Here is a 72,089-nt window from a genome sequence, read left to right as displayed (position 1 = left end):
GCAGATGTGCATAGACTATTGGAAATTGAACAGTGCTACCAGAAAAAGCCATTTCCCTCTCCCCTTCATTGACCAAATGTTAGAAAGGTTAGCGAAACACTCTTATTTCTATTATCTAGATGGGTATTCGGGATTCTTTCAAATTCCTATTCACCCAGAAGACCAAGAAAAGACAACATTCACTTGTCCATATGGAACATTTGCATATAAGAGAATGCTTTTTGGTCTTTGTAATGCCCCTGCTACCTTTCAAAGATGCACGATGGCTATCTTTTCTGATTATATTGAAGATATCATGGAAGTTTTTATGGATGATTTTTCTGTCTATGGAACTACTTTTGATGATTGCCCAGCTAATTTATCTAAGGTATTGCAAAGATATGAAGAATCAAACCTGGTTCTAAATTGGGAAAAATGCCATTTCATGGTAAGGGAAGGCATAGTTCTGGGACATTTGATATCAGAAAGAGGAATTGAAGTTGATAAAGCGAAAATTGAGATCATTGAAAACATGCCACCCCTAACATCAGTCAAGGGAGTGTGAAGCTTTTTGGGACATGCAGGATTCTATAAAAGATTCATTAAGGACTTTTCCCAAATAGCTAAACCACTTGCTAACTTCCTAAGTCAAGATGTTCCCTTTGATTTTGATGAAAATTGCCTTGTCTCCTTTAACAGGATCAAAGAAGCCCTGATATTAGCACTAATAATGCAGCCACCAAATTGGGAGCTACCATTCTGTTAGTAGTATGCCCTAGAGCATATCATTTAGTATGTATCTTGTACATATTTTAATAATAAAAGGCATTTCCACTTTTCCGTTTACATAATATATTTATGTGTAATAGAAAAGGTCCATTGATATTTTGTTAGAAATATTATTCTTAAGTTGTTAAGAATATGAGTGACAATATTTCTAGCACAAAGTATCATAAATAGGTTCACAATCGAGGATACTTCATAATAAGGACATGACTTATCCAGAAAGATTGTATTCATGTTTGTTCCCAAGTTATTTATATGAGATATAAATAAGTTGGAATGGTGAGTCTCATGCCATATAACAAACATGATAGGCACTTATAAATGATAAGTAGGCCGAACCAGTGACACTTATGACAAGCACATGGAGTTTACTCTTGTCAATGTTTTGTCATAAATCATATCAGTGCATATAATCTTTAGACCTGAGATAGCACAGTTATCTTGTATATAGGTAGTTTGAGTTTGATCTGCTTTCATTCTTGTACTATGTATGTGTATATTGGAATGTGTTGGCTCATGCTATTTATATATTGAGGTAGGTGTTGATCAAGATGGAATCTTTTACTCTAATTAAATAGAGTTAAAATACTATTTTAATTTAATTGTTGTTTATGTTTGAAGTTCTGGCCAGACAGATAGATTTATTCGTAAAAGAGTTTCGATGAGAAAATCTTTTAATCAAGAATCGAATTAAAGAGAACATAATATTCATAGCAAATGGAGTTTGACATAAACCATGACTCAGCTTGAGTTGGGATTTTGTAATGAGAGATTCTAGTGCATGGTAACATATGATTATAGGTTCATTTAAGGTAAACCTTATTACTAATTGGGTGGCCATGGCATGCTATGCTAGGTGTTAACCATGGTCTATGAGGTTCATAAAATGATTTAGAGAAATCATTTATGGTAAGAAAGAGTTCTGATGATATTAAGAGTTGATATCATGTCTCATTGCCAATTAGTGATGAGCCTAGTAAGTCACACACATACACAAGTTATCACCTATTTAAATATGATTTAATTAATTAATTAAAGAGTTTAATTGATTAATTAAATAGATTTGGTTTGCAATTAAATTGCAAAGTCCCTAGCATGACTTGAAACCAAATTTAGATTATTGGATGTGTAGTATAAATTAAATTTATATTTAATGTGTTTAAATATGAATTTAATTGATGAGAAATTAATTAATAGAGATTAATTAATTAATTTATATTTGATATAAATTAATTAGAAGAAGAAAATAATTATTTTGGGTTAAGAACTCAAAATTAAGACACTGGCATTTTGGTCATTTCACAGTGTGACACGTGGCACCATGAGATGGTGACACATGGGATTACACATAAGCTTGCCAAATGTTTTTTAATCATGTAAGATGATTAAAATCAAGATTAAATATAGGTTTGACACTTGGCACAATTTGATTGGGTCACTTAAACCTAGAGCTAATCAAAAGGTGACATGTGGCTAGGGTTTAATGTGTTAACCTAGCTATTTAAGTGTGGTTATGAAAAGAAAACATAACCAGCAGCCTCTCCTCTCAATTGTCACGCCACTTTGAGCCTCTCCAGCTATTTCTCTTCATCTCTCATCAATTCAAAGAGATTAGCCATCAATCTCTTGAATTAAGAACACTAGAAATTGTTTCTAGTGTCCTGTTTACATCTCTAATCTCTTAAAAGGTAGAACTTGAATTTCTAATTAATAGAAAAGGCTTTAGAAGCTGTTCAAGGGCTGCCATAGGTGTTCTTGGTGTGGACAAGCTAGAGGGACAACATCTGGTGTCCTGAAGACGAATCTCAAAGGCGCAGACACGCTGCAGCACATCAAGAGGTTAGTGTAATCGTTCTTGATTTAATCTAGGGTTCTAAAATTAATCTGATTAATTTTAAAATCTTAAATGGCAAATACAGATCCAAAAAACATATTAAAAGAGTTTTAATATGTTGTTTATCATTGAAATCAAATAGATAAAAATAAATCTTGCATGGTGCATGTGACCCTAGGTGAAAATTTTTTGAATTCAATGGTATAATCTTGTGTTTTTCACGCTTCCGCTCCTTCACATTCGAGGTTATGTGCGACGCGAGTGACTATGCAGTTGGAGCAACGCTCGAGCAAAGAAAAGATAAGAAGCTCCATGCTATTTATTATGCTAGCAAGACACTCGACGATGCGAAAATCAATTATGCCACCACAGAGAAGGAATTCCTAGCAGTGATGTTTACAATGGACAAGTTCATATCTTACCTCATTGGGTCAAAAGTTATTGTATTCACAGATCTGAAGGAACGGAAGCGTGAAAAACACAAGTTTATACCATTGAATTCAAAAATTTTCACCTAGGGTCACATGCATCATGCAAGATTTATTTTTATCTATTTGATTTCAATGATAAACAACATATTAAAACTCTTTTAATATGTTTTTGGATCTGTATTTGCCATTTAAGATTTTAAAATTAATCAGATTAATTTTAGAACCCTAGATTAAATCAAGAACGATTACACTAACCTCTTGATGTACTGCAGCGTGTCTGCGCCTTTGAGATTCGTCTTCAGGACACCAGATGTTGTCCCTCTAGCTTGTCCACACCAAGAACACCTATGGCAGCCCTTGAACAACTTCTAAAGCCTTTTCTATTAATTAGAAATTCAAGTTCTGCCTTTTAAGAGATTAGACATATAAACAGGACACTAGAAACAATTTCTAGTGTTCTTAATTCAAGAGATTAATGGCTAATCTCTTTGAATTAATGAGAGATGAAGAAGAATAGAGGGAGGGCTGCAAAATGGCATGACAAAGGAGTGTGGCTGCTGGTTGTATTTTATTTTCTCATAACAACACTTAAATAGCTAGGTTAACACATTAAACCCTTGCCACATGTCACCCTTTGATTAGCTCTAGGTTTAAGTGACCCAATCACATTGTGCCAAGTGTCAGACCTATATTTAATCTTGATTTTAATCATCTTATATGATTAAAAAAAACATTTGGCAAGCTTATGTGTTATGCCATGTGTCACCATCTCATGGTGCCACGTGTCACACTGCAAAATGACCAAAATGCCCCTGTGTCTTAATTTTGAGTTCTCAACCCAAAATAATTATTTTTCTTCTTCTAATTAATTTATATCAAATATAAATAAATTAATTAATCTCTATTAATTAATTTCTCATTAATTAAATTCATATTTAAACACTTTAAATATAAATTTAACTTATATTATACATCCAATAATCTAGATTTGGTTCCAAGTCATGCTAGGGACTTTGCAATCTAATTGCAAACCAAACCTATTTAATTAATCAATTAAACTCTTTAATTAATTAATTAAATCATATTTAATTAGGTGATAACTTGTGTATGTGTGTGACTTACTAGGCTCATCACTAATTGGCAATGAGACATGATATCAACTCTTAATATCATCAGAACTCTTTCTTACCATAAATGATTTCTCTAAATCATTTTATGAACCTCATAGACCATGGTTAACACCTAGCATAGCATGCCATGGCCACCCAATTAGTAATAAGGTTTACCTTAAATGAACCTATAATCATATGTTACCATGCACTAGAATCTCTTTGTTACAAAATCCCAACTCAAGCTAGAGTCATGGTTTATGTCAAACTCCATTTGCTATGAATATTATGCTCTCTTTTAATTCCAGTTCTTGATTAAAAAGATTTTCTCATCAGAAACTCTTTTCTGAATAAATCTATCTGTCCTGGTCAGGAACTTGAAACATCAAGAACAATTAAATGAACATAGGATTTTATCTCTATTTACTTAGAGGAATAGATTCCATCTTGATCAACACCTACCTCCATATATAACTAGTAGGAGCCAACACATGCCCATATACCCATACATAGTACAAGTATGAAAGCAGTATCAAACTCAAACTACCTATATACAAGATAACTGTGCTATCTCAGGTCTAAAGATTATATGCACTGATATGATTTATGACAAAACATTAACAAGAGTAAACTCCATGTGCTTGTCATAAGTGTCACTGGTTCGGCCTACTTATCATTTATAAGTGCCTATCATGTTTGTTATATGGCATGAGACTCACCATTCCATCTTATTTATATCTCATATAAATAACTTGGGAACAAACATGAATACAATCTTTCTGGATAAGTCATGTCCTTATTATGAAGTATCCTCGATTGTGAACCTATTTATGATACTTTGTGCTAGAAATATTGTCACTCATATTCTTAACAACTTAAGAATAATATTTCTAACAAAATATTAATGGACCTTTTCTATTACACATAAATATATTATGTAAACAGAAAAGTGGAAATGCCTTTTATTAATAAAAATATGTACAAGATACATACTAAATGATATGCTCTAGGGCATACTACTAACAAGATCATGCTGCAATCCGGTACCTTATGAATAAGAAGGAAGCAAAACCAAGGCTAATTCGATGGATTCTACTCCTGCAAGAATTCGACCTTGAAATCAAGGACAAAAAAGGATCTGAAAATGTAGTAGCTGGCTATCTTTCCAGACTAAAATTAGAGTACATAGAGGACTTTGAAGATTTGCCAATTGATGATTCATTTCCTGATGAGCAATTACTTGCATTCTCCAAGGCTCCATGGTACGCTGACTTTGTTAATTTTCTTATATGCAGGGTACTACCTCTAAACATGACTTATCAACAAAGGAAGAAATTCTTACATGATGTGAGATATTACTAGTGGGAAGAACCCCTACTGTACAAGAAATGTAATGATGGGCTGATAAAAAGATGCATACTAGAGGAAGATATGGAAAGTATTATTTATCACTACCATTCATCATTATATGGAGGACATTTCGGCACCTCAAAAACCATAGCCAAGATTTTACAAGCAGTGTTTTTTTGGCCACATTTATTTAAGGATGTAAGATTCTTTGTGCTAGCTTGTGATCAATGCCAAAGAACAGGTAACAGTTCAAGAAGAAATGAAATGCCACTGCGTGGTATACTTGAGATAGAATTGCTTGATGTATGGGGAATAGACTTCATGGGCCCATTTCCCTCTTTCCGTGGAAACAAGTATATTCTGGTTGGAGTTGATTATGTGTCAAAATGGGTACAAGCAATTGCAACACCAACCACCGATGCTAGAGTGGTCACAAAGTTCCTTAAGAAGAACATCTTCACAAGATTTGGCACACCATAAGCAATAATCAGTGATGGAGGAAGTCATTTCTGCAACCAACAATTCGAAACACTACTGACTCACAAGGTGGCCACACTTTATCATCCTCAAGCCAGCGGTTAAGTAGAAATCTTAAATAGGGAACTGAAGCAGATTCTGGAGAAAACCGTAAACAGATCCAGGAAGGATTGGTACATGAAGTTAGATGATGCACTATGGGCATACTGCACTGCATATAAAACCCCAATTGCCACAACACCCTTCCATCTAGTTTATGGAAAATCATGCCATCTCCCTGTTGAACTTGAGCATAAAGCTTATTGGGCAATTTAGATCCTAAATTTTGACCTCAAAGCTGCTGGTGAGAAAAGGCTCCTACAACTGAATGAATTGGAAGAAATCCGATAGGATGCATACAAAAATGCTAAAATTTTTAAGGATAAAACAAAAAGATGGCATGACAGGCCCATAGCAAGGAAAGAGATAAAAGAAAGAGATCTTGTCCTCTTATTCAACTCTAGATTGAAGCTCTTTTCATGGAAGCTTAAATCAAGATGGTCCGGACCTTTCAAGGTCATCCAAATTTTCCCACATGGAGTAGTAGAAGTGTAGAGCGAAACCTCAGGTGCTTTTAAGGTCAATGGGCAGAGGCTGAAGCCTTACTTTCAAGGAGAAGCCATAGAAATGGGAGTCAATTGTGCTCTCGACCATCCTACCGATAGACCATAAACAAACAAAGTCCAGCTAAAGACTATAAACAAGCGCTTTTTGGGAGGCAACCCAAAAGTTTTTATGAACTTTTTCTTTTTCTTTTTCATATTGATTTTTGTTCCGTACTCATTAGCATTTCATTTTGTAGTATTTTTGGAAAAGGGGAGTAGAAATCAGGAGAGGAAAGGAATCACCAAGTCAAAACCACAAAAGGGAAAATTGGAGAAAACCAGGGAAGTAGCTCTATTGCTAAACTTTACATCCATTTCATATGTTGTGATGACAAAATTTTTCATTTGCCAAAAATTTGAAAAATCAGAAAATTACACGAGTCATGTATTAGTTTTACATGCCCCGTGTAACTTCCTGGAAGTCCGTAAATTTCTTGCATTTTTAACGCTTTGGGAGACATAAAGTTACACAGGTCCATAGACCAATTTACACAGACCGTGTAATGTCTCTAGCAGAAAAACTAAAAACTAGAAAATTATACGGGCCTCTTTGTATTTGGCACGGGCCGTGTAACATATCCAGCAAAGAAATTCGAGAAGCAGAAAGTTAAATGGGTCCCAGAGCTCATTTACACGGGCCGTGTACTACGACAAATTTTGAAAATTTCGGGTAGAAATTTACACGGCCCTATATGTTGGGACCCGTGTAGTGATACACGACCCATGTATTTCGTCGTAGACCCGACTCTTGGGGCGGGAAACGCTTGAAACGAAGATTCCTAATGGCTCTTTAAATGCACCCTTAGCATTAAAACCCTTCACAAACACAAAACCCTTCATCTCCTCCCTTCCTAGCCTATAAAAACCTCTTAAATCTCATCTCCCTTCATCAAAATCCTATTCTTCTCCTTCCCCAAAAAAAAAAAAAAACCATCCATGGCTCCTGCGAAGAGATTTGCAAGAAGGATCGGCTCTTCTTCAAGGTAAAGAGGAGAATCCTCACCTTCTCCACCCTAGCCTCTAACCCAACACCCAAGAACGAGGGTAGCCACTCCCCAACCATCTCAACAAGCCCATCCTCCACCACAACCACAACCTACTCTACAACTCGAAATCTCCATTCCTTGGGGATTTTGTGATGATGCCCATAAGGCAATGTGCACCCGGCTCCACGCCCGAAAAATAAGCTCCATAAAATATATGGATTTTCCGCTTTTGGAGCAAATCGGGTTACAAGATGAAATCAATGGGCTACTTGACAGCATTAGGTGGACAAGGTTTCCCAACTCCAATTCCCAACCTACAAAGACACCACGTTGGAATTTTTGGGTAACTTCAAGGCCACCTTATGGCCTACCGACAAGGAGGACAGGGGCAGGAATGAGTTTCGCCTCCTTGATGTCGACCGGGTAATGAACATGGACGAGTTCAATGCATTATTTGGCTTTGACAGCGCCAGCCACCAAGAGATTCTAAGAAACTGCATGCTCTACAACAACATCAACTTCTGGTGTTCCATTGCCCCGAACTCAGAGCCGTATAACTCCAGCAAATCCAAATCCACGGGCATCACTAGTCCAGCATTGTGCTATATGCACCGATTCGCCACCCACACCATCATGGGCCGTGGTGATAGCCTTGGCGCTGTCAACGCCAGCGAGCTTTTCTTCTGTTAGTGCATGGTCACCGGACAGCGGTATAGCACCAGCTTCTTGTGCAACCATCTCCGCTGGCTCTGTCAATAGTCTACCGGGCACATCGTGTGACACCCCTTACCCGGCTACAGTATATCCGAGTAAGCTATGTCACACGGTGTACCGGAACACTCTATTTTATCTTAATTAATTTTCATCATAATTTTGAATATAACTTGTGAAATATAATTTGTTTAAGTCATTTATTGAAATTATAATTTATTTGAGGTTCCGAAAATTTTATAGAAAATCCGGCAGAGTACCGGCTAAAAATGGAGAAAACAGTTCTTCGGAACCTGTTAAAAACACTTCCAAATAATTTCCAAACAATCCCAACTTCAATTTATCAACAAAGTCTCAATATCAAAATCTCAACAACATTTCTCAATCATCCATCACATGTGATAATCAAGTATAAATCAAAAATAGATATTTACTTTTTCATTCACAAATACAATTTTCATAATTTACATGAACATCAATATACATTACACAAGTTTAATTATATATGAGAAAAATCAAAATTTATTACAGAATGCCAAAATGACACCTAGTGTCCTACCAATGCACTGCAGGTGGTGAGGTGACACGGACACTGTGCAGAACTGCAGGATGGACTCACCCAGTCTGCGGTCTACTGGGCTCACGATCTGTATCTCCAGAACCTACGCGTGGCAAAAGCAACGCGCTAAGCAATAATGCTTAGTGGTGCAATAATAAAATAAAAGAAATAGCAAGAAAATAAATATGTAGTGAATGTATATGTTTAATTTGTTTTGAATTTGTATATCATTAACTTTGTCCACTTTCATTCATTTGGTTGCCCAAGTAACCTACACTAGACGACTGGACTGGATAAACGGGTAAACTGGCACTGGGTATCAAGTACCTCGGGCCATCACACCATCGGTCACATAGGCATCTCCCGGTGTGCAACAGAACAGCTAATAAGCTGTAAATAATATCAGGCACAAGGCCAAATCTCAATACAATGTCAGAATGGCTAAAAGCCATAAAATCACATAATGGCATATTGCCATGTGCAGTACTGCTAACTGAACCCTATTGGCATGTGAAACTATCTAAACCAATCTTGTTAGGTATACTAGGGCATTTGATACTTTAAAATTCTTCAATCTTTGAATTTCAAGTTTTGGTGCCACTATTCACCTCTTTGGTCAACAAAAATGTTGACTTTTAGGTAGAAATTAGGTACATTGGTTTTGGCATTCCCAACATACCACATTTTGCATTTAAAACTTGTTGGAATTGGTCACCATTACCATTTCTAACTTAAAACCAAGAGAGCAGAAATTTCAGTTTTTGAAGCCTAAGTTTACTGTTCCATTAAGCACTGTTGCAGTGGGAATTTGAAGAAATGGCAAACATGAAAGTTGTTCCTTATTTTGTCTAGTTGAATTTCCTTTTTTGAATCACTCCATGTGGAGTTTTGTAGCTCCAGATATGGTCCAAAAACCACAGCTGGCCGGATTGCCAAAACTGCAGAGTTACTAAATCTACAGTACCATGAACAGTGACTGTGATTGCATTTTTGAATAGGTTCTGGCCATAATTTCGGGTAGGTTTCTTCATGAAAGTTGTTTGTCTATGTCTTAACTTATTGCTGTAAAAATTTAAGGTCAATTGACCATATCTACAGTGAGTTATGGCCAAATAAACAGTTACTGTTTATTTGGTCATTTCTGCAGGTGCTGTTTCAGGGTATCTGGATTGGGGCCAACTTTTGGTCCTCTTGCTTTGGGCATGGTTTCTTCAGCAAAAATGTGCCATTATAAGCCTAGTTTCATGTCCAATTGGCCAAACACCAATTGGACCTACACAGCCAAAGATATGGCTGTCCAAGTGGGCTGGAATCACAGCCTCATTGCTGCTGTCACTAGGCAGCCTACCAATTGGGTTTGTAACTCTTTAGTTCACTTCAAATTATGACTAACTTACCTTAAATGGTCACTAATTGACCATTAGAATGTTCACTAATCATTTCATAAGTAAACCCTAATTTTGGTCAAGTCTCCAAGTTCTCAAAGTTTAAGTTATGCAATAAACTTACAATTTCAACTTAAATCATGTCCTTAAACATGAATTGAGTGAGAGAGAATAAATTGGGCACTAACCTTAGGAGGGCAGAATTTTCCCTTCAATTTCCTTCACTTTCTTTAATTTTCTTGGCAGCCAAACACTTTCCCAAGAGGTAAAATCAAGTTTTTGTGAAGAAGACTAAAGGTTTTATGGTGATTTTTCAAGAGAATTTCTAGTGATGTTTATTCATATTTTATGTCATATTAATTAATTACTCAACTGGACAAGTCGGCCAAAAATCACCTCTGAAGGCGAAATGACCAAAATGCCCTCCGTTTGGCTTAACGGGTCAAAATTGTCTGTACCGATTGAAAAATTTTTCTAGGTATTTTCTTGGCATTCTAATGCCATGGGAACCTCAATGACCCTTCTCTGGAGTCCCAAAAATTATTTTATAAATTTTTACCCGGGTCTAGGGCTCCTAGTTGAGAGAATCGCAACTTCCCTCCGGTTACCCATCGCTTGGGCACCGGCTCATTTGACTTGGTTGTATTTTATTTCTAAAATTTTTACTAAATGTTTCTTATTAGTATTTGAGTTAATTTTGGTTCCTCACTTTAGTTTAAATATTTTTTTGGACGTTCTAGCTGTCCGGACCGACACCGGTCACCGGAACAGTAGAATGTACGGAATTGCTACCGGGAGGGTGTTACACATCGCGCTTTATGGCCTTGTTACAATTATTGCCCTCCACTTCGGCTTTGTTCCAGGACACTACAGGCTGCGCTTCATCACTGGAACGTCAAGAATCGACCAAACTATCTGCATATCCAGGAGGATATGTAAGAAGGTAGGCAACACATGCTACTTGGTGGATGCTGAAGGAAACACCATACCTAGGAGAGAAGAAGCGCGAGAGGGACTTGGCGAGACTTCGCAACCTCAAGAAGAAGGCCAAGATCGGATGTTCTAGGAGTCCCCCATTCGGGTGCCTCCATACACACCACCACCTACAGACCCGGTCCTTGCATACCTACGACGCATGGAGACCACAATATACGGCAGGATGCGAGCCATCAAGGACAGCCTCCAAGAAGCACACAACAAGCTAGACATGCTAATGGACAAGCTAGATGAGGAGGACAAGGAGGAAGAGGAGCCAGGATCACCAGCATCACCATCATCATCATCAGAGGCCTTTTAAAGCTAGGACTATAGGATAGAATCTTTATTGTAATATCTTACATGCCTTAGTCCTATACTGCAATCATAGGTCTCTTTCATTTGCTTTATGTTCAAAAATTTTACATGCTTAATAAATAATATGCTTCCTTTAAATTTTTACACGTCTTCTCTAATTTTGCATATTATTCTAACATTGAGGGCAATGTCTGGTTTGAGTTTGGGGGGGATACAATTGCATTTGCATATCATTATATGCACATCATTGTATTGTTTAAATTTAGCTACATTATTCTTGTGTATCAAAATTTTGAGAATTTTTGAAAAATTTTGAACTTTAAATTATGAAACTTAGCATCATAGCCAAATTCTAGTGAGCTAATAATTGGACTCCACGAGATAGAGGAATGAATGTATCTAGATAGGCAAAAACGGATTCTAATATGTTGCTTGTGAAGAAACTAATCTTTCTAATGGAACTAGACTAGTTATACCTCTTCATAACTATTAATTTATCACATTGAACTTGTAAAATTAGGAGAAAATTTTTGAAATACAAGCAAACCTAAAAATTGCCTCACTAGCTCTAGAACATATCTCTTGGACCTATCAAGGCGAAATCCTAGCATATGCTTGATAAAGAAATGATTAAGGCATTCTTTGATATAGCCTCACTAAGCCTTAGCCACCCCTAATTAAAATGTATATCCCTTGTAGCCAACTTAAAGCCTATGTTTATCCCTTAGAATTCATTGCTTACCCATGTTATTTACCTAGCCCCTAGCCTAAACACCTACCATACCCTTTTGAGGAAGCAAAATGTATAAAGAAAATGAAGAGAGGATGAGGAACTCAAGAAAGAATGCAAGCGTGCAATTGAAATTCAAAGAAAAAATTTCCCTTTTCAACCCAGCAAAAGCAATGAGTTTGGGGGAGAGGACAAAAAGGAAAAAGAGAAGAAGTCCTAAGATAAGTATCATGGAAGCATGCTTGACAATATAAAAAAAAAAATAAAACAAAAAACAAAAAAAACAAAAAGCCCTTCCTCTCCATGCAAAATATGTAGAAACGAACTCAGATTTTATGCACACATGCTATCCTCATATTTGCATTCTCTAAAAACCTTTCATTGGCAACCAAGTCATTATCCCTTTAGCCCTATTACTGAAGGAGCGGAAGCATGAAAAACATAGGTTTAGATCATTGAAATTCAAAATTTTTCATCTAGGGTCACATGAATCATGCAAGATTTATTTTTATCTATTTGATTTCAATGATAACCAGCATATTAAAACTCTTTTAATATATTTTTAGATCTACATTTGGCATTTAAGATTTTAGAATTAATAGATTAATTCATTAGAACCCTATATTAGATCAAGAATAAGTGCACTAACCTTTTGATGCACTGCAGTGTGTTTAGCACCTTTGGGATGCGTCTTAGGACACCAGATGTTGTCCCTCTAGCTTGTCCACACTAAGATCACCTATGGCAACCCTTAAACAGCTTCTAAAACTTTTTCTATGAATTAAAAAATCAAGTTCTGCCTTTTGAGAGATTACAGATGTAAACAGAACACTAGAAATGATTTCTAGTATTTTTAATTCGAGAGATTATTGTCTAATCACTTTGAATTGATGAGAGATGAAGAAAAGAGAAGGAGAGAGCAGCCAAGGGTGGCAGCACCAAAGAGATGAATGGCAGCTTGTTATGTTTTCTTTTCATAACAACACATTATATAGCTGGGTCATCACTTAAAACCCTTGCCACATGTCACCTTTTGATTAGCTCTAGGTTTAATTGACCCAATCACATTGTGCCAAGTGTCAAACCTATATTTAATCTTGACTCTGATCATCTTACATGATTAAAAGACATGTGGCAAGCATATGTGTAGTGCCATGTGTCACCATCTCATGGTGCCACATGTCACCCTGTGAAATAACCAAAATACCCCTGTGTCTTAATTTTGAGTTCTCAATCCAAAATAATTATTTCTCTTCTTCTAATCAATTTATATCAAATATAAATTAATTAATTAATCTTTATTAATTAATTTCTCATTAATTAAATTCACATTTAAACATTTTAAATATAAATTTAACTTATACTATACATCTAATAGCCTAGATTTGGTTTCAAGCCATGCTAGGGACTTTGCAATCTAATTGCAAACCAAACCTATTTAATTAATCAATTAAACTCTTTAATTAATTAATTAAATCACATTTAATTTGCTGATTACTTGTGTATGTGTGTGACTTACTAGGCTCATCACTAATTGACAATGAGACATGATATCAACTCTTAATATCATCAGAACTCTTTCTTACCATAAATGATTTCTCTAAATCATTTTATGCACCTCATAGACCATGGTTAACACCTAGCATAGCATGCCATGGCCACCCAATTAGTAATAAGGTTTACCTTAAATGAACCTATAATCATATGTTACCATGCACTAGAATCTCTCTGTTACAAAATGCCAATTCGAGCTAGAGTCATGGTTTATGTCAAACCCTATTTGCTATGAATATTTTGTTCTTTTTTAATTCCAGTTCTTGATTAAAAAGATTTTCTCATCAGAAACTCTTTTCTGATTAAATCTATCTGTCCTGGCCAGGAACTTGAAACATCAAGAACAATTAAATGAACATAGGATTTTATCCCTATTTACTTAGAGGAACAGATTCCATCTTGATCAACACCTACCTCCATATATAACTAGTAGGAGCCAACACATGCCTATATATCCATACACAGTACAAGTATGAAAATAGTATCAAACTCAAACCACCTATATACAAGATAACTGTGTTATCTCAGGTCTAAAGATTATATGCACTGATATAATTTATGACAATACATTGACAAGAGTAAACTCCATGTGATTGTCATAAATGTCACTGGTTCGACCTACTTATCATGTATAAGTGCCTATCATGTTTGTTATATGGCATGAGACTCACCATTCCATCTTATTTATATCTCATATAAATAACTTGGGAACAAACATGAGTACAATTTTACTGGATAAGTCATGTCCTTATTATGAAGCATCCTCAATTGTGAACCTATTTATGATACTTTGTACTAGAAATACTGTCACTCATATTCTTAACAACTTAAGAATAGAATTTCTAACAAAATATCAATGGACCTTTTCTATTACACAAAAATATATTATGTAAACGGAAAAGTGAAAATGCCTTTTATTAATAAAAACATGTACAAGATACATACTAAATGATATGCTCTAGGGCATACTACTAACAATCTACCACTAGCACTAGAGCCATTCATTACAATATCTTAGATCTATCTTCTCAAGATATCAGTCTAGCTGAGTTTGTGACATAGGCTTAGTGAATGGATCAGCTGGATTTTCAGCTAATGTTATTTTCTCCATGGTTACATCGCCTCGTCCAACTATTTCTCTGATAATGTGGTAGTGCCTTTCTATGTGTTTGGACTTCTGGTGAGACCGGGGTTCCTTAGCTTGTATGACTACTCCATTAGTGTCACAGTGAAGTGGAACTGCTGACTCAATGGAAGGAACTACTGCAAGTTCTGTCACAAACTTCTTTATCCAAACAGCTTCCTTTGCAGCATCTGATGCAGCAATATACTCAACCTCGGTAGTGGAATTTATAGTCATACTCTGTTTGGAACTCTTCCAACTGACTGCACCTCCATTACAAATGAACACATACCCAGAGGTAAACTTTCTATCATTGATATCTGATTGGAAATCAGAATCAGTATAACCATCCAATTGCAAGTCTCCACCTCCATATATCAAGAATAAATCCTTTGTTCTTCTCAAGTACTTAAGGATATTCTTGACAGCTATTCAGTGTTCCAAACTTGGATTGGATTGATACCTGCTAGTCAAACGAACAGGATATGCAATATCTGGCCTAGTACACAACATTGCATACATCAAACTTCCAATAGCCGAAGCATATGGAATCTTTGCCATTTTACCTCTTTCTTCAGGTGTCTTTGGAGACATCTCTTTAGAAAGGTGGATACCATGTCTCACTGGTAACAATCCTCTCTTGGAATCAAGCATGTTAAACCTCTTTAACACCTTTTCCAAGTATAGACTTTGAGAAAAAACCAATTATTCTTTTCTCTCTATCTCTATAGATGCGATTCCCAAGAATATAGGTTGCCTCCCCTAAGTCTTTCATGAAGAATGTATTTGACAACCATACCTTTACAATTGTCAACATACCTGTGTCATTACCCATCAACAAAATGTCATCCACATATAAGACAAGGAAAGTGACAGCACTATCACTAACCTTCTTATATACATATGGCTCATCCTCATTTTTTATAAAACCAAATGACTTAATGGCTTCATCAAAATAAATGTTTCAACTCCTCGAAGCTAGTTTCAACCCATAAAAGGATCGCTTTAGCTTGCATACCTTGGAACGATCTTGGGGTTCAAAACCCCTAGGTTGTTCCATGAAAATGTTTTCTTCAATGTATCCATTGAGAAAAGCTGTTTTAACATCCTTCTACCAAATCTCATAATCATAGTATGTAGCTATTGCTAATAGAATCCTAATTGATTTAAGCATGACAACAGGCGAGAAAGGTGGATACCATGCCAAATCTCATAATCCATTTGTTCCCTATAGGTACAATAACTTCAGGTGGGTTAACAAGATCCTAAACTTGATTCTTATACATGGAATCAATTTCGAATTTCATAGCATCAATCCATTTTGAAGAGTCTATATCTGATATAGCTTGTTCATAGGTAAGTGGATCATCTCCATGATCTACTTCTTCATTAGTAGACAACTCTTGTTCTTCTTCATGAAGGAATCCATATCTCACTGGTGGGTGAGATACCCTGGTTGTTCTGTTGGTTGGTCAGAATTCTCCAATTTTAACTCTATTTGCCTTCCTTTGCCTCCTTCTTGAACAAACTGTTGTTCAAGAAATGTGGCATCTCGACTTATCACAACCTTTTGTGATGTAGGCAAATAAAAATAGTATCCAAAACTATCTTTTAGATATCCAACAAATCGACCCTTTTCTGATCTGGTTTCCAATTTATCAGTGTTCAGCTTTTTGATATAAGATGGACAACCCCAAATCTTAACATGCTTAAGACTTGGTTTTCTTCCATGCTATATCTCATAAGGTGTGGAAGAAACTGATTTTGATGGAATCCTATTCAGAATATTCAAAGTTGATTCTAATGCAAATCCCCAAAAGGAGATTGGCATATCAGTATAGTTCATCATACTACGTACCATATCCAATAGGGTATGATTTCTCCTTTCAGATACACCATTCAGCTGTGGTGTTCCTGGAGGAGTCAACTGGGAAACAATGCCGTGCTCTCTCAAGTATTCATCAAATTCAGTACTCAAATATTCACCTCCACAATCTGATTGAAGAGCTTTAATACTTGGTGTACGAAAATCCGCAAGTATACGGGTCGTCTCAAGTAATAAAGTGATGAATCAAGTATCGTTCCCACGAGGATTTGCTGTTTGATTACTAAACTATGAATGAAGCGATTATTTGGGCTAATGATTAATGAATAAATGGTAAATGTAAATGAGCAAGGTAAATTGATTAATCTAATTGAAATGGGTAAAGAGCAAACAAATAAATTCTAATTCTAGTTCGCAATTAAACTAAAATTAATAATGGGTAATTTAAACGAAAGTCTAATTATGGTAAAAGTGATTCCAGAGTTGGGGGTTTATGCATAAATTAATTGGGATTTGTCTTGAGCATTCCAATTTTTAGGGAAAAATAGAGTTTGAAGGAAATTGATTCTAAATCCCTTTGATATCTTTTTCAAGCAAATCAAAGTGTATTCTAAAATAACCAAACCTACTTTCGTATGTATTTGATTACTTTAAAACCCATTAAGTTTTGTAACCAATAATTAATTCCTCTTAAAGTCCTAGTTTATTTCTAAATCTAGGTGATTTTAAGTTCCAATCCATGATTACCCATCAATGACTTTCACCTTTCGGTCCTTCAATCAAAGATTAACACAATACCCAATGGGTACCAACATTAGGCAAGTAAATCAAGCACATAAGGAAGGAATCAAAACTCATATTCATATAAAATAAGGAAATACCCAGTCCAAATCCACAAATTAATCTAAGACATATTTCTCAACTCTGAAATCTAAAGAAATTACTCACTCATAATGGTATTTACAAGAAATATTGATGGAAAAGTGAAGGAAAACATGATAAGAGGACTGAAATAGAAAAACCCAGGTGGAAGAACCAAAGTCTCTGGTTTCTGGAGCTCCAAAACTGGTGCAGTAGCTCCTCCCCAAAAGAAAAATGGCGTCTCCTCCCTTTTCTCTATTCTATTTTTTTTTCCTTTTTGTCTTTCCTCCCCTTCCTCTTATGTCAAAAATAAGGAAATGATGAATTTATATGGTCCCTAAAAGTGGCCCTAAAAGTAAATAAAAGACAAGGAGTGGATAGGAAATGAGGTGTAAAATTATCCAAGTCAGCAGCACTATTCACGTTCTGGGCATTCTACTTAGGGTTCAGCTTAACCCTAAGCAGCTTCTTAGCAAATTTTAGCCTCTGGTCGCACTGTCTGCTTAAGGTTAAGCAGACCTTCAGCAAATCTCGGCAGACTTAGAGTAGAATGGACTCTTCTGCTTGTGCTTGACTTGTTCTGCTCCTTAAGTACTGCCGCTTTACCCTAAGCATGACCTTAAGCAAAGTCTCAAGCAAATTTCGGCTAGTTCGCTCTTTCAAGGCTTGATTTCTTCAACTTTCCTCCATGCTTAAAGAACTTCAAATCTCTTCAAATTATTTCCTAATGCACTCATTGATCTTCAATTTGCCACAAAATCCTATCAAAACAACAAAAATTACGAAAATCAAATATAAAGTATCTAAAATTAACAAATAAGATAAAATAAAGCTAAAAACATAAAATATACTAAAATATGAGGGCAAAATGGATGCAAAACTACCCTAAAATGCCTATATGAATTGAGTATAACAAATTCCCCCAAACTCAAACCTTTGCTTGTCCTCAAGCAATTTAAAAAAAACAATTAATGCAATTTGGGGTACCTTACCTTAAATTTATGAAAATTACTTATCCAAACTCTCAAACTTACCTTTAGCCACCAACACACCATATACCCACTTTCAAGATGCAAAGAATTCAATCCTTACCAAAGTTATCACCGCTTAGCCTTGGGTCAATTATCCATATCATTAAACCCAAACCAATCAATCACAAAGAATAATCATGCCTAAATAGACTATAGGGTAATCCATAAACTAAAGTATCCCAAATAATGATGGAAGTAAATGAATGTATTAGTGATATCACAATCCCATAGGCAATTCTCCTATTCCAATATCCACTAATGTAGCAAAACACTATCAAAAGATCAAAAGGACTTTCAAGGGTTGTAATGGGGCTAAGGGGGTGATAATGTAGCTAACAAGAAAAGGATAAAGGTAACAAAATATGGAAATAATCAAATTATTAAAAGATCAAGATACACAAAATATTATTTTATTATTATTATTATTTTTTTTTATATCAATTGGGAGAAGGAACTCTACAACTTTTCACCAATGCTAGCATATAATTTTGAAGCTTTTAGAGGGACTACATAAATAACATTGACTTGAATTATAATTGTCCCTTTCAATTCACCCCCAAACTCATTTCTTTGTGTACTTGGGTGGTGAATTACTTTACATACCATAATTGAATTTGCTAGCTTTTTTTTTTTTTTAAATCACTTCTCCCAACTAATTATTATTATTATTTTTTAAGTGTATCTATCATTCAAAGAATTATTCTCATGGAGGGTAGGTAAGTGTTTGGGTTTATGGCTAGGTATTAATGTGGGTTCCAAAGAAATAAGAGGGATAAATGTAGGCTCAAATTGGTTTCAAAGGAAATTTCGAAGTGAGGTTGGCTAAGGCTAAAATATGGGTTTAAAATTCAAAGAATGCCTAGATCATTTCTTTTTCAAGTGTATGCTATGATTTCGCCTTGAAAGGTTTAGAAAGATTGTTCTAGGATTGGTGAGACATCAATTAGCTATTTTTCACCCTAGAGTTTTCTCTAAGCACTCAAAGTCAATGCAATTGATTGGGTGGCCCTTGGCTAAGAAGATATAAACTAAAGCAAGAATCTAATAACTTTGCACCTATCTAGAACTTTCAATCCATCAAACCCTTCTAAAAGTAAGCTCAATTGCTCTTCAAAGCAATTCTCAATCCTCTAAGGACAAGGTAAAAAAAAAAAAAATTATTTTTTATGATATGCATGATCCTAAAATGAATGCATAAATCAAATTAAAACTAAGTGTAATCTATATGAAAACTATATGCAAATGTATGTGTATGAGTATAGACATGTGTGTGGTTTATGTATAAGTGTATGAATTATCTATATATGAATGAATGAAATGCAATAAATGAATGAAAGAATTTTTTTTTTTTTTAATTTTGCAAAAATTTTGCCCTCACCTCCAAACTCAAATGAAACATTATCCTCAATGTCTAAAATGAATGCAAAGATGGGCAAAATTGTGTAAACTAATCAATTAATGAAATTTATACAATTGGGAAGTAAATCAATATAAGGTCAAGAATTCCAAAATTAGCTCAAAGTGATATTAACAATGAAGCTTTAGAGAGAAAAATGTGAAAAAGAATCCCAAATGTATGAATTTACACTGCTTAAGATGTTGCTTAACCTGTTGCGTAGGGTAAAGCGAAAGCATAAGCATTGGCAACATACCATAAGCATAAATGGTAAAAGGGTAAGCTGTTACCTCTAAATGATGTGAAACAGATGCGGCTCAAAGAAAATTTGTGCAACTCATCAATGTCAGCAAAATTAGGATTGAAGAAAAAGATAGAGTGCAAAAATAATGTGCAAGAAAATGAAAAAGTGTAAAGAAATAAAATCTAACATTTAAAAAAAAAAATTAAACCAAAAAGCATTCACAGAGTAACTATGTCCTTAGCGGAAAATAAAATAAAATAAAATAAAGCAAAGTAAAAGAAAGAAGTGCAAGTATAATCATAAAAACTAATTACCAAAGTATTACAACTATTACCAAAGTTTGAAAATTAAAATAAACAGATTACAAAATAAACCTAAAACAGAAATTAGAACTATTGCTATTGATCAAGCTCTGCTTTCAAGGCTTTGGTGCTGCGTCAGGATCTGCTTCAGGTTCTACAGTAGGTTCATTGTGATCCGAAGCTTCAGAAGCAGTTTCCAAATTTTCTGTGAGGTCTTTCATTTCTTGAAACATGGCTTGGCCCCAATGATATAAATTGTTGTAGGATTGGGCCAGTTTGTTGTAAAGCTCCAACATTTGAAGTTGATGTTGCTTCTGTTTCTTTTTCAGAGATAAAAATCTCTTTTTAAGTTTCTTTTCTAGCTTCTTCTTTTGGTTGACCTGCTGCTGACCCATGGTTTCAATTTTGATTTCTAAACTCTTTAAGGTAGCAAGGATTTCTGTGGTGTCAGGTGAGGGAACAGATGGTTGGACAGTAGAACTTGCTATTTTGGATTCCAAGGATCTTAAGAGGGATAAAATGTCTGCTGAAAACTGTGGGGTAGTGGTTGGTTGTGGTTCTGCTGGTGCAAAGGTAGTGGGGTCCGTAGTACCAGTGGTATCGTGGATGTCAGAATGAGTATAGGTATGGCCTATTTTCTCACAAACATCCATATGCAGAACATTGTGTCTTTATATATGATTCCCGTAAACCGGCAAAGAATTTATATAGGCGAGCATCAAAGCTAAATTAGTTTGCTATAGCGGTTATATACCCCCCAAAAACTATACTACCTTTAGTATGCTTCGTGACAATTTGGTGCCAATGAGTAGCTATGAAATGGGCTGTGCTTACTTGTTTTCTCTCCTTCATGCACCACAAGAGAAACAAGTCACCAAAGACCCACACATCAAGTATCGTGTCCCCTTCCTAAAACAAAGGTAAGAAATGAACCTATGGAGGTATTTCAATACATGATCAACTATCCTAGAGGCTTTTGCAGTCCTCTGTCTATAATAACCCCCAAAAGGTGCAATATCCTTCCAGAATTGAACAGGGTCATAAACAGTTTGCTGCCACTCAATATTTTTATACCCCGAATCCTGAAAACCAAAAATTGCATTCATAGCATCCATGTCTAACTCCCTATCAATTCCAGCACATCGAAAATATATCACATCTTTATGTTCAGGCACTGTTGGTTTGAAATTCAGCCTTAAGGAACTCAAAAATTCCAGGGTCAAATCCTTGTACACTGGTTCCCTAATTTTAGCAAAATCAGTCCAGCTAACAGCATCCAAATAGGCAAATACAGAGTCATAAATGCCTAATTCTTTCAAAATCTGCTCATCCATATACTTGTTTGCCAAAATAGGTTTAGAAACTAATTTCTCATAGGCATTTTTCATACCCATATCCTTAAAAGCCCAAGGTAATGGAGAAATTACCTCCTCTATATTATCGGCAGATGACGCAGGTGCTGGAGAGTGTAAGGGAGACTGAGGTACTGGTGTTTGGACCACTGGTGCTGGAGTTTGCGAGGAAGACCTGGTCCTTTTGCTGACTGGTTCAGAGGACGGCTGAGGTGGAGAATTTAGGTCGAAAGGAACAGAGGGTACTCGTTTTCGTTTTCCGACAGGGGTTTCCTTGGGTCTACCTACAGCCCTGTTAGTTTTGCCTTTGGTTTTCGTTTGAGTAGGCGCAGGCTTAGGCACTGGTTCTGGGGAATGGGTGTCGAGAATTGGTGTTTCATTTTGCGGTTCAGTTTGCGGCGAGAGGGGAGTCGGCAGAATGAGAGGTGGTATTTGGCTTGGGGGTAGTGGTGGTGACTGAGGTGGTGGCGATTGAGGTAATGGCGGCGTTTGTGGTGGCGGTGACTGAGGGAGCGGCGGACTGGGGCTGAGGTTAGGGTTTGTGGGCAATGAGGATGGAATACCCATTTTTGATTTGACAGAATGTCGAAATCTACTGAGTTTGGGTTTGTGGGAAGACCACATTTTAGTTCTTACCATTTTAATGAAAAGAAAGAAACATTTCGGCTTCCCGTAAAGATTACCGGAAAAAATGGCGTGGGAAAGGAGTCGACGGAATGAGAGGTTTATCGGGAGTGTGGTGAGGCTTTTGGAAAATTGGCGGACATTTTGGGCTATTTTAAATTGTGGGGCAGACTTATGGTAATATGGGCCATGCTTGGGGTTAAGCATAAGGTTCAGCAGAATTTGCTTAAGACTCTGCTTGACAAGCAATGTCATCAGCAAGTTTCGGCAGGTTATGGGAAAAATTGTGATTTTGCTTACCAAAAACAGTCCAAAAGCTATGGAATTCTATTATGACCCTCAGCAATTACCAAATACACACAAACACCATAAAATTGAGGGATTTAAGTTCATCATCTCTTCGCACTCATCAAACACAATATATTTTCATTTAGCTCATGCAAGCATTTTTCAATTAAGGCACTAATTGTGATTACCTTTTTGCACACTTAATGAAATGGTCTTCTTTCTAAACTTATACCAAAAGCACATTTTCAGCAGCATTTGAGACAAGTTCCAATCAATCAAAAAATTGCAGAAAAGACATAGAAATTGACCTTTTAAGCAGCATGAACAGTAGCATAAACAGTAACCAAAATCTGCAGATTATAAAAACTAGCAGCAATTCAAACAAAAACATGCAAATTCCTATCAGACTACAAAATTATATATACACTAAAAGGTGAAACTCAACAAACACTATTTTTGCACTTCAATAAAGCTCACATCAGTCCTAAATATCAAAATTGATCCTCATCTAAGTTGCATTTCACAGAATTTACACAAAACACAAAATCAAACATGTGCTATCAAGTAGATTGCAATATCAGCAATTTAGCACAGGTTTAAAGGTGGTACTCTTCATAGGGACTGGATAAATTGCTGAATTTTGCTTATACTTGCCCCCTTTCAATTCTTTCTTTTTGCTACAAGTGTTAATTTGCCCCATCTTCATGAATGACCTACAAAAGATAAACAAATGTCACTTTTGAGTTTAATGAGGGTGAAAACTGAAAATGAAATGAAATGGAAAATTAATGAACTATAAAAGGATACGCTTGGGTTGCCTCCCAAGAAGCGCTTGTTTAAGGTCTTAAGCTTGACCTTCCACTCCAATTCACCTAAGTATCCCTGATTGGAGAACTAAGCCATGAAACCTCTACAACCTTTTGTGTGGGTTCTCCAACAATATAATGCTTTAATCTCTGCCCATTAACTTTGAAAGTCCCTGAGGTTTCATTGCCTATCTCAACAGCTCCATAGGGGTATACTTTTATAACAGTGTAAGGCCCTGACCATCTTGACTTTAATTTTCCTGGAAATAACCTTAACCTAGAGTTATATAGGAGAACAACATCACCTTCCTGAAATTCTTTCCTCCTAATATGCTTATCATGCCATCTCTTAGTTCTTTCCTTGTAAAGCTTGGCATTTTCATAAGCATCCAATCTAAGTTCCTCAAGTTCATTTAATTGCAGCATTCTTTTTTCTCCTGCAGTTTTTAAGTCAAAATTCAGTGTCCTTATGGCCCAATATGCTCTATGCTCCAACTCCAAAGGTAAATGACAAGCTTTCCCATAAACCAATCTAAATGGGGTAGTTCCAATAAGAGTTTTAAAAGCTGTTCTATAGGCCCAAAGAGCATCATCTAACTTTAGTGACCAATCTTTCCTTGAACTATTCACTGTTTTCTCAAGAATTCTTTTCAGCTCTCTATTTGAGATCTCCACTTGACCACTAGTTTTTGGATGGTAGGGTGTTGCAATCTTATGCTTCACTCCATATTTTTGTAATAATCTTTCAAATTGATGGTTGCAAAAATGAGAACCTCCATCACTTATAATGGCACGTGGAGTTCCAAATCTTGTAAAAATGAACTTTTTAAGAAATTTAATCACAACTCTAACATCATTAGTTGGAGATGGTATAGCTTCAACCCATTTGCTCACATAATCTACTCCAACTAAAATGTATTTGTGTCCCAAAGACGATGGAAAAGGTCCCATGAAATCAATGCCCCACACATCAAATAGTTCCACTTCCAATATATTTTGGAGGGCCATTTCATCTCTCTTTGAGATATTACCCATCCTTTGACACCTATCACATGCATTTACAAACTTCCTCACATCCTTAAACATGTGTGGCCAAAAGAACCCTGCTTGAAGAACTTTTTCTGCAGTCTTTGTCACACTCATATGACCCCCATAAAGTGAAGAATGGCAATCTTTAATAACATTCCCTATCTCCTCATCAGCTAAACATCTTCTAATCAGCCCATCTCTGCATCTCTTGAACAAAAATGGCTCCTCCCAATCATAATCCTTCACATCAAAAAGAAATTTCTTCTTTTGCTGCCATGTTAGATCAGGTGGAAGGATTCCACACACTAGATAGTTCACAAAATCTGCATACCAAGGGACTTGTGCATTCATGATTACTAACAGTTACTCATCAGGAAAATAATCATCTATTGGGAGCTCTTTTCCCAAATTATCTCCTTGTTCTTGCCTCAATCTAGATAGATGATCCGCTACCACATTTTCTACTCCTTTCTTATCTTTAATTTCCAAGTCAAACTCTTGAAGGAGTAGCACCCACCTTATCAATCTAGGTTTAGCCTCTTTTTTCTGAAGGAGATACTTGATAGCTGCATGATCCGTGTACACTATTACCTTTGACCCCACAAGATAGGACCTGAATTTGTCCACTGCAAATACTACTGCCAAAAACTCTTTCTCTGTAGTAGAGTAATTTATTTGAGCATCATCCAAGGTCCTACTTGCATAGTATATTGCATACACCTTCTTATCTCTCCTTTGTCCCAAAACAGCCCCAATGGCATAATCACTAGCATCGCACATTAACTCAAAAGGTAATGACCAATCGGGTGGCTGCATAATAGGAGCAGATATCAAAGCTTCCTTTATCCTGCAAAAAGCATTCATACAATTAGTATCAAAATTAAATTCCACATCTTTACTCAATAAATTGGTAAGAGGTTTAGAAATCTTAAAGAAATCCTTGATGAATCTCCTGTAAAATCCAGCATGCCACAAGAAACTCCTCACTCCCTTCACAGATGTTGGGGGTGGCATTTTCTCAATAATTTCTATCTTTGCTTTATCCACCTTAATACCCCTGTTTGACACAAGATGTCCCAAAACAATTCCTTCTTGTACCATAAAATGGCACTTTTCCTAATTCAAAACTAAATTGAACTCTTCACATCTTTGCAAAACCTTAGACAAGTTAGATAAGCATTCATCAAAAGATTTACCATACACAGAAAAATCATCCATGAACACTTCCATAATACCCTCAATCATGTCATAAAATATGGACATCATACATCTTTGAAATGTAGCAGGGGCATTACATAGTCCAAATGGCATCCTTCGATATGCAAAGGTACCATAAGGACATGTGAAGGTAGTTTTATTCTGATCATCTGGGTGAATAGGGATCTGAAAGAACCCTGAATAGCCATCCAAATAGCAAAAATAAGAATGATGAGCTAGTCTCTCAAGCATTTGATCTATAAATGGTAATGGAAAATGGTCCTTTCTGGTTGCATTATTCAATTTCCTATAGTCTATACACATTCTCCATCCAAGCTGATACCTTGTAGGTATTAGTTCATCATTTTCATTTTTCACTACTGTGATGCCCCCTTTCTTGGGTACAACATGAACTGGACTTACCCAATTGCTGTCAGAAACAGGGTAAATAATACCCGCATCAAGCAATTTCAAGATCTCCTTTTTCACAACCTCTTTCATATTTGGATTCAATCTCCTTTGTGATTCTCGAGAGGCTTTATGGTCATTTTCCAACAAAATTCTATGCATGCACACAGAAGGGTGTATTCCTTCAATATCATCAATGGTATAACCAATTATCCTTCTATGCTTTCTAAGAACTCTCAATAATTTTTCAACTTCACAATCAGTCAATTTAGCACTAACAATCACAGGATATGTAGAATTTTGAGCTAGAAAAGCATACCTGAGATTTGTTGGAAGAGGTTTTAACTCTACCTTAGGTGCTTCACTTTTTTCAAGCTTTGATGATGAAGTTGTTTCTTGCTTCAAATTCCCAATCTTTTTAATATCAGCCATAGGCAAAGGTGGATTTCCTTCCAAAATTGTAGCATATTCTGCAGCTTCTTCAATCTCATCCCCTTTTCTGATGTTATGAACCAAACAAGCTTCTAAGGGATCTTTAGGATGTTACTTTTTAAGCACTTCTCTAACCTCTTCATCTATCACATCAACTCTCAAGCACGAGTTTGAATCATCTTTCTTTTTCATTGCTTGAAACAAATTAAATTCAACTTTCTCTTCCCCAACTTCTAATGTAAGTCTCCCATTTTTTACATCAATCACAGCTCCAGCAGTAGCAAGGAAAGGTCTGCCAAGAATAATAGGTATGTGTACATCTTCCTCCATCTCCAATACCACAAAATCCACTGGTATGAAAAATTTCCCAACTTTCAGAGGAACATTCTCAATCACCCCAATTGGAAATTTAATAGACCTATCTGCTAACTGTAGTGAGATGGTAGTAGGCTTCATTTCTCCAATCTTCACTTTCTCATAGATAAACAATGGCATCAGACTAACACTGGCTCCAAGATCACATAAAGCCTTATCTATACTGATATCCCCAATGTGACATGGTATGGAGAAACTTCCAGGATCCTTCAGTTTGGGTGGAAGCTTATTTTGCAAAATAGCACTGCTTTCTTCCGTGAGAGCTACAGTCTTAAATTCCTCCAATTTCTTCTTGTTAGATAAAATCTCCTTCAAAAATTTAGCATATGAAGGCATTTGTGCTAAGGCATCAGTGAAAGGAATAGTCACATGCAAAGACTTCAATACCTCCAAGAACTTCCCAAATTGTTTATCCAATTTTGCTTTCTGAAATCTTTGTGGGAATGGTAAAGGTGGCATGTAGGCTTTAGGTGCAACATATTTAGGCTCTTCTTCTTTGCTCTCCCTCTCCTTACTTCCTTTTTCTTCCACTGAATTTTCTTTCTCAGCTTCAATTCTAACTTCAGCTTCAGTTTGTTCATCTCCTTCTCTGCTTTTCTTTTCTTCAATTTTCTCTTCAATCTTTTTATCTCCATTTTCCAATATTTTTCCACTTCTCAATGTAATAGCCTTGCAATGCTCCCTTGAATTTTCTGGCTGGCTAGGGAGCTTCCCAAATGCTTTGTTACTTGAAGAGCTAGCTTGTTGAGCTATTTGATTCTCTAACATCTTATTGTGTGTTGCCATTTGATCTACTTTAGATGCTAATTGAGAAATCATTTCTTGTTGACTTTGGTGGCTCACAAGTAGAGTTTCAATCATAGATTCCACTCTAGCTGTCTTGTCTAGTTGTGCTTGTTGTGGTAGAGGTAGAGTAGGTGCATTTTGAGGTTTAGAAATTCCAGGAGGGGGGCCTCTATTCTGCTGAAAATTCTGATTTTGTTGATATCCAGAAGGTTGCTGAAAATTCTGATTTTGCCCTTGTCTACCTCCCCAAGAGAAATTGGGGTGGTTTCTCCATGCTGGATCATAAGTTGCAGAAAATGAGTTACCACCTGGTCTTTGATTGTAGTTCCCCACATAATCCACTTGCTCACTTGAAAAATCTTGATTAAGTGTAGAAAAATCTGCTGCACAATTGACATTTGCAGCTCCAACTTCTACTGAATTACTAAAACCTCCAGCTGAAGAATCTACTTTCATGCTTAGCTTGTCCATTTTCCTTGTCAAAGCATCAAACTTAGCATTAATCATATTCATGGCATCAAGCTCAAACATACCAGCTGGTTTCTTGATCTCATTCCTCTCACAACTCCATTGGTAGTTGTTATAAGCAATTTTATCAAGAGCAGAAAAAGCTTCATCTTCAGATTTCTCCATAAGGTCACCTCTAGAAGATGCATCAATTGTACTTCTAATGGCTGGTGAAACTCCATTGTAAAAGTGTTGAACAAGCATCCACTTAGGAATCCCATGATGTGGACATCTCCTTTGCAAATCCTTGTACCTCTCCCATGCTTCATACAAGCTCTCATCATCTCTAGGTTTGAAAGAAATCAGCTCATTTCTCAGCTTAGCTGTCTTGCTTGGTGGAAAATATTGAGCTAAAAATGCTTGAGAAAGTTAATCCCATGTTGTGATAGAACCCGGTGGCAAAGAATGTAACCACTCTTTAGCTCGGTCCTTCATAGAAAAAGGAAATAATCTAAGTCGAATTGCATCATCAGAAACTCCGTTTATCTTCAACATATCACTGATCTCAAGAAAGTGTGCTAGATGCACATGTGGACTTTCACTTGATTTCCTCCAAATTGTGATTGTTGCACCATCTGACAGAGTGCAGGCTTCAGTTCAAAATTATTAACTTCTACCCTTGGTCTTGTGATACTTGGCAAGAAATCTCCAATGTTAGGATAGGCATGATCTTTCACAGAGCGGTTGTTATTGTTGTTGTTGTTGGCCATTTCTTCTTGTAATTCCTCTTGCTCTTGTGCTCTTTCTTGTTGTTGTTGAGCTTTAATTTCAGCTTTTCTCCTCTTAGATTCTGCTCTTAAAGCTTTTGCTGTCTTCTCTATTTATGGGTCAAAGAATAGATTGATTTCTTCACTTTTTGTCCTTCTCATAAAATAAAGCACCTGAAAAACAAAAATAAACAAATTCTCAAAGTAAAATGGTAAAAAGAAATAAAATAAAATGCCCAAATTAACCAAACAAACAATTGTTCAATATCAAACAAAAATCAAATCCCCGGCAACGGCGCCAAAAACTTGGTGTACAAAAATCCGCAAGTATACGGGTCGTCTCAAGTAATAAAGTGATGAATCAAGTATCGTTCCCACGAGGATTTGCTGTTTGATTACTAAACTATGAATGAAGCGATTATTTGGGCTAATGATTAATGAATAAATGGTAAATGTAAATGAGCAAGGTAAATTGATTAATCTAATTGAAATGGGTAAAGAGCAAACAAATAAATTCTAATTCTAGTTCGCAATTAAACTAAAATTAACAATGGGTAATTTAAACGAAAGTCTAATTATGGTAAAAGTGATTCCAGAGTTGGGGGTTTATGCATAAATTAATTGGGATTTGTCTTGGGCATTCCAATTTTTAGGGAAAAATAGAGTTTGAAGGAAATTGATTCTAAATCCCTTTGATATCTTTTTCAAGCAAATCAAAGTGTATTCTAAAATAACCAAACCTACTTTCGTATGTATTTGATTACTTTAAAACCCATTAAGTTTTGTAACCAATAATTAATTCCTCTTAAAGTCCTAGTTTATTTCTAAATCTAGGTGATTTTAAGTTCCAATCCATGATTACCCATCAATGACTTTCACCTTTCGGTCCTTCAATCAAAGATTAACACAATACCCAATGGGTACCAACATTAGGCAAGTAAATCAAGCACACAAGGAAGGAATCAAAACTCATATTCATATAAAATAAGGAAATACCCAGTCCAAATCCACAAATTAATCTAAGACATATTTCCCAACTCTGAAATCTAAAGAAATTACTCACTCATGATGGTATTTACAAGAAATATTGATGGAAAAGTGAAGGAAAACATAATAAGAGGACTGAAATAGAAAAACCCAGGTGGAAGAACCAAAGTCTCTGGTTTCTGGAGCTCCAAAACTGGTGCAGTAGCTCCTCCCCAAAAGAAAAATGGCGTCTCCTCCCTTTTCTCTATTCTATTTCTTTTTCCTTTTTGTCTTTCTTCCCCTTCCTCTTTTGTCAAAAATAAGGAAATGATGAATTTATATGGTCCCTAAAAGTTGCCCTAAAAGTAAATAAAAGACAATGAGTGGATAGAAAATGAGGTGTAAAATTATCCAAGTCAGCAGCACTATTCACGTTTTGGGCATTCTGCTTAGGGTTCAGCTTAACCCTAAGCAGCTTCTTAGCAAATTTTAGCCTCTGGTCGCACTGTCTGCTTAAGGTTAAGTAGACCTTCAGCAAATCTCGGCAGACTTAGAGTAGAATGGACTCTTCTGCTGGTGCTTGACTTGTGCTGCTCCTTAAGTACTGCCGCTTTACCCTAAGCATGACCTTAAGCAAAGTCTCAAGCAAATTTCGGCTAGTTTGCTCTTTCAAGGCTTGATTTCTTCAACTTTCCTCCATGCTTAAAGAACTTCAAATCTCTTCAAATTATTTCCTAATGCACTCATTGATCTTCGATTTGCCACAAAATCCTATCAAAATAACAAAAATTACGAAAATCAAATATAAGGTATCTAAAATTAACAAATAAGATAAAATAAAGCTAAAAACATAAAATATACTAAAATATGAGGGCAAAATGGATGCAAAACTACCCTAAAATGCCTATATGAATTGAGTATAACAATACTCTTTCCTGTTTGATTTTCTACTTCAGATTTAAATTCTTTGAACTTTTCAAAGGATTCATGTTTGTATTTCATTAAATACAAATGCCCAAACCTTGACTTATCATCAGTAAAGGTAATAAAGTAATGAAAACTGCCTCTAGCCATTTCCTTAAATGGACCACATACATCACTATGTATTAGCTCAAAAATATTTTCAGCTCTTAGCCCTTGTCCAACAAAGGGTGATCTAGTCATTTTGCCTTGAAGGCAAGATTCATAAGTTGTAGTAGGCTCAGAGCCCAATGAGGATAGAATACTCATTTTCTCCAGTTTTGCAATCCTATCTTCTACAATATGACCTAACCTTAAGTGTCAAATATATTTTGAACTTGAGTTGATTTTCACCATGGCATTGCATTCATTTAGATCACTTGCATTCATTTTGTGTGTGTCATTATTATCCAAATAATAAAGACCATCATTCATATAACCCGAACCAACATATTTATTTCTAAAATAAATATTGCAAACATCATCTGTGAACTGAAATTCATAGCCATTTCTAGTCAAAATAGATATAGAAATGATATTCTTAAAAGCATCAGGTACATATAAAATATTATCCAAACACAAAACATGTTCAAACATGTAAAAAGATTTAGATCCTATGGCTAAAGCTTCAACAGTTGAGCCATTGCCAATCCGGACTCTAACATCTCGAAAACGCAAGCTGCTACTATTTGCTAGTTCTTGCATATCATAAGAAATGTGAGAACTGGCACCAGTATCTAAAACCTAAGCTGTAGATGAACTATGAGTATCATCAGAATCTAAATAACAAGATATAGACATACCTTCCGAAGGTCTATCCTTCTTGTCCTTCAGAGAAGCAAGATACTCTGGGCAGTTCCTTTTCCAGTGCCTATCCTTCTGGTAGTGGAAACACTTTCCTTTGCCTCCATCAGCTTTAGTTTTCCCTTTCTGTTTAGCTATTTTCTTGGAAGGACCAACAATCTGAGGTTTTTTTTCTTATTGCCCTTATTCTTGTTAGACTTTCCAGCAGAAGAAGATGCAATCAAAGCTACCTGTTTTCCTTTATTGCCCAGCATATTCTTTTGGGCAATAACCAACATGTTAAGTAAACTAGCCAAGGTGCATTCCTATTTAGTCATATGGAAATTTGTCACAAATTTGACAAATTTCCCAAAAGACTCAGGAAGGGACTGAAGGATCAAATCCGTCTGTAGTTGGAAATCCATGGTGAAGTCAAGATGTTCCAACTGCTCAATCAGCTGAATCATCTTGTGGATATGATCCCCAACATTCTGTCCCTCAGACATCCTCATGCGGAATAGCTGTCTAGATATCTCATACCTAGCATTCCTGCTGTGCTCACCATACAACTCTTGTAGGTGAAGGAAGATCTCACTCGCACTCTACATGTTTTCAAGCTGCTTCTGTAACTCGTTACTCATAGAAGCAAGCATGTAACACTTAGCTCTCATATCATGCTCCTTCCACTTGTCCAAAGTTTCATGTTCCTCTGGAGTGGCCTTTGGAGGTAAGGGACCAGGAACATTTGAGTCTAGAACATATCCTATATGTTCAAAGTTCAGAATAAGTTTCAAATTTCTAAGCCAATCAAACAGATTAGGTCCTGTCAACCTATTGTGATCAAGTATGCTTGCAAGGATATTGGATGGTGGTGGTTGTTCTGTGCTCATTATTATTACAAAATTTATCACACCCTACCCCTCCATAAGGCATAACATAATCCCATAGTATACCTAATGAATTATCAAACTTCGGCTACTGATAACCCATTAAATACACTACAAGAGATTTTAAATATTTTCTTATTTCTTTTTACAGTGGTGAGCACTTTTGACAGGTGTTAAATTTTTTTTTTTAACTGAAGTGAAGCCAAATAACACATGAAGTATCAGTAATTTCTGTAAAAATTTTAGCAGAGCGCCATCTGTATTTTGAATAAAACAATTCTTAAAAAACCTGTAAAAAGCACTTCCAATACATTTGTTCAATCCCAAACTCTAGTATGGCTCAACTCAAATCAATTTTCTCAACATTTGTAAAACTCAATTCAACATCAATTTTCAATATTTCCAAAGAAAGACTACAAAATGACTGAATAGTTCAAAAGCTGAGATAAGAAATAAATATATTTCAACTTTAGTTTACAACTGCTCAAGACCAAGTACAATATATACATACAGTGCACATACATTACAACAAAAATTATAAAAAGGTGGTATATACAATATACCCGACAGAATCCCAAAAATGTAGCACAAGCAGCTTACTCTGCTGCTCTATCTGTCTGTCTACCTGCGACAGCAATGAAAAAGCTATCGCTGAGCCAATGTCTAAGTGGTGCACAACATTAAGAAAATGCAATTTAAGACCATAAACCATAAATCATATAAACTGTGGATACTTAAAATCATAGTTAAATTCAAAAGACAGAGAATGTCATAAAGAATTAAACTCCATTTCACAATGTCTCAATGAATATCAATAAATCACACACACAGCTTAATCAAGATTCTATAGTCCAATTCGTCCCAAAAGCCAATGGCTAATGAGGAATAACATAGCTAGCTAGCAATTATATGAGTACTCATTCTATTCGTCCTCAACTGGCACACACCTCAACACTTCAGCCAGAGAGGGAATTCAAAGCCAATTCGTCCCACTAAACAAGCTAGCGAAAATTCAATCAAATATACATGATAGCTGTGGTTTCAAACCATTTGCAATATTTTTCAAGCAATAAGTATCCATCAAATTCCATTCAAATAATTTTTCCACAATTTAAGCAATAACATACAAATTTTCATCATTTATTTTAATTGAAAATTCAAAAGAAATAATTGTTGTGCACAAATCTCTGATGAGTAGCCTTTTGGCCTTGACGCAGTGTTTCTTTCCCCTTCTCTAAGTCTTTGCTAACTGAAACACACAATTTAAAGTGTTTCAGTACTCAGTTAAATTGTTTCTAACAATAAGGTTCAATAATTAAATTTATTTAATACTATTGCTTTCATTAGTCAACCTATAATGTTGACCTTTAATGCACTCTAGGAGAATAAATTTTAATGTTACCAATATGTCACATTTTATAGTCCTTTAGTGTTGGTATATGTTACCAATTTCATTTTCAAGTGTATTGCATGTTATTGCAATTTATCGGATTTTGGTATGCTATTTTGACCTAGCAGGATGACCTAGTTCCCTCGGTTTCTGGGTTCTGGTCAGAATAACAAACTTGTAGGTCTATGTCTTAGTGAACTTTTGCCATAAATTTTAGGTCATTTGGAGTTTGCTAGACCAAGTTATGGTCATTTTACTATTGCTGGACAGATTGTACTAAAATGGCAAACTTAGGTTATTTTTAGGTCATTTCTGATTCTGGCAGTTTTTATGCCCGAACTTGTGCTAGCATTTTGACCTGCTTATGGTCATTTCTGGGCTTTGGTGTCTTCATAAGAGTTGTAGCTCTATGTCTAAGCTTTCTATGGTATAAATTTCAGGTTATTTGGACCTGTTTTGAGTGAGTTATGGCCAAAATACTGACTTCTGTTCAAATGGTCAGTTTTCAAGTTTGCAATGTCACTAATCCGGATTTGGTCCATTTTCATGTTACTTTCTGGACAGAATTTAGGTAGGCTTCCAACATGAAAGTTGGCACATTTTGTGCCTAGTTTCACCTCCAATTGGCCTCATACCAATTGGAGTCACACACTTAGGGTTATAGGCTCATTGGAAACCAGATCAAAAAAAGGTCGATTTGTTGGATATCCAAAAGATAGTTTTAGATATTATTTTTATTTGTCAACATCACAAAAGGTTGTGGTGAGTAGAGATGCCAAATTTCTTGAATAATAGTTTGTTCAAGAAGGAGGCAAAGGAAGGCAACTAGAGTTGGAATTAGAGAATTCTGACCAATCAACAGATCAGATGGATATAGATCCATCCAGTCAACCTATACCCATTGATGAAACATCTACAGCTACTCCTCGTAGAACAACCAGGGTATCTCACCCACCAGTGAGATATGGTTTCCTTCATGAAGAAGAACAAGAGTTGTCTACTCATGAAGAAGTAGATTATGGAGATGATCCCCTCACCTATGAAGAAGCTATATCAGATATAGACTCTTCAAAATGGATTGATGCTATGAAATCTGAGATTAATTCCATGTATAAGAATCAAGTTTGGGATCTTGTTGACCCACCTGAAGGTATTGTACCTATAGGGAACAAATGGGTTTTCAAGAAAAAAATTGGTTCTAATGGAAAGGTAGAGACCTATAAAGCAAGGCTAGTAGTGAAAGGGTTTCGCCAAAGCAAGGAATCGACTATGAGGAGACTTTCTCGCCTGTTGCCATGCTTAAATCAATTAGGATTCTATTAGCAGTAGCTGCATACTATGATTATGAGATTTGACAAATGGATGTCAAAACAGCTTTTCTCAATGGATACACTGAAGAAAACATTTTCATGGAATAACCTAGGGGTTTTGAATCCCAAGATCGTTCCAAGGTATGCAAGCTACAGCGATCCATTTATGGGTTAAAACAAGCTTCGAGGAGTTGGAACATCCGTTTTGATGAAGCCATTAAATCCTTTGGTTTTATCAAAAAAAAAAAAAAAAAAAAAAAAGAGGATGAGCCATGCGTATATAAGAACGTTAATGACAGTGCTATCACTTTCCTTATCTTATATGTGGATGACATACTGTTGATGGGTAATGACACAGGTATGTTGACAACTGTAAAGGTATGGTTGTCAAATACATTCTCCATGAAAGACTTAGGGGAGGCAACCTATATTCTTGGGGTTCGCATCTATAGAGATAGAGCGAAAAGAATAATTGGTTTATCCCAAAGTCTATACTTGGAAAAGGTGTTAAAGAGGTTTAACATGCTTGATTCCAAGAGAGGATTGTTACCAGTGAGACATGGTATCCATCTTTCTAAAGAGATGTCTCCAAAGACACCTGAAGAAAGAGATAAAATAGCCAGGATTCCATATGCTTCGGCTATTAGAATTTTAATGTATGCAATGTTGTGTACTAGCCCGGATATCGCATATGCTGTTAGTTTGACTAGCAGGTATCAATCCAATCCAGGTTTGGAACACCGGATAGCTGTAAAGAATATCCTTAAGTACTTGAGAAGAACTAAGGATTTATTCTTAATTTATGGAGATGGAGAATTGCAATTTGATGGTTATACTGATTCTGATTTCCAATCAGATATCGATGATAGAAAGTCTACCTCTGGGTATGTGCTCATTTGTAATAAGGTGCAGTCAGTTGGAAGAGTTCCAAACAGAGCACGACTGTCACACCCTACCCTTTCGTAAGGCATAACATGATTCCGTAGTATACCTAATGAATTACCAACTTCGTCTACTAATAACCCATTAAATACACTACAAGGGATTTTAAACCTTTTCTTACTTCTTTTTACAGTTGTGAGCACTATTTATAGGTGTTAAAAAAAATTTTTAACTGAAATGAAACCAGATAACACATTTGAAGTACTAATAATTCTGTAAAAATTTTGGCAGAGTGCTATCTATATTTTGAATAAAACAGTTCTTCAAAAACCTGTAAAAAAGCACTTTCTATATTTTGTTCAATCCCCAAACTCCAATATTCAATCAACACAATATGTTTCTCAATATTTGCCAACTCAAATCCATAATAATTTTTTTAGTGTTTTCAAAAGCTGAGATAAAAGAAATATATCACTAATTTTACAAGCCAAAATAATTTACAATTTATTTTACAACTTCAATGTACAATTTTAATTTACAACTGCTCAAAACTAAGAACAATATATATATACAGTGAACATACATTACAATACAAAATGCACAATATGGTATACTCAATATACCCGATGAACTCTCAATGTAGTACTAGCAGCCTAGTTTGCTGCCCTGTCAGTCTGTCTACCTACGACAACAATGAAAAGCTATCGCTGAGCCAATGTCTCAGTGGTGCACAACATTAACAAAATACAACTTTAAATTATAAATCATAAGTCATATAAATAATGGATACTTAAAACCATAGTTAAATTCAAAGATAGTGAATGTCATAAAGAATTTAAACTCCATTTCACAATATCACAATAAATATCAATAAATCACACACACAGCTTAATCATGTTCCAATGTTCAATTCATCTCAGAAGCCGATGGCTAGTGAGGAATAACATAGCTAGCTAGCAATAATATGAGTACTCATTCTTTTCGTCCTCAACAGGCACACACCTCAACACTTAAGTCAGAGAGGGAATTCAAAGTCAATTCGTCCCACTAGACAAGCTAGTGAGGAATTCAATCAATATACATGATAGCTGTGGTTTCAAACCAATTGCAATATTTTTAAATAATAAGTATCCATCAAATTTCCATTCAAACAATTTTTCACAATTCAAACAATAACAGACAACTTGTCATAATTCATTTCAATTGAAAATTCAAAAGAAATAACTGTTGTGCACAAACCTCTGATAAATGTCTCTTGGCCCTGACTCAGTGTTTCCTTCCCCTTCCCTGAGTCTTTGCTAACTGAAACACACAATTTGAAGTGTTTCAGTACTCATTTAAACTGTCTCTAACAATAAGGTTTAATAATTAATTTATTGAATTCTATTATTTTCCTTAGTCAACCTAAAATGTTGACCCTCGATGCACTCTAGGTGAATTAGGTTTAATGTTACCAATATGTCATATTTTATAGCCTTTTAGTGTTGATACATATTACCCAATTCATTTTCAAGTATATTGCATTTTATTGCAATTTGCCAGATTTCGGTATACTAATTTGACCTAATAGGATGACCTAGTTCCCTTGGTTTTCGAGTTTCAGTCCAAACTAAAAACTTGTAGGTCTATGTCTTATTGCACGCGGGGCAAAATTTCAGGTCATTCTGAGTTGTGTAGACCAAGTTATGGTCAATTTACCAATGCTGGACAAAATGAACAAAAATGGTAACTTTAGGTCATTTTTAGGTCACTTTTGGTTCGGCCAGTTTTTTGACCTGAATTTGTGCAAGCTATTTGGCTTGGTTCTGGCCATTTTTGGGCTTTGGTATCTTCATAAGAATTGTAGATATATGTCTCAACTATTCATGGTAAAAATTTCAGGTCAATTGGACCTGTTTTGAGTAAGTTATGATCAAAACACTAACTACTGCCCAAATAGTCAATTTTTAGGCTTTCAAGTCACTAATTCTGATTTGGTCATTTTTCAAGTCACCTTCTAGGCAGAATTTAGGCACATTTTGTGCCTAGTTTTACCTCCAATTGATCTCATACCAATTGGAGTCACACACTTAAGGTTCTAAGCCAAAACACACACTGCCCTACTACACACTTCTTCATCACATACCAATTACACATTTTATACTGGCCAAACTACTTCCTTCATGCCAATTATGGTTTGTACCTTAACATTAACACACTTTACTTCACATTTTTTGTCATTTTGGCAGCTTGTAACTACTCTTAATATGCACACTATAACACAGAATTTTCCAAAGTCTATTTACAATAATTTAACCACATGACATACCTCATTTACATGTCCAAATTCAAACAATTATTTATATACACATGTTGCCATCAATAACAACATAATTCAACAATATTTCATGAACTCAAACACTTCAATCTTCTTCATGAGGCTGCCACAAGTTTACACATACTCATCAATTTCCATTTTCACTTTTTAAGCTTCCAAATCAAACCTTACACATGGAATTTAACTACAATACAATCAAACATTTAAATCATCATTCAAACCACTATTTACATGCAAGAACAAGCTGTTCATAGTGAGGTTTCATGGCTGCCAAAATGGTGCACCACCATTAACTCATCAAACATCAAAACTTCTTCCACAAATCAACTCACCACAACATCCAATCAAAGTTTAATGAAACAAGAATCAAAAATACACACTTACCACTTTTGAAGCTTGACCAAAACCTCACTGAACCTCCTTAAAATTGCTATCAAAATCTTCCTTGCAAGGTGAGGATTAACTTTAAAGAAGAGACTTAGTGAAAATGGTGGCTCAAAGTGGATTGCATGGAGCTTGGAAAGGATTTGGCCATGGAGGTTTCTCTCACTTGTTTCAGCTAGTTTTTCCCAAGCTTGAAGATGACAGAATTTTTCTATCCAAAGGTTGATTAAAGGTCCACTTAAGTGGTGTTAGTGGAGCACTAATTGAATAAAAATGTATTTTAATGTTAAACTTTCCAATTTTCTACATTTTCCTCCTATCTTTTGCTATTAGATTATGTACCACTATTTTAATTTTTCATCACATTTTCCAAGTGTAATATCATTTATTTTTAAGAACATTTAGGTCAAAAGACAACTTGGGGTGTCAAATGACTACAATGCCCCTGTTCGGGTTGCATTCCCAATTTTTTGGTAACACCGAGTTTTATCGTTTTCTCGATTTCTCTTCTTTCTTTATACTAATTATTTAATTTTTCTTTGATATTTTTAATGATATTTATACTTCAATAGATGTTTATTTAAGTCTTAAAAATATTTTCCAGGGTTCCCCATGGTCCATGGCTAGTCAATGGTCCACGCCGCAACTTCTCGGGCGGTCACCCATCGCTATGGTTCTCGACTCGTTTAACTTGGTTACATTTCATTGCTATTATTTTTCTTGTATTTTCTTTTCTTGTATTTCATTATTTTATGTCTCCTCACCAATATTTAAGTGAAGTTCTAGGCATCCTAGCTGTTCGGACACCTTCAGTCACCAAACAAGAGAACGCACTACCAACATAGGGTGTTACAATTCTCCTCCTCCCTATTAAAATAAATTTCGTCTCTAAATTTTACCTGGTATCAGTCTCTGAACAGTTGTGGGTGCTGTCTCCTCATATCCTCTTCACGTTCCCAAGTAGCTTCCTGGCCTGAATGATGGTTCCATATCACTTTAACCAGGTGTATCTGTTTATTCCTCAGTTGCTTCACCTAATATGCCAGGATTTCTATGGGTTCTTCCTCATATGAGAGGTCTGGATTTACCTCAATCTCTTCAACTGATAGTACATGAGATGGGTTAGATCTGTACCTCCTTAACATGGACACATGGAAGACACTGTGTATCCTTTCTAGCTCTGGAGGTAATGCTAGCAGATATGCTAAAGGACCCACTCTTTCCAAAACCTCATATGGTCCGATGAAACGAGGACTCAGTTTCCCCTTTCTGCCAAATCTCATAATTCTCTTCCAAGGAGAAACTTTGAGGAATGCCTTATCACCCACTGCATATTCAATATCTCTTCTCTTTAAATCCACATAGGACTTCTGACGGTCTGATGCAACCTTAAGTCGATCTCTGATCAATCTGATCTTTTCCTCTGTCTGCTGAACAGTTTCTGGCCCAATCATCTTTCTTTCACCAACTTCATCCCAACATAGGGGAGTTCTGCACTTCCTGCCATACAAAGCTTCATATGGAGGCATCCCAATGCTTGATTGGTAGCTGTTGTTATAAGCAAACTCAATCAAAGGCAAGTGTGTATCCCAACTACCTTCAAACTCAATAAAACAAGCCCGTAGCATATCCTCCAATATCTGAATTACCCTCTCAGACTGGCCATCTGCCTGTGGGTGGAATGCGGTGCTGAAGTTCATTCTAGTTCCTAGGGCTCTCTGAAGACTACCCCAGAATCTAGAAGTGAACCTAGGATCTCTGTCAGATACAATCGATACCAGCACTCCATGCAGTTTTACAATCTCATTTATGTACAATCTGGCCAATCTCTCCAGGCTATAGTCCATCCGGACTGGCAAAAAGTGAGAAGACTAGGTTAGTCTGTCAACTATAACCAATACTGCATCATGACTATTCTGTGTCCTTGGAAGTCCCATAACAAAATCCATAGTTATCCGTTCCCACTTCCACTCTGGTATAGGCAATGGATGTAACAAATCAGCTAGAACTTGATATTCTGCCTTTACTTGCTAACAAGTTAGGCATTTGGAAACAAATTCAGCTATATCCTTCTTTATACCCATCCACCAGTAATGCTCTTTCAGCCCTCTGTACATTTTAGTTCCACCAAGATGCATAGCAAAAGGAGACTCATGTGCTTCCTTCATAATGATCTGTCTCAAGTCCGCATTATTAGGAACGCGCATTCTCCCCTGATGTAGTAGTAAGTCGTCGTCTCTCATAGAGAATTCAGGTTTCTTGCCCTGCTGGACTTCTTTCAGTAGCTTCTGATATTTATCATTCTCTGAGCAGCCATTCTGATCTGATCAATCAACACTGGCTGTACATGCCATGCAACTACTGTCTGTCCCTCATCATCAATCTCCAAACTGGCATGCTGTGCTTTCAACTCATGTACCATGGACAAAGGAGAAACTCTGAGACTTGCCATAGTCTTGCGACTTAAGGCGTCAGCCACCACATTTGCTTTCCCTGGCTGATAGTCTATTAAATAATCATAGTCTTTAATCAGTTCTAACTATCTCCTCTGCCTCAAGTTCAATTCCTTCTGGGTGCCTAAGTACTTCAAGCTCTTATGATCTGTGTAAATGTAGCATTTCTCTCCATACAAATAGTGTCTCCAGATCTTCAGAGGAAAAACAATAGCTACAAGCTCCAAATCATGTGTTGGGTAGCTCCTCTCATGCGGTTTCAGCTGGCGTAATGCATAAGCAATGACATTTTGGTCTTGCATCAATACACAGCCTAACCCATTGTGAGAAGCATCACTATAAACTGTATACTCTTTACCCGGTGTAGGTAAAGTAAGGACTGGAGCATCAGTTAAACACCTCTTCAACTCATTAAAACTCTGCTAACATTTATCTGTCCACTAAAATTTTACATCTTTACGAAGTAGCTTGGTCAGTGGAGAAGCTAACATAGAAAACCCTTTCACAAATCGACGGTAATATCCAGCTAAACCTAGAAAACTGTGAATTTCTGTGATATTCCTGGGTGGCTTCCAATTAAGGATAGCTTCTACCTTGCTGGAATCTACCTTGATCCCTTCAGCTGACACAACATGTCCCAAGAAGGAGATTTCTTTCAGCCAAAATTCACACTTCGACAATTTGGCGTATAGCTATTTCTCCCTTAAAGTCTGCAGCACAATCCGCAGATGTCTGTCATGCTCCTCTGCATTCCTCGAATATATCAAAATATCATCAATAAACACCACCACAAATTGGTCAAGATATGGTCTGAAGATAGTGTTCATCAGATCCATAAAAGCAGCTGGAGTATTAGTTAACCCAAATGGCATTACCAGAAACTCATAGTAGCCATACCGAGTTCTGAAAGCAGTTTTTGGAATACTCTGCTCTTGCACCTTCAATTGATAATAACTAGATCGCAAATCAATTTTGGAGAATATAGTTGCACCCTTCAACTGATCAAACAGATCATCAATACGAGGCAATGGATATCTGTTCTTTATTGTCACCTTATTCAACTGCCAGTAGTCAATACATAAGCGAATAGTGTCATCCTTATTCTTAACAAACAATACTGGTGCTCCCCAAGGTGACACACTAGGGCAGATGAAGCCCCTTTCAAGTAGTTCTTGCAACTGTACCTTCAACTCCTTCAACTCTGCTGGTGCCATTCTATATGGTGTTATGGAGATTGGATCCACACTAGGCATAACATTAATTTCAAACTGCACCTCTCTTTCTGGAGGTAATCCTGGTAATTCATCAGGAAACACATCTGGAAAGTCATATACTGTAGGGATGTCCCTCAATGTTGGACTCCCCACTTGGGTGTCTACCACATGTGCCAAGTATGCTTCACACCCCTTTCTGATCATTTTTCTAGCTAGTACAGCCGAAATGATGTTTGATGGCAATAGCTGCCTCTCCCCATGTATTACCACATCAGCATCGAGGAGACCAAAAGTGACTGTCTTCAGTCTACAGTCAATCATGGCGTGATGCCTGGCTAATCAATCCATGCCCAAGATGATATCATAATCTCTGAAGGGCATTTCAATGAGATCAAACAGAAAAGTTTGTCCTTGGATCACCAAAGGACAATCTCTATACATTCTATTAACCCTGACCTCTTGTCCTAGCGAACTTGTTACTAGCACCTCAAAGTCCATTTTTGTACATGGAACAGCAATGCAATCAATGATGCTAGTACTCACATAGGAATGGGTAAAACCTGGATCAAATAACACAAACACATCTTGATTAAAAGTTGAAAAGGTACCAGCCACAACATCAGATGTCTCTGCCTCTTCTCTCTGTCTCATTGCGTAGACTCTGACTGATGCACTTCCTTGCCCTGATTGATTCACTACTGCTAAAGGGTCAGTTCAGGAGGTGGTCCAACTCTGTGAGTACTGGTGCAGTCTTTGGCAAAGTGCCTTGTGCCTCCACAGTTATAACAGGCTCCTATTGCCTTGTAGCACACCCCACCATGGCTTCTACCATAAGTTTCACATTGGCGGGGAGGGTAGAAACTTCTGGTACTCTGCTGACCAGATAGAGGAGGTTTCTATCCCAAATATCTTCCCCTACCGGACTTTTTACCACCTCTGTTGTGTCCCCCAAAGTTCTTTCTTTTCCCAGTAGGACCACTGGAACTCTGATCTACTGACTTCCCCTCTTTCTCTTTTTCTATCTTCTCTGATTTCTTTTTCTCAGGGGCCGCTTCAGATTCAATTCTTTCTAATTCTAGTGCTTGAGAAATAAGCTCAGAGAAGTTGTTATATTTGAATCCGACAACTTGTAATCTGATACTGGGCTTCAAGCCGATTTCAAACCTCTTACATCTCTTCCTACTGGTTGAAAGTAGACTTACTGCATAATGGCTCAGGCGGGAAAATTCCCTTTCATATTTAGCCACCGATCTACTCTCCTGTTTCAGACTTAGGAACTCTTGTAGCTTCTAGTCCACATAAGCATCAGGGACATATTTTTGTCTGAACTCCCATAGAAAATCATTCCATGTTAGCACTGAAGGTTCTACCAGACTATGGGGAATGGTTTTCCACCATTCATATGCATCTCCCTGTAGCAAAGACACTGACTATTCAAATCTAAGCTCCTCTGTACAATGTAGCTTCTTGAACACCCTATCCATTCTCTCTAACCACTGTTCTGCCTCTAGAGGATCTACTGTCCCCTTGAACTCAGTAGCCCCATATTTCATCAATTTATCATACTGCCTAGATGAAGACTGTGGTTGTACCACTGATGTCTATAGTGGGACTTGAGTAGGCATGTTACCAGCCATTTATTAGAACATTGCAGCCATCTCACGAGCGAATCGAGCAGAAACTACAGATCGAGGGGGCTCACGATCCACTGACATTGTGTAAGGCTAGGGCTTCCCCTTGTACCTCAGCCTCTATAGATTGGTCTACTGAACGATCCCCTTCTTCGATAGTCAATTTGAGGATCTTAGACCTCCTGAACAAATAACACAAGGAGATTTCCTCATGTTATTGCGTATTGTAATGTAATGTACTATATGTATTAAACAATGACATTGAGCAGTTGTACTATGAAGAAAGAATATTCAAATTACAGGTGAAAACAGAATTTAAAAACTAGCTCTGATACCACTAAAACATGTCACACCCTACCCTTCCGTAAGGCATAACATGATCCCGTAGTATACCTAATGAATTACCAACTTCGTCTACTGATAACCCATTAAATACACTATAAGGGATTTTAAACCTTTTCTTATTTCTTTTTACAGTGGTGAGCACTATTTACAGGTGTTAAAAAAAAATTTTTCAACTGAAGTGAAACCGGATAACACATTTGAAGTATTAATAATTTCTGTAAAAATTTTGACAGAGTGCCATCTGTATTTTGAATAAAACAGTTCTTCAAAAACCTGTAAAAAAAGCACTTCCTATATTTTGTTCGATCCCCAAACTCCAATATTCAATCAACACAATATGTTTCTCAACATTTGCCAACTCAAATCCACAATAATATTTCCAGTGTTTTCAAAAGCTGAGATAAAAGAAATATATCACTAATTTTACAAGTCAAAATAATTTACAATTTATTTTACAACTTCAATGTATAATTTTAATTTACAACTGCTCAAAACCAAGAACAATATATACATACAGTGAACATACATTACAATACAAAATGCAAAATATGGTATACTCAATATATCCGATGAACTCTCAATGTAGTACTAGCAGCCTAGTCTACTGCCCTGTCAGTCTATCTACCTGTGACAGCTATGAAAAGCTATCACTGAGCCAATGTGTCAATGGTGCACAACATTAACAAAATACAACTTTAAATCATAAATCATAAGTCATATAAATAATGGATACTTAAAACCATAGTTAAATTCAAAGACAGTGAATGTCATAAAGAATTTAAACTCCATTTCACAATATCACAATAAATATCAATAAATTACATACACAGCTTAATCATGTTCCAAAGTTCAATTCATCCCAAAAGCCGATGGCTAGTGAGGAATAACATAGCTAGCTAGCAATAATATGAGTACTCATTCTATTCGTCCTCAACAGGCACACACCTCAACACTTCAGGCAGAGAGGGAATTCAAAGTCAATTCGTCTCACTAGACAAGCTAGCGAGGAATTCAATCAATATACATGATAGCTGTGGTTTCAAACCAATTGCAATATTTTCAAACAATAAGTATCCATCAAATTTCCATTCAAACAATTTTTCACAATTCAAACAATAACAGACAACTTGTCATAATTCATTTCAATTGAAAATTCAAAAGAAATAATTGTTCTGCACAAACCTCTGATAAATGTCTCTTGGCCCTGACTCAGTGTTTCCTTCCCCTTCCCTGAGTCTTTGCTAACTGAAACACACAATTTGAAGTGTTTCAGTACTCATTTAAACTGTCTCTAACAATAAAGTTTAATAATTAATTTATTGAATTCTATTATTTTCTTTAATCAACCTAAAATATTAACCCTCGATGCACTCTAGGTGAATTAGGTTTAATGTTACCAATATGTCACATTTTTATAGCCTTTTAGTGTTGATACATGTTACCCAATTCATTTTCAAGTATATTGCAATTTGCCGAATTTCGGTATACTAATTTGACCTAATCGGATGACCTAGTTCCCTCAGTTTTCGGGTTTCGGTCCAAACTACAAACTTGTAGGTCTATGTCTTATTGCACGCGGGGAAAAATTTCAAGTCATTCTGAGTTGTGTAGACCAAGTTATGGTCAATTTACCAATGCTGGACAAAATGTACCAAAATGGTAACTTTATGCCATTTTTAGGTCACTTTTGGTTCGGCTAGTTTTTGGCCCTGAACTTGTGCAAGCTATTTGGCTTGATTCTGTCCATTTTTGGGCTTTGGTGTCTTTATAACAATTTTAGATATATGTCTCAACTATTCATGGTAAAAATTTTAGGTCAATTGGACCTATTTTGAATAAGTTATGGTCAAAACACTAACTACTGCCCAAATGGTCAATTTTTAGGCTTTCAAGTCACTAATCCGGATTTGGTCATTTTTCAAGTCACCTTCTAGGCAGAATTTAGGTAAGCTTTCTGCATGAAAGTTGGCACATTTTGTGCTTGGTTTCACCTCCAATTGGTCTCATACCAATTGGAGTCATACACTTAAGGTTCTAAGCCAAAACACACACTGCCCTACTACACACTTCTTCATCACATACCAATTACACATTTTATACTTACCAAACTACTTCCTTCATGCCAATTCTGGTTTGTACCTTAACATTAACACACTTTACTTCACATTTTTGGTCATTTTGGCAGCTTGTAACCACTCTCAATATGCACACTATAACACAGAATTTTCCAAAGTCCATTTACAACAATTTAACCACATGACATACCTCATTTACATGTCCAAATTCAAACAATAATTTATATACACATGCTGCCATCAATGACAACATAATTCAATAATATTTCATGAACTCAAACACTTCAATCTTCTTCATGAGGCTACCACAAGTTTACACATACTCATCAATTTCCATTTTCACTTTTCAAGCTTCCAAATCAAACCTTACACATGGAATTCAACTACAATACAATCAAACATTTAAATCATCATTCAAACTACTATTTACATGCAAGAACAAGTTGTTCATAGTGAGGTTTCATGGCTGCCAAAATGGTACACCACCACTAACTCATCAAACATCAAAACTTCTTCCACAAATCAACTCACCACAACATCCACTCAAAGTTTAATGAAACAAGAATAAAAAAATACACACTTACCACTTTTGAAGCTTGACCAAAACCTCACTAAACCTCCTTGAAATTGCTATCAAAATCTTCCTTGCAAGGTGAGGATTAACTACAAAGAAGAGACTTAGTGAAAATGGTGGCTCAAAGCAGATTGCATTGAGCTTGGAAAGGATTCGGCCATAGAGGTTTCTCTCACTTGTTTCGGCTGGTTTTTCCCAAGGTTGAAGATGACAGAATTTTCCTGTCCAAAGGTTGATCAAAGGTCCACTTAAGTGGTGTTAGTGGAGCACTAATTGAATAAAAATATATTTTAATGTTAAACTTTCCAATTTTCCTCATTTTCCTCCTATCTTTTGCTATTTAGATTATGTACCACTATTTAGTTTTTTCATTACATTTTTCAAGTGTAATATCATTTATTTTTAATGAAAATTTAGGTCAAAAGACAACTCGGAGTGTCAAATGACCACAATGCCCCTGTTCGGGTTGCATTCCCGATTTTTCGGTAATACCGAGTTTTGTCGTTTTCTCGATTTCTCGTCTTTCTTTGTACTAATTATTTAATTTTTCTTTGATATTTCTAAAGACATTTATACTTCAATAGATATTTATTTAAGTCTTAAAAATATTTTTCAAGGTTCTCCGTGGTCCAAGGCTAGTCAACAGTCTACGCCACAACTTCCCAGTGCGGTCACCCATCGCTATGGTTCTCAGCTCATTTAACTTGGTTACATTTCATTGCTATTATTTTTCCTTTATTTTTCTTGTATTGTCTTTTTTTGTATTTCATTATTTTATGTCACCTCCCCAATATTTAAGTGTAGTTCTAGGCATCCTAGCTGTCCGGATAGACACTGATCACCGGAACAGTAGAACACACTACCGAACATAGGGGTGTTACAACGACTGCAGATTCCACTACCGAGGCTGAGTATATTGCTGCATCAGATGCTGCAAAGGAAGCTGTTTGGATAAAGAAGTTCATGACAGAACTTGCAGTAGTTCCTTCCATTGAGTCAGTAGTTCCACTTCACTGTGACAACAATGGAGCAATCATACAGGCTAAGGAACCCCGGTCTCACCAGAAATCCAAACACATAGAAAGGCGCTACCACAATATCAGAGAAATAGTTGGACGAGGCGATGTAGCCATGTAGAAAATAGCATCAGCTGAAAATCCAGTTGATCCATTCACTAAGCCTATGTCACAGACTCAGCTAGACCGACATCTTGAGAAGATGGGTCTAAGATATTGTAATGAATGGCTCTAGTGCTAGTGGGAGATTGTTAGTAGTATGCCCTAGAGTATATCATTTAGTATGTACCTTGTACATGTTTTTATTAATAAAAGGCATTTCCACTTGTCCGCTTACATAATATATTTATGTGTAATAAAAAAGGTCCATTGATATTTTGATAGAAATTCTATTCTTAAGTTGTTAAGAATATGAGTGACAGTATTTCTAGTACAAAGTATCATAAATAGGTTCACAATCAAGGATACTTCACAATAAGGACATGACTTATCCAGAAAGATTGTAATCGTGTTTGTTCCCTAGTTATTTATATGAGATGTAAATAAGATGGAATGGTGAGTCTCATGCCATATAACAAACATGATAGGCACTTATACATGATAAGTAGGCTGAACTAGTGACACTTATAACAAGCACATGGAGTTTACTCTTGTCAATGTATTGTCATAAATCATATCAGTCTATATAATCTTTAGACCTGAGATAGCACAGTTATCTTGTATATAGGTGGTTTGAGTTTGATACTACTTTCATACTTATATTATGTATGGGTATATGGGCATGTGTTGGCTCCTACTAGTTATGTATGGAGGTAGGTGTTGATCAAGATGGAATCTGTTCCTCTAAGTAAATAGGGATAAAACCCTATGTTCATTTAATTGTTCTTGATGTTTCAAGTTCCTGGCCAGGACAGATAGATTTAATCAAAAAAGAGTTTCTGATAAGAAAATCTTTTAATCAAGAACTGGAATTAAAAGAGAACATAATATTCATAGCAAATGGGGTTTGATGTAAACCATGACTCCAGCTTGAGTTGGGATTTTTTAACAGAGAGATTCTAGTGCATGGTAATATATGATTATAAGTTCATTTAAGGTAAACCTTATTACTGATTGGGTGGCCATGGCATGCTATACTAGGTGTTAACCATGGTTTATGAGGTGCATAAAATGATTTAGAGAAATCATTTATGGTAAGAAAGAGTTCTGATGATATTAAGAGTTGATATCATATCTCATTGCTAATTAGTGATGAGTCTAGTAAGTCACACACATACACAAGTAATCACCAAATTAAATATGATTTAATTAATTAATTAAAGAGTTTAATTGATTAATTAAATAGGTTTGGTTTGTAATTAGATTGTAAAGTCCCTAGGATGACTTGAAACCAAATCTAGATTATTGGATGTATAGTATAAGTTAAATTTATATTTAAAGTGTTTAAATATGAATTTAATTAATGAGAAATTAATTAATAAAGATTAATTAATTGATTTATATTTAATATAAATTGATTAGAAGAAGAGAAATAATTATTTTGGGTTGAGAACTCAAAATTAAGACACAGGGGCATTTTGGTCATTTCACAGGGTGACATGTGGCACCATGAGATGGTGACACATAGCATTACACGTAAGCTTGCCAAATGTCTTTTAATCATGTAAGATGATTAAAATTAAGATTAAATATAGGTTTGACACTTGGCACAATGTGATTGGGTCAATTAAACCTACAGCCAATCAGAAGGTGACATATGGTAAGGGTTTTAAGTGGTGACCTAGTTATATAATGTGTTGTTATGAAAGAGTAAAATAACAACCAGTTGCTACCTCCCTTTGTGCCACCACCCTTGAGGCTCCCATTCTCTCTTCTTCTTCATCTCTCATCAATTCCAAGAGATTAGCAAACAATCTCTTGAATTAAAAATACTAGAAATTGTTTCTAGTGTTCTGTTTACATCTCTAATCTCTCAAAAGGCAAAACTTGATTTTCTAATTCATAGAAAAAGCTTTAGAAGCTATTCAAGGGCTGCCATAGGTGATCTTTGTGTGGACAAGCTAGAGGGACAACATCTGGTATCCTAAAGACGCATCCCAAAGGTGCCAAATACATTGCAGTGCATCAAGAGGTTAGTGCACTTGTTCTTGATCTAACTAGGGTTCTAAAATTAATCTGATTAATTCTCAAATCTTAAATGCCAAATGCAGATCTAAAAATATATTAAAAGAGTTTTAATATGTTGTTTATCATTGAAATCAAATAGATAAAAATAAATCTTGCATGATGCATGTGACCCTAGGTGAAAATTTTTTAATTCAATGATATAAACTTGTGTTTTTCATACTTCCGCTCCTTCAGAAAAACAAAAGATTCAAACGTCAATCTATATTGAGCTTCTTTGGATGGCCTTAATAGAGCTTGTCTATGATCCACTATTTAGAGTGTGACTCTGACCTTATGGGCTTGTATGAACCTTAATTGATACGTTTTGAGGTTATATGTGAAAAATGAGAGCAACTGGGTCAGATTACATTGAGGGTCACATGTTGTGTTTGGGCTTTTTATGATCAATTATGTGGGACCAGGAGTTAAGGCCTTAATTGGTGGGTTTAATTATTTTATTTAAGGCCCAAAATAAATAAAATAGAGTTGTGTGGGTCTCCAAATTCGTGCAAGTGGTAGATCTATATAAGGAGAGTTGTTTTTAACTTGTTTTCCTACTTTAGCTATGATTCTTCAGAGAGTTTTAAGTCAGAATACAACTAGGACTTCCATATCAAATATAGAGTCTTAGTTAACCTATTTTTCTCTATAAAAATACAGATCTGGAGCAATTTAAATTTCTTCTACACATAATGGCTAAATTCTCTCTTTGTGCATTCAAATATATCAACTACTTGATCTAGTTGCTGGTGCAATTCCTTCTTATTCTTTTGGCTTGTGAAGTGCCTCTACATCTTTTGGAGTGTGTAGCATCATCATCAACATTAGATTCAAATTGTTTAGATTACTTTTAAAAGGGGCAGCATGCTTTTCTCTCTTCTTTTGTTAATTTGTTTATATTTAATGTTCTTAGTTATGTGTGAGTAGTTTTGTAATTCAGTAGAGAGATAGTTGAAGCCATGGAATATATTACCATGAGACTTTGATTTGAGTTTAACAAAATCCAAATTTGTTCTATATTGAGTATCACTTTTCTTTTGGTTTATGCTATGAATGTTGAATGTATGGTTAGTTAAGGTGGCCAACTAATTAATTGTGCATGAAAACATATTGCTAAGCTAAGATAATTTGAGTACGTAATAGCTTGAATAATCTGACTACAAGTAGCATATAATGATTTATTTCATTATAAAGATAAGTGTCTAGGTTGAATGAACTATGCTGAATGAGTTTGTTACCTTGAATTAGGATGTCTTTCTAATGATTAATGCTACTATTAAACTTACTTATAAGCTGCTCCTATCTTAGATTGAGTGTGATGATAAGAGATTAATTATAGAGCACTTCCTGATTAATCTAATATGTAAGGAAAGATAAGAAAGTAGTTAACTTTTATAACTAATTTACTCAATTGAATAAATTTGCATCTTTAGTCAATGATTAATATATGTTACATGGCGAATACACTCCCTCTACTGAATTTATTATAATATGATTGTGTTGAGTATTCATAAGTGTCATTAGCCTTAGTTTATATTCTAGCATTATTAGTTTAGCTTTAGTAATTTAGTAAATACAAATCAACCCCCCCCCCCCTCCCTTTTATCTTACTTTGCATATTCAGTTTGATAGATTAGGTATTTATTTTGTTTGTTTTAAGTTTCTTTTGTTTATTTGAGTCTTTAAGATCTATTTTCTTATTTTCATTTACTCATTCCTTGTGGGATCGACCTCTGCTTACCCTATATACAAGTAGTTTAGGTAGAGTATTTTAATTGGTGCATTCAGCACGCATCAGTATCACTTAGGATGGCCTCTTGCTTCTTTGCAATCCTCTTAGGAAATTTGCTTCACCTAAGTAACTCGGCGACACTTACTCTACTCATACCTAAAGTAAGAGTCAAAGCTAATATAATTCAATATTACGTCTTGATACTGTGATAGCTCAGGAACCAAGCACTCGTACATTTATCTATTTTAAAGGACATAACTTTAGTACCATCCATAACATTTCATATGTCTTATCACTAGTGCTTTACTTATTGATGCTAACTTTATATTTCAACTATATCGAAACCTCAAGTTTCATAATAACTCATGCCATAACCACCTAGTCCACACTAGGAATAGGGAACACACAGAACCTAAACCAAATCATGTACTTCTACAATTTAATTACTGCCCTTGCCAAAACTATATCCCATTTTAGGTCCTCTAGTCCTACATTAAAGTCCACCTTATCTACCTTGCCCAAAACAGAAACTCCATCTACTCTGACTCTCATCTATGTTCTTTCTTTGCCTACTAGTATCTTCAATTACCTTAATAGGAGACTCTATAAGAATTCCTTTCTTCTCTACATGGTCGAGACTAGAAACTCTATATAGGAAATTCTTTCTATCTTAACTTGGTTGAGATTAGAGGCTATATAAGAATTCCTTTCATCTCTACTCCCCTAGCTAACACCTTTGGCATCAACACCTTTCACTCGTACAACACTTCACCTAAATAGATGTTTATTCTCATTATGCTCCTACCATGGAACTTCTACCATTACTAGGGTAACTGAGGTATGTACCCTCGTAGAACTTGTACCATACTACTATCTCGCCTAGAATATTGCTTCGTAGGCTATGACACTATTCATAGCCTCTTGTCCCTTTTAAAAAGGCACAGTCCTATTATGCATAACAATGACACATAGGGAGACTCCAATCTTAACAAAACTCTAGGCAAAACATTCATTGCAATGCTAGATCTATCTATGGTCTCACACTAAAGGCTTGGTGTTCCCATTAGAGTGACTTAGTCACTCACTTCAATTTTTTCCTTATGTTGCCTCTGACATTCTATCTCGATGATGTTTCTAACTCCTTTGCTAAAGCATAATCATGTTCTAAGCAAAACTAAAACAAGGCTAGGACTATCTGTACAAACACCCTCTTAGGATGTCATCAAAAAGTATGCAGGTCTACCCATTTACCCATATTAATAATTATAATCTGTAGCTTATAATGACAACATCAATAAAAATGACTAGGATATTGCTATCCCCCTTAACCAACTATGGTTTCTGACCTTTAAATTCTGTGTAAAACCTAAATGAAAAAGATGTTGTAATGACTTGATTAAGGGGCTATTACCGGCGTTAGGGAATGGGTCAACTTAAGGCTACCGGTACCCGTAGCATGCCTAAGACCATAAACTTTAACCTGACAAGGGCCTGTTGATCTATTTGGAACTTTTTTCTAAGATAAAGGGAGGTTTTTTCCTTTACCAAGGCTCAAACTCAATAGAAAGAGCTTAATGTTTTAAATGCATTATGCTGGAATGTTTTTTCTTATTCTTGTCTTATTTTACTTTTTTCTTTTCACCCAACTTTACTTAAGCACAGCCAAGCTCTTTCTGCCCCCTTTGTAAAACTAAAATAGAGTAATTAAACTCTTCTAGTTAACAAGAGGATCACCTGACAACATTCCCCTAGGAAGAGGATGTACATGTTTCCTTGTAGTATTATTTCTCTTTTTGTTATAGAGTTTTGATCTATTTCTTTGGAAGTGTTTCCTTAAGGAACTATTTTTACATAGCCTTATCATCTTAATTTTAACTACATCTTATTAATCACACTCAACTCTACCTTTCTTTCATCATTAAGTCTACTCTTAGTATTTAAATGCATAAGAGGGCTTTTACTTACTCCAGACGACTTACATTACATCTATTTCATGTTTAGTGTGATCAACAGGACACTACTTCCTTTACTCATCCACTCATTATCATTTACTTTCACTAGCCACATCATTTATGCAATACAATTCTTTTATCAAGTTAAAGAGATACCATAATAAGTTATTCTTGCTCTTTAGTCTTTATCATTTCTCTATTAACTTTTAATGGTAATTAAGGAACTCAACATTCCCTTCTTATACTTACTTATTAAACATACTTATAAGACTGTAGTTTATGCTTTAAATATTCATTATGCTTTTCCATTTAATGCTAGGAAAAATAGCTCACTTACTCATGTAACCATTCAATCTTACTAGCAAGCACATTTACATTCTAATATACATTAAATATACATGCTCACACAAACATTATATACTTACATCCACTAGGCTACCTCTTACCTTGACATTACATCATTATAATACATAACATACTTATAAGTATGAGACTTACATAATTATAACAACATAGTATAGAATTAGGAACATATATGAACCTATAATTATTACATAACTATCGTTCATGACATTCTAGAGACTTCCTATATTCTTATGAATTTGCTATCTGCAAAACTTGTGTTGGTTTGGGGGGTGTGAGTTGGGAGACTCAATAATCACAAGCCACTTAGAATAATTATATTTGTCCTTTATCACATCCACATGAGCGTAACATTCACATGAATGCAACAAATATTAAACATTTGCAAACATAGTAGTCATGTCACCAGTGACTCCCTTATAAACCAATGTGCCTTTCTTATGTAGAAGTTCCTCAAGACTTTCTCTTACTATAACCAATGTGCTCAGCTCATATAGAAGCTCTTCAGGACTTTCTCTTTAAATATGATATGTGTCATGTACCAGGGGCCTTGTAGGATCCTCACTTGGCCTTTCAGATTTGAAACACACATCGCATAACATCACATGATCTTATATACTATTTGGAAGTTAGTGGGTTATCCATAATCTACCTTACATTATAGACATTATGTAATTACAACAAAGTATGATTCTAATCATTACATCCCAACATAAATGTGTTCGATGATGCGTGATTATACTCAAAGCAAAATATATCTAACTAAAAGCATTATATTTAATTAACTAGTTTATACTTACCTTTTGAAGATTCTGTAACCCCTTATTCTAGCAAGGTAGACTCTATTCTGAAAGTGTCTCTTATATTAAACTGTAACTCAAGGCTTGATTAACTAAACTTTAATGCTGACTCTGTGTAAGTGGTGGAAAGAAGGACACATGAATTTTAAAGTTACAACTTTTCTATAACATCATGATAATTTGCATATTGGACTTCTTTAGTTCCTTATGTCCGATCCTATAATAATCAGATCCAAAGAGAATGTTGAAGCTCTAGGGACTTGAACATATATTTTACATTTCATCCTAGACCCCTTAGACTTATAAAATCAGCTCTTGAAAACATGAAACTCAAAAGAAAAGAAAAGTAGGTAGAAGCAACTTTAGCTACTGAAGTTCCTTACTCAAAGAATTTCCAAGAAACAGTAACTACTTTGGCAGCCAAAAGTCTCTCTTTTGGCTTTCAAATCTAGGGAATTCCAGAATATGAACCTGAAGTTTAGTAGCTTTAAACTTCTCCCATTTGCTTCGTTAAGAAACTCAAGACTCGAAAATGCATTCCAACATCCACACATACCTTATAACAACTAATTAACCCCAAGTAGCTTAAAAACTAAACATGCATCAACAATTACCAATTTCATTCAAAAGCAAGAGAGAAAACCCATGAAAACATTATCCATTTTGTTTCAAATCTTGAAATCTTTAACCTCCAACACGCAACCAAAAATAATATTTTAGGCCCATTTCTAACTCCTAAAAACTTTAAAGAAATCAAGAGAACCTAAGTGCATTTAGAAAGGGGAGATGAGGCACAACTTGAAATCTTAATTCATCTCACATTTAAAGAAACAAAATCTCTACAAATAACACAAATCTCTTGCAACCCATATGAAATTCTGGTTAGTATTTCTTACTAAAATTTACATGTATAGCTAGTATCATAATTCCCTCATCATAACTCTTTTTAGAGACTCACTTCCACTACTTAATTATGAAACCCCTCATGCATGTAACCCATTAAAGCTTATTCTTAGGGTTTTTGTTATAGGAAAATAAATTTTCAAGTGAGAAAGGTAAAAGCTACCTCTTGCAGCTTAGATCCTCTATTTTAGCTTTGAGTTTGTCCGTGCCAAGTGGCACCCAAAGCTTCCAAAAGGTGAACTTACCCTAAAATGTTATATAATCTTGTATGCCAATAAAAGGAAATCAAATCCTAGTTAAAATATCATTCTTAAAAGAGGAAGAAGGAAACAGTGAGGAATAGAGAAAATTGATTGCCTTAAGAGCAGATATTGGCAAAATTTATTCCAATCTCCACTATACTGGCTTTTAATAACTTTAGTCCTTAAAGGGATTTTCGATTATTGACGTTCAAACTTTGGCTGCTGAAAGTCCTTTTGTCCCTAAATTTTCCCTTGAAGGCTAGGACACTAGATCTGCGCATTCTTAACTCCAAACAGTTCCCAAGACTCTTACTGACACTCCAAGAAACTTCCTAAGAAAATCTCATTTAAGCAAATAAGAAGCATCCCAGACACACTCAAAACATCCTTAAAGCAACATATAATGCTTTCTAACCTTAACTCTTTTCAAATTCCCATTAGGGTTTCTAAAACCTGTATAGGACCTCCACCAACGATTAGTACCAAACATCGGAGATTAAGGGGTGTTACACATGCCTTAATGGGGCATCTCATTGTCAACTTACCAAAAATGGTAGTAACACCCTTATCTAGAGTGACTACATTGTAACACTTACTATTTTCTGATGTCAAAAGTTCTGTCATTGATGGAGTACTCTGGCAGAATTCAAGATTTCATGGGTAAGGGAATGGTGGTGGAAAATATATGTACAGGTATAAATATATGTATGTACGATATGTTAAAAAATGTATTTAAGAATGAAAATATTTTAATGGTTTTGACTAAAGAAAAGTTTTAAATGTATTTTGGGCAGCAGGAACTTCGGTAGCCAAAGGATAAACTTTCGGTAGCCAAAGTCCTTTTACTATTCAAATGTCTATGTGGATAGAATTAACTCTAACAGTCGAAAGCTGGGCTTTCGATAGTCAAAAGTCCCCTCAATAGTGGGGGTATAAATAGCCCATCTCATGTTCAAATTGTAAAGAAAGTGAAATTCTCTCTCTCTTCCAATCACTACTATATGCAAGAAAGATTTACTTTGGTTTTTCTTGGTCAAATGGGTGATTGGTGTGCTTTAAAGTGTGGATTGTCTTTAAAGACTCAAGAACTCCAAGATAATTGAAGCTTCTTTCCCTTTCCAACTGTTCTTATAGGAGAAAGGTAGTCCTATTCCTTTTCTTATCTTCAAAAGCATGACTTGTATATAAGTTTAAGAAGATAAAGTTAATTTTGAGTTTAATTAGATGTTTTAAAGGGGAGATTGAGAAATTTCCATTTACTTAAGGTAATTTAATTGCATGTCAGTTTTTTTAAGTTGTTTAAGTTGTTTCTTACTTTAAAAATGAGCCTTAATAGTTGGATTATGTTTTGGAACTTTAGGGTGAGTTTTGATTCATTTTGGGAGAGATTTCTACTTGTCTTTTACTTGAAAATTTTGAAAATTCTCAGGTTCGGCTGCTGAAAACTTTATTTTGGTAACCAAAGCATGTAGTTTCTCAGGAAAGAATTTGGAGAAATTCTAGGTTCGGTAGTCAAAGTCCAAGACTTCAGCAGTCACAGTGGCTACTACCTGATGTTGAAGAAACACCGGATGTTGAAGGGTTTAGCAGCCAGAGTCCAAGACTCTTGCAACCAAACTTAGTTCTGCCAGCCTTAATTCTCCTTTAGTTTTAAGGTTCAAAACATGATTTTATGGTTCCTAAGGGCCTAGAATAAGATGTTTGATATGTGCATAGAATTCTAGAGCTTCAAATAACTCCTTAGGTTTTGATGTTTATAGGATCAGACTAGAAGGATTCGAAAAGCTAAGGATCTAAGGCTAGCTACTATTTGTGTTAGGTGATTGATAGGCTACACAAGGTGAGTAACTCTAACCCTAACAAATGTAAATTCTTTAAATGTAACTCATGATCATCAACATGTATCATTTCATTATTTTCTAGAATGTATGTATCTAGAGCACGAAGATGATGCATTTTTGCATCATTGTTGTTGATGCATGATGAAATTTGAATGACTCACTGGTTTCCCCTTTAATATATATATGTTATGTTTATGATGTGATCATGCATGATCTGTGGTGGTAAGACCAAGTGAGGCCTAATAAGCCCCTGGCACACTAAGTAGCTTTTGTATAAGCCAGGCATATTGGATATATTAAACGGAAGTCCTGAGAAGCCTCTGTATGAGCTGGGCACATTGGATATAGGGAATCATTGGTGATAAGTCCATCCTATGTGAAATGTTTATCATGTGAAACTCGATGATGCATTGCATATACATGAAATAAATGATATAATTAAATTATGTTGGTTAGTTTACTCACTGAGCTTATGTAAGCTCACCTCTTTCTCCTAACTTCAGGTGCAAAGTGCAAAAGTAGAAAAGTTATTTAGAGTTTGAATAGTAGGAGTAGCTATAGAGTTTTCCTATGTATATTGTATGATTAGTTGGACATGTAAACTATAAAGGGATAGTTATTGTGCTTGTATTCAAGATTATTAATAAATGTTTTATCTTAAGTATAAGTGATTTATTATGTATGTCAGAAATCTAAGCTAGCTCCTCATGTGAGTATGCATTTATGAACTAATTACACTTTAGTGATTTTATGTATGTAAAGGTTCAAATTCTAAGCCAATTTTATGTTAATTATTAATGAGTAAACTAAAGTGTAATAGTTTAGAGTATACTTAGATTGTGAGATATAGGGATATGTTTATGTTTAACAAGTTTTTAAACTTATTATGAGTTTCGACAGCCTTAAACTGATCCAATTCCTAGCGCTAGTAATGGCCCCTGAGTTGGGTCGTTACATACACTAACATAACTTACCTTTATGTCCTCATGCCTCAAACTTGTAGGCATGCTGTCATAATGTGTCTCACTTTATTATCACAAAGAACTTTCCTTTCTATGTAACTCTTTTTACCATTATTGTTGAGTTTTGAGCAAGGTTTTACATAAAAGTTTAAGTTAACTTAAAGGCTAGAGGTTAAAACTAAAATTTCACCTTATATGAATTTCGACTGCTCAAGGCCCTCTTTACTACATTTTGCCTTCCAACCAAAAGTGGTTTTAGTGGTCAAAACTACCTTTGAGTCTAAGTTTTCCCAAATTTTGTTTGTAATGACCCAACCCATTTGATAGTATTGTCCATTTTGGCTCACTTAGCTTCTCAGACTTAAACATTAGGCCCCTTCTTTGAGGCCTAAAAGTGCACTATCCAAGGTAAGGGTTCTTCCTCATATAAACACTTTTCACTTTCCTTCCTTTTTGATGTGGGAATTCAATTCATTCCTACCTTCCACATTCAATTTGGAGTAAAGGATCACCATCCACATGAATCTGTAAGATGTTACAAGCCCACTAGCTTTGCCTAGTTCATCCATGAACCACACTATACTGAAGGAGTCTAGCTCTAATACCATATTTGTAACAACCTTGGACCATTGGATAATATTGTCCACTTTGGCCCATTGAGCCTCTTCTTTAAGGCCTAAAAATGAGCTATCCTTGGTAAGGGGTCCTTCCTCATATAAGCATCTTTCACTTCTCCCTTCCCAATGTGGGAATTTGGTTCATTCTTGCTCTCAATGTTTAGTCCCAAAGTGATGGATCAGTCTCCTCACAAATTTGCACCTGTTAACATTTTCTCTTCATTTAAGTTTTGTTGCTAAGCCCATTCTTAAACATCAACACCAATAAAGGACATTTTTTTAAGTCATTTATTCCTAGTTTCATAACTAATGATGTGTATTGACCCAACACAACTTAGGTCTAACTTTTATGGACATGTATCAAACCTAACAATTCTTGTCATCTCTATACTCTTTACTTTTCTAGGACTTGACATTTCTAGCATATAAGTTCAACCATACTAATCTAGAGCTCTAATACCATTTTGTAACAAAATAAAATTGGGACCGCTATCAGTGCTAGGGATTGAGTTAGCTTAAGGTCACTAGAACTCATAGCAAGTTTGAAACTGTATCCTTGACATCACTTATCACTTAAGGTCTCCATGAAACATAAAGCACTATGAGAAACATGAACTGAATAAAACTCCTCCTAGGGACATCTAGCAAAACACATTTTACCTGAAGCTACACCATCAAATAGAAAATAAAATTACGAAAGAATGTGAACTCTAGCAAGCCATAACATAAAAATAATCTTTACTAGTGCGGATATAAGGTACAATGTGGTCTTACAATTTATTATCATTGCGCTAACAAAGGTGAGCATAAATTAGAAACTAAATGTAACGTCCTGAATTTCTGAGCTCTGAACAGTACTATTTTCAGTCCATGAATAATACTATTCAAAGCCAGTTTGAGGATTAAAAATGAAATAAAAATAAATCGAAATAAGTAGTATAAAAATCAAAGTGACCATCGGGTTACGATGTAACACCCCTAAGTTCGGTAGTGCGTTCTACTGTTCCGGAGACCAGTGTTGTCCGGACAGCTAGGATGCCTAGAACTATACTTCGATATGAATGAGAAGACATAAAATAATAAAATACAAGAAAAGAAAATACAAGAAAAACAAAGGAAAAATAATAGCAAAGAAATGTAACCAAGTTAAGCGAGCCGAGAACCCTAGCGATGGGTGACCGCACCGGGAAGTCACGGCGTGGACCGTTGACTAGCCCTGGACCGTGGGGAACCCTGAAAAATATTTTTAAGACTTAAATAAACACCTATTGAAGTATAAATACCATTAGAATATCAAAGAAAAATTAATTAATTAGTACAAAGAAAAGTGAGAAATCGAAAAACGGACAAAACCCGGTGTTACCGAAAATCGGGAATGCAACCCGAACAGGGGCATTGTGGTCATTTGACATCCCGAATTGTCTTTTGACCTAAATTTCCATTAAAAATACATGATATTATACTTGGAAAATATAATGAAAAATTAAATTAGTGGTACCTAATGTAAATAGTAAAAATGGAGAGTTAAATGTGGGAAAATGAAAGTTAAGATTAAACTAATAGTTAATTTTGACATAGTGCTCCACTAACTCATTTAAGTGGACCACTAACTCACCCTTTGGACATCAGATTGAACTTCATCTTCAAGCTCACAAATTCAGCCGAAAATGGTGAAAAGAAGATCCACCATTGTCGTCCACTTGAAAGCTTCATGCAAGCTTGATTTAAGCTTCATTCTTGGCACCTTTCTTCACTAAAAGTTGTCCATACACCTTGGGCAGTAGATTGGCAGCAAGAAGACCAAGTTTTGGAGAGATTTTGAAGAGTTTCCAAAGTGATAAGTTTGTGTTTTTGGTTAGTGCTTCATTAAAGTTAGTAAGGAGGTTATGGGTACTTGAATTGTGGAAAGAATTTTGGAGTTTGATGTTCTAGGGGAGATGTTTATTTTTGGTAGCCATGGAAACTCTTTGAGGACAGTTTATTCTTACTTGTAAATGGTAGATTAAAGGGTTGATTAAATGTTTATGTGTGTAGGAAATTATTTGGGTGATGTATACTTAGTATATGTGAATGTGTATTGAAATTGAATGCTTGGAAATTAAGGGAATGTAATGCATGAATCGGCAGCCTGGTTTGGTGAACCATAAGGATGTTATTTCATGTTTGGTTTATGGAATATTAATGTTGAATTGTGTTAGTTGTTATGGCAGTTTGGGTATATGTATGATGGTGTGAAGTTGGACATATAAATGAGCATGAATAGGTGATTAAATTATTGTAATTGAGTTTGACAAATTCTGCACTTATTGGTGTATGTTGAATGTGATTGTAAGCTGCCAAAATGATCAACAATATGTGGTAAAATATGTTTAGGTTATGGTACAAACCAGAATGGGCATGAATGTAAAGTTTGGTAAGTGTTAAATGTGATCTTTGATGAGTATGAACAAAATGCAATAGGGCAGTTTGTGTTTTGAGCCTAGAACCTTAAGTGTGTAGCTCCAATTGGTATTAAACCAATTGGAGGTGAAACTAGGCACAAAATATGCCAACTTTCATGAAGGAAGCTTGCCAAAATTCTGCTTGCAATGTAACTTGAAAAATGACCAAATCCGGATTAAGTGCAATTAAGGCCTGAAAATTGACCATTTGGGCAGCAGTTAGTGTTTTGGCCATAACTCACTCAAAACAGGTCCAATAGACCTGAAATTTTGACCATGAATAGTTAAGACATATATCTACAAGTCTTATGAAGACACCAAAGCCCAGAAATGACCATAAGTAAGTCAAACAGCTTGCATAATTCGGGTCCAAAAACTGGCCGAACCAAAATTGACCTAAAATGACCTAAAGTGACCAATTTTGATGCAATTTGACCAGCAATAGTAAAATGACCATAACTTGGTCTACATAACTCAGAATGACCTGAAATTTTGCCCCGCGTGCAATAAGACATAGATCTACAAGTTTGTAGTTTTGACCGAAACCCGAAAATGAGGAAACTAGGTCGTCCGGCTATGTCAAACTAGTATCTCGGAATCCAGCAAATTGTAAGAAAATGCAAGATACATAGAAATGAATTTGGTAACGTGTACCAACCCTAAGAGACTATCGAATGTGACATATTAGTAACATTAAAACCTAATTTACCTAGAATGCATCGAGGGTCAACATATTAGGTTGACTAAGGAAATAATAGAATTCGATAAATTAATTATTGAACCTTATTCTTAGAGACTGTTTAAATGAGTACTGAAACACTTCAAATTGTGTTTCTCAGTTAGCAACGACTCAGGGAAAGGGAAGGAAACACTGAGTCAGAGCCAAGAGACATATATCAAAGGTTTGTACACAATAATTAGTTCTTTTGAATTTTTCAATTGGAATAAATTATGATTATTTGTATTGTTTTAAATTGTGTTTGCGCACAATAGTTATTTCTTTTGAAATTTTCAATTGAAGTAAATTATAATTATTTGTATGTTATTGTTTTAAGTTGTGTCCGTGCACAATACTTTTATTTTCACTGCTTTTACTAGCAAATTTATTTGAAAAAATGAGTTATGAATAATTTTTTATTGCTTTGGTTTTGGGAATATTATTTGGAAATTATTGTGTTGCCAACTTTGCAAATGGAAATTTTCAGATAAAATGTGATTTATGGTTTGTATGAAATATTGTGATTTGAAATTGTTTTGATTCACACTTGGCATGACACTGTTACTATGTTCCTCCTCTATTTCTGGGGTGAGTGTGATATATTCCTCCCTCTTTGACTTATCAGTCTGGGGTGAGTGTGATTATATTCCTCCCTCTTTGACTTCCCAGTCTGAGGTGAGTGTGGATGAGTACTCATTATATAGCTAGCTTCCTCCCTCATTGATTTCGATTATTGGGGTGAGTGTGTCTTGTCATGGTGTACAACATGGCATATGTGTAAAAATTGTGTCATGGCCCAAATTGTACTATTGATTTGCAAAACTGTATTATTCAGTTATTTGATTAAATTGTGTTATCGATTGGCAACACTGTATTCTTTAATTATTTGATCGAATTGTGTTATTGATTGGCAAAACTTTGTTACTAAGTTATTTGATCAAATTTGTGTTATATGAATTTTGTAAATTGTGAAATGGAATTGTGAATCATTTGATTTGTAAACTGTCAATAAAAGATTTATATATCGCATTTCAAATTGTTATTGTGCACCACTGAGTAAATTTTACTCAGCGATAGCTTTTCATTCTTTATCGCAGTAGACAGATCGACAGAAAGCGACAAACTAGGCTGCTAGTACTACACTGAGAGATCACCGGGTATATTGAGTATACCATATTCTACATTTTATATTGTAATGTATGTTCACTGTATGTATATAGTGTTCTTGGTTTTGAGCAGTTGTAAATTAAAATTGTACATTGAAGTTGTAAAATAAATTATGAGTTATTTTGACTTGTAAAATTTGTATTATATTTCTTTTATCTCATTCTTTGAAAAATTATTGTGGATTTGACTTGAGAAATATATTGTGTTGTTTAACTGTTGGAGTCGAGATTGAGAAATCTATTTGAAGTGCTTTTTACAGGTTTCCTGAAGAACTGTTTTGTTCAAAATACAGATGGTACTCCGCCAAACTTTTTTTACAGAAATTATTAATTCTTAAAATGTGTTAGTTGTTTTACTTCAGTTCAAAAATTTTTTTTAACACATGTAAATAGTGCCCACCACTATAAAAAGAAGTAAGAAAAGTTTTAAAATCCCTTGTAGTGTATTTAATAAGTTATCAGTAGACGAAGTTGGTAATTCATTAGGTATACTATAGGATCATATTATGTGTAACATCCCCCATTGCACGTGTTGCATGCGTTACATTTGCTCTAGTGGCCAAATAACGATCCGAGCAAGTCGGGATGTGCGGAACTACACTTCGGCGATAGTGAACAGACATATAATGATGAAATAAATAAAAAGAAAATATAAGAAAAATCAAACAAAAATGAAAGAGAGAAAATGAAGCTAAGTTAAACGAGCGACACGCGGCGATGGGTGATCGCCTTTGGGAAGGCCGTTGCCGAGCCAGACGGCGGGAACCCTCGAATTTAATTCCGGGACGTAAGTAAAGGTCTATTGAAATATAATTGACACTAGAATTATTAAAGAAAAATTAATAAATTAGTACAAAGAAAAACGAAAAATCGAGAAACAGACAAAAATCGGTGTTACCGAAAAATTAGGAATATAACCCGAGGTGGGGTATTTTGGTCATTTGACACCTAGAGTTGCCTTTTGACCTCAATGTCCATTAAAAATAAATGGAATTAAACTTTGAAAATTCCATGAAAAATGAAATTATAAATGAAATGCAATTAAAGGAAATATGGGGCTATAATTAGAATTATGAAAGTTTAATTATTTTAACTATTATTTAAATGTTTAGTGGGGTATAAAACCATAAGTGGACAGCATTTTCCACTAAACCATTTCATCTTCTTCACTCCTTCATCACCATTGCCGAATTTGATTTTCTCTCCCAAGCTCATCCATGGATGTCCATGAAGCAAGCTTCATCAACCCATGATCAAGCCATTTTTTCCTATAAGTTTCTTTATTAAAATTGTTCTACACATCATGGGCAACACATAGAGGAGAAAAAAAAGCAGCTTTGATGAAGTTTGATCATCAAGCCAAAAAAGGTAGTAGTAGTTTTTTTACCTCACTTTAAATAAAAATTTTGTAAGGTTGAGAGATTGAATGATTGATTTGAAAAAAAAAAAGATTGATGATTTATGAATATTTAATTGTGATTTTGGCAGGCATGGATGGAACCTAAATTATATTTTTTTATGTGTTTGATGTGGATGATATTGATTATTTAATAAGAGGTAACTATTTATATATATTATATATATGTGATGATTGAATTAGATTGATGAGTTGAATTATTGAAAGACCTTGGATTGAAGTGGATGATTAATTGCCTTGAGCATGAAAAAATGAAATTTATATATTATATTTATTATTAATGATATTATTGATTTGTGATTATAAGTGTTAGAATTTAATTATAAATTATATTAATAGTACATGTGAGGAGAGTGTGTTTTGAAAAAAATTTTTTTTTGATTTTTTTTTTGATTGGGAAGACTGTTAAATCATGAATTTGTGTGTGTGAATATGTAGTTTATTAATGAAATGTAATGGTGTTAAATTGTGGGCAGTATGTATAGTTAAAATGGAAGTGTTTGTGTGTAACATAAGTGTTGATGCACATTGAATTTGGGTGGATGTAAATGTTGAAGTTTAATGGTGTATTGTGTGCCTTGTGCACTTGAATATTCTGCCCATAATTCTTACTGAAATTGTGTACAATATATATATAGAAGTGCCATTGATTGAATATTGAAGTATTGGGAGGAGGAGGATTATTAAAAATTGGAAGTGTGATGTTCAAATACAGGTTGTGTATGTTAGCAGCACTTAAATTAGGTCATAAGTGCAATATTGTGAACCCAATTGGTATGAGGCCAATGGGGAGTGAAACTAGACACCAAATAAGCCAACTTTCATGTAGAAATGTTGCCAAAATTCTGCCTAGAAACTGACCTTAAAAAGTGACCAAATCCGGATTAGTGCATTTAAGGCTTGAAAACTGACCATTTGGGCAGCAGTTAGTTTTTAGGCCATAAGTCACTCAAAACAGGTCCAATTGACCTGAACTTTTGACCATGAATAGTTAAGACCTATATCTACAAGTCTTATGAAGACACCCAAGCCCAGAAATGACCATAAGCAAGTCAAAAAGCTTGCATAACTTCGGGTCCAAAAACTGGCCGAACCTAAAATGACCTAAAGTGACCAATTTTGATACAATCTGTCCAGCTTTAGTAAATTGACCATATCTTGGTCTATATAACTTAGGACATAGAGCTACAATTCTTATGAAGACACCCAAACCCAGAAATGGCCAGAACCAAGTCAAATGGCTTGCACAAGTTCAGTACCAAAACTGCTAGAACTAAAACTGACCAAATTTTGCACTAAAGGTGCAATCTGTCCAGCTTTAGTAAATTGACCATATCTTGGTCTACACAACTCAGAATGACCTGAAATTTTGCCCCGTGTGCAATAAGACATAGACCTACAAGTTTGTAGTTTGGACCGAAACCCAAAAACCAAGGAAACTAGGTCGTCTGGCTAGGTCAAAATAGTATACCGAAATCCGGTAAATTGCAATAAAATGCAATACACTTGGAAATGAAATTGGTAACATATACCAACACTAAAGGGCTATAAAATGTGACATATTAGTAACATTAGAATTGACTCACGTATCAACATTATAGGTTGACTAATGAAATGAATTGAAGGGAATAGTACCAATAGAAATAAGACTTTAAGCTAGACAAATCTAGCACACAAAAATTGAGAAATTGACCAAATTTTACACCAAAGGTGCAATATGTCCAGTTTTAGTAAATTGACCATAACTTGGTCTATACAACTCGGAATGACCTGAAATTTTGCCCCGCGTGCAATGAGACATAGAGCTACAATTTTGCTTCACCAGAAGCTAAAAACCAAGATAAATAGGACTTTAAGCTAGACGAATCTAGCACACAAAAATTGAGAATTTGACATTTACATACAATGATGCTTGAAGCAATTTGGCAATGAATGCCAACTTGTAAAAATGGTAAATTGCACTATATTGGCAGCATATTGAAATGCAAATTGTGACATGTTGATACTAGAATCAACTTATCCATGATGTATAAAAAGGTCAATATTTTCATTGACCAGTGAATTGTGTAATGACCAGTAAACTCTGAAAATAAAGAAATAAATATTTAATCTTGTAATATGCCCTAGTTTGCCTAGTTGACTAGTTTGGATAGGTTGGCATGCCAATAGGATTCTGAAAGCTGTTCTGTAAATGACTTTACGCCATACTGTGTTTTATGGCTTATTATGCCATACTATGATTTTAATAGCCTATGGCTATACAGTTTGTGTTATTATACTCGGCTTAATACCTGATTGATTATATGGCTTTTTAGCCACACTGTTTGCACACCAGGAGATACTTTGTGACCGATGGTGTGACGGCCCGAGGTACTAGGTACCCAGTGCTAGTATATCCGTTTATCAAGTCAGGTCAGTGTATAGGCTACATGGGCAGTCAATTAAAACATTATTCAATTCAGGAAGCTAAGTTAAGTTAAGTATAATGAAATTTCAGTACAATTAAATTAAGTATTGAATAAATGAGTAAAAGAGATTAGCAAAAGAAACATAACAAAAAAATATAAATTGCAGAACAGTAGAGACTTGAAATACAATACAGTTAGAATAATTTGTACACTGGGTAGTATTACTGAAAAGTTATAAACTAAGCACTTCCAAAGAGAAACAAACTAGTACATAAGATCATTGATACTAGAAGTATCATACCAAATTAAACTGATTCCTGAGTATTCGAATTATGATTTATTTCTTTCTTTATTTGTATATATTATTTCTTGTTATACTATTGCACCACTAAGCAGAAATGCTTAGTGTGATGGAATTGCTTCCTCGCAGTATCTTGAAGGTAAAACCAAGAACTGTTGGATCGAGATTTTTGGAGTCCAGATCTGCAGAAGTGTCAGAAGAGTTCAAGATTGTCACCTCCTCAGCAATGCATGTAGATAGGGCTCATTTTATACATGCTATGTATATTGTTCATTCCTAGCACATTGTAAATTATTTGTATATCTTGTACAAAATAAACTCATGTAATTAACCTATGAATTATGGAAGCTACTCAAAGTAAGTATTTTAATATGTGAATTGAATTTGAGTTATAATGAGATTGTACTTGTGAATATTGAGATGTTGAAAATCTGATGAGATTTCTGAGAAATCTGGATACTGTATTGAGATACATTATGTTAGAAAATTTTTGAGACTATTAAGTTTGAGAAATTGAGTATATATTGAAATTGTTTTTGCAGGTTCAGAAGAACTGTTAGTCCAAATTACAGTCGGCACGTTGCCGGATTATCGTTAAAATTTTTGAAATTTCCAAATTAGTCAGATTTTGATAAAAGTAAAAATAGCCTAAACCTCAGATAAAGTTTTTGAAAAAGTAAATCTAAAACTATAATGAAATCAGATAAGATCAGGTGCTCCGGCACGCCGTGTAGCACGTCTTGCCCGGCTACACTGTAGACAGGTGAGGGGTGTTACATTATGCCTTACAGAGGGGTAGGGTATGACATGTTTTAGTGGTATCAGAGTAAAGTTTTTAAATTCTGTTTTCACATGTTATTTGAATATTCTTTCTTCATAGTACAACTGCTCAATATCATTATTTGATACATACAGTACATTACATTATAAATATGCACTAACGGGAGGAAATCTCCTTGTGTTATTTGTTTAGGAGGTCTAAGATCCTCGCATTGACTATGGAAGAGGGTGATCGTTCAGTCGATCAATCTATAGAGGCTGAGGTACAAGGGGATGCCCCAGCCCTACACAATGTCAGTGGTTCAGCAGCACCAGCCCCCACAGTACCGCAGTTTCCTGCTCAGTTCGCTCAACAGATGGCTACAATGTTCTAACAAATGGCTGGTAATGTGCCTACTCAAGTCCCAATACAGACACCAGTGGTACAACCACAATCTTCTACTAGACAGTATGACAAATTGATGAAATATGGGGCTACAGAGTTCAAGGGGACAGTAGATCCTCTAGAGGCTGAACAGTGGTTAGAGAGGATAGATAGGGTATTCAAGAAACTGCATGAATTTGGATTTAATTGAAATAAAACTTGAATTTTAGCTTAGGTAAAGTGATAAATATGAATGGTGTATTGAATTTCAAGTGATTGCATAAATTTGGATTATGTGGGAATTAGGGTTTTGAAAATTTGGGGAATTTTGTGCTATGATATGAAACTGATGTGTTAAATTCAAATGTTGACCAATTAATTTGTATTGATTGTGAAATGAACTTGGTGGTTGAGATGGATTAATGATTTGGAAGTGTGCTTGTTGTGCTGGAATTCTAGACCTTGAAGTCTAGTAGGTTTGAAGGGATGTAAGTAGAGCTATATAACTCCAATTGGTGTGAAGCCAATTGGAGATGAAACTTAAGACATAATGCTAGAAATCTTATGAAGGAAGGTTGCCTTGAAAATGACCACAAGTTGCCCTAAATTAAGCTTGAATCTGGAGTTAATGTTTTGGAGCTAGACAAAAATGACTATATGAATAGTGTTTAGTAATTTAAGCATAACTCACTCTAGGAAACTCCAAATGACCTGATTCTTGAACCTATGGAATTCTGAGACATAGAAAAACATTTTTCATGAAGATTAGGAAATGTAGTTTTGAATCTAACTCAACCAAATTGCTAGCCAAAATTAGTCAATCAAATCTGCCTAGACAAAACCTGAACCTAGAAAATCCTGAACTTAGGGTATCCGACTAGTTTTGGCAAAAATATCATAACTTGAGCTATAAAACTGCAAATGCAGTGATTCCAAAGCCAAAATGCTCATAACACATAGAACTACAATTTTTGTGTTTTGACCAGAACCAAATCCTAAGGTAACTTAGGGAAATTGTTAGGAGAAATCAGAAATTCCTAACTTGGAATTCCTGCACTTGAACCAATTTTGCCCTTTGACCCTAGAACAGTAATTAGAACATAACTTTCACTAGAAATTCTCAATTGAGATGACTCAAAATGATCTAAAAACTTAAGAATTAGGGCTATAATTTTGAATTAGAAACCTTCTCAAATTTTATGTGTAACACCCTTAAATATTAATTGTAATACAGACCTAAAACCTGAATCTTGGAGTTGCAAGATCTAGGAGTCTGGGTTGGTTAATTAGCTATAACTTACCCTACACAACTTCAAATTTAGTGATTCTTGAACCTGTGTAACTATGAGACGTAGGAGAACAACTCATATGGAGAAACCAAGCCAAAGTATGACTGTAACTTATCCAAATAGCTTGACAAAGTTGAGTTCCAGAATCTGCTCTGTTCTGGAGCAGTATTAGTCACTGGACCAGTACTTGGTAAATTGATCATAACTAGAGCTACAAAAATTCAAATTGACTAATTTAAAAAGGAAATTAAAGTTAAGACAATAAGGAACAACTTTTATGAAGAAAGTGTAGTTAAATTACTACTATAGCTTGGCCTAATTTAAGAGTAAAGTTAAGATGGAAATTCTAGAAATTATGATGTACTCCTAAAATGACTTGAAATATGATTGGTAATTAATACCAATGACTCATTGAACATGATTGTGATGTAAATGTGTATTTGGAACTTATATATCTCAATATGATTGAAATAAAAATTTTACGAAGTATAAATACTAATTGCCCATGTATGCCTAAACATGTGTGTATGGGTTGGATAAATTCGCATGCCAAGGAGGGTTGTGTTTTGCAGTACTGGTTATGGCTTTATGTCATTCTGTTGATTATGGCTTTTGAGCCATTCTGTTGATTATGGCTTCTAGCCATTTTATTGTATTATGTTGTTCATAACTTTATGCCCGATTTACTATTATGGCTTTTTAGTCATTTTGTTGCATGCCTGGTTGACATTATGTGTCCCATGGTATGACAGCCTGAGCCACAGATGTGTCCAGTGCTAGCGGTACCCGCTTATCCAGTCCAGTCAGTCTATTATAAGTTATTTGGGCATCAAAATGAGTCATGTAAATTAAATGATGAATAAATGAAATGGAAAGATCAACAAAATAAATATCATTCAAATAATATTACAAATGCATCTTGTATGATTATACAACCTTAAATTAATTATTTTGATCTACTTAGTTTATTTTTATGTTGCTATTGCACCACCAAGCATTATGCTAAGCGCATTGGTTTTTCCACTTCCAGGTGCTGGAGATAAAGCCCAGTAGATAGTGGACTTGGATTGGAGGTCAGATCTGCAGAAGTATCGTGTCACCCCATCACTATATTTTGGTAGGGCCCACATGAGCCATATTAGAGTATTTTTATACTTAGTAATCATCCATTAAGTTGTAATGTAAATTATGAGAATGTATGACTAAATTGTACATTATGTAAATTAATGGACTTGGTCCTTTTATGTATGAAATGAATGTAAGTTTTAATATGGATGAATAATGAGAATTTTATAGCAATGAATATGGATGAGAAATGA

General features: G+C 35.3%; 1 protein-coding gene and 1 non-coding gene across 2 annotated transcripts; one reads left to right on the top strand and one right to left on the bottom strand.

Moving 5' to 3' along the window:
• Positions 1 to 21,867: 21,867 nt before the first annotated feature.
• Positions 21,868 to 22,529, bottom strand: LOC131178389 (leucine-rich repeat extensin-like protein 5). The gene is made up of 2 exons (XM_058143347.1): positions 22,038 to 22,529; positions 21,868 to 21,876 (listed from the first exon to the last, which is right to left on the bottom strand). Exons 1-2 carry the CDS (start codon positions 22,527 to 22,529, stop codon positions 21,868 to 21,870), a joined length of 501 nt encoding a protein of 166 aa, XP_057999330.1.
• A 6,099-nt stretch (positions 22,530 to 28,628) lies between these two features.
• LOC131179022 (small nucleolar RNA R71) lies at positions 28,629 to 28,735 on the top strand. Its single transcript, XR_009148029.1, has one exon. It is a non-coding gene; the product is annotated as a small nucleolar RNA R71 (small nucleolar RNA).
• The last annotated feature ends 43,354 nt before the right edge of the window (positions 28,736 to 72,089 follow it).

This window comes from Hevea brasiliensis, chromosome 3 (genome assembly GCF_030052815.1).
Source record: "Hevea brasiliensis isolate MT/VB/25A 57/8 chromosome 3, ASM3005281v1, whole genome shotgun sequence".
In the NCBI taxonomy this organism is placed as follows: Eukaryota; Viridiplantae; Streptophyta; class Magnoliopsida; order Malpighiales; family Euphorbiaceae; genus Hevea; species Hevea brasiliensis.
The sequence above is the reverse complement of the archived record's forward strand: the minus strand, read 5'-3'. Positions and strand labels throughout refer to the sequence as shown.

Bases quoted from the DNA above. Each gene is read 5' to 3' on its own strand.
- LOC131178389 (XM_058143347.1), bottom strand. From the start codon at position 22,529: ATGGGTATTCCATCCTCATTGCCCACAAACCCTAACCTCAGCCCCAGT.